This window comes from Tachysurus vachellii, chromosome 3 (assembly GCF_030014155.1).
Source record: "Tachysurus vachellii isolate PV-2020 chromosome 3, HZAU_Pvac_v1, whole genome shotgun sequence".
In the NCBI taxonomy this organism is placed as follows: Eukaryota; Metazoa; Chordata; class Actinopteri; order Siluriformes; family Bagridae; genus Tachysurus; species Tachysurus vachellii.
In genome coordinates, this window is record NC_083462.1 from 33,159,396 (window position 1) to 33,227,132 (window position 67,737).

Genomic DNA, 67,737 nt, shown 5'->3' on the forward strand with positions numbered 1-67,737 from the left:
TCCACATACACACAATGTACACACGCCTCACAAACATTATCAAGGACTAACCAACTAATGCTGCATTAATTAAGCTATTAATCTTCATTAATGATGTCTGAGTGATGCAGCGTGATCAATCCAAGTCTTTGTTTTACTGATCAGATGAAATATAAAGGTTTTAAATGGTCAGAACCCCTTAAGGTAAGCATTCAGTGGTTTGTTTTGGTACAATGCACACTTACCCCCTCTCCTTAACAATGTCCGTAATGCTCGTCCCCCTCTGTCCTGCTATTTCTCCGAGTCTGCACGTCCTCAGATACAAGAGCTGAGCAGCATCAGTAGCACTACCACTCCTAACGCATGACATCACCTGCCAGCGCTGCTATTGGCTGAGGAGCTCAGTGCTGTCAGAGGATGGAGGGAAAGGAGGGGCAGCAACAGAGGGATATATAAGTCTATCTCTATATACATGTAAGGAAAAGGGATGGGGTGATGACTGTTACTTTTTTATATCATCATTTTTTTTTTGCATCCATGCCGTGTATAAAACCAACAGGAAGCTTCCAAAACTGCTGCGTAATTTGAACGAATTTTTATTTATTTATTTCTTTTTGGTGGAAACGGCTCTATCATCAACCAACATCAAAGGACTGCTTTGTACTGCACTGTAACACACTCTTTCTTTTTTTGTGCAATTTCTTACGTAAACATGCAAGATGGGATTTTGAAAAAAAAAAAATATAAAAAAAATGTAAAAATTAAGGTGACCTAATGCTCTGATGAATGATTCTCCTAGATTAATTGAAATATGCACACACACACACACGCGCACACACACACACACACACACACACACACACACGCACACACACACACACACACGCACACACACATACACACACACACACACACACACACACAAGCACACACTCACACACGCACACACACACACACACACACACACACACAAGCACACGCACACACAAGCACACACACACACACTTAGTTAATGAAGGCTTTAATGATCATTTGATGGTGCTTTAATATGTGAAATATTAGCTTCTTAAAAAATAATCTCATTTACGTATTTCAGTTCAGTTCATGTGTCAGACTCGGCTGTTTGGGCGTTGCTGCCAAAGACAGTCATCTGCCTCTTCAGGAGGTGTGAGACAATGCCGAAGGCTGTCGCCGTGCTACAATGCAGAGATGACAAGAAAAGAAGGAGCGGGACAAACCCAGTCAGAATGGAAGTAAAAAAAAAAAAAAAAAAGAAAAAAAATGACTTTTTACTCAGTAACCTACTTAATAAGAGGAGAATTCAATTTTCAGAAAGATTTTTATTACTGATTTATTGATTAGTGGCTAAACAGGAGAAATAATCAACTGCATGTTTCTATCAACATATAACCTTTAATTTCTGCTGTAACTTTAAATGTTATTAAATTATTCATGCATGAGGATCCATAGACTGAAATAAACCAAGCTAAGATAATTAAACCATTTTCTAATCAATTTTTTATTACCAATTTTAAGCTCGGCATATTTTTTTTTTCTAGAATATTAGCTTGAAATGAGTAAAATGTCTAGAAAAAGGTTTAATACATTTATATAAGAAATAGTAGACAAATATCACTATATTAAAGATTTTGCACAGCACGTGCTTGCGGATCAGAACCTCAGCCCTGGTGATGTGATATATTACAGCAGCTATATTCCCATAATCTAGGTGATGTCATCCAAATGACTTTTATTGGTATTAGAGAGAGAGAGAGAGAGAGAGAGAGAGAGAGAGAGAGAGAGAGAGAGAGAGAGAGAGAGAGAATGAAAGAGGAAGAACTAAAGGAAGTCGGAGTAACAATAAAAAGGGATGCTTAATGTTTGTAGAGATAAAGTTGACAGCGTGTTGTGATGTCGTCATCTCTCATCTCTCCAGGATATTTACGGATTCCCGATTACAATTTCTCCCTTACAGGAAATCTTCAGCTCTAATAAAAAATGATAGTCTAATGACATCAGATGCACAAACCCTGTGTGGTCAAGCCTGCCTTCGTGTATTCACTCACAGCTGTAGAACAGACTCCAAGCTGAAAACCTTCTGACTTGAGAAGTTCAGGAATTTGCACAGAAGCCAAATATGACTCACTCAGGTAGAGAGCGTGAGAGGGGAGAGAGGGAGGAAGTGCAATCTGACATCTAACTCCCTCCTCACCATGACTTCACTCTCTTGCCTGATCGATCCGGTGAAGCAAATTGGATTGCAGATTTGAATTCAATTAAAATGAAGCCTAAGTCATGCATTAAAAGGTGACATCGTGCTCACGCCCACAGAAAGCCACAGCAAATTAATCAGTTCTTTCCTGTTCTTAGCTCCTGTTTCCCTCGGACTGGATTCAGGGATTACTACAGAAATGACATAATTACTCTTATTACATTGGGCATTAGGTCAAATATCGTTCTGAGAAAGAGATAGATAGATAGACAGACAGACAGATAGACAGACAGACAGACAGGTAGATAGATAGATAGACAGACAGACAGAGAGACAGACAGACAGACAGACAGACAGACAGACAGATAGATAGACAGACAGACAGAAAGACAGACAGACAAACAGACAGACAGTTAGATAGATAGACAGACATACAGACAGACATATAGATAGACAGATAGATAGACAGACAGACAGACAGACAGACAGACAGACAGATAGATAGACAGACAGACAGACAGACAGACAGACAGACAGACAGACAGATAGATAGATAGATAGATAGATAGATAGATAGATAGATAGATAGATAGATAGATAGATAGACAGACATACAGACAGACATATAGATAGACAGATAGATAGACAGACAGACAGACAGACAGATAGATAGACAGACAGACAGAAAGACAGACAGACAGATAGATAGACAGACAGACAGACAGATAGACAGATAGAAAGATAGACAGATAGATAGACAGACAGACAGACAGATAGATAGATAGATAGATAGATAGACAGACAGACAGACAGACAGACAGAAAGATAGATAGACAGACAGACAGAGAGACAGACAGACAGATAGATAGATAGACAGAGAGACAGACAGACAGACAGACAGACAGAAAGATAGATAGACAGACAGAGAGACAGACAGACAGATCGACAGACAGAGAGACAGACAGACAGACAGACAGATAGATAGACAGACAGACAGACAGATAGATAGACAGATAGACAGATAGATAGACAGACAGACAGACAGATAGACAGACAGACAGACAGAGAGACAGACAGGCAGATAGATAGACAGAGAGACAGACAGACAGATAGATAGATAGATAGATAGATAGATAGATAGATAGATAGATAGATAGATAGATAGATAGATAGATAGATAGAGGGAGGATCAACTGTAAGAGAACTAAAGGGCAGAAAATGGATTTCTATTCCATTGAGATTTGTAATTAATTCTAGGCGTCGTAAAGAACGCTCAGTGCTGCTTTCTTCGCAGTCGGTAAACAAAAACAGACAGAACACATGAACACACACCCCTGCTCGAAGCTTTCTTGATGACATGTGACATTTATTTCTCTTTTATTGACAGAAATACTGTGTGTCTTTCAGTCTGATTAGGAACTGTCGATGTCACCTTGAAAATAAATGTCCTGGAACTTCTATTATTTTCTGGCTGTTCTGCGTTATGCCTCATTCTTAATCAAACACACACAAACACACACACACACACACACACACACACACACACACACACACAGTATATATATATACATACACACACATTGACAGTATATATAATAATTTTATTATTGTAATATTTTTTATTATATTATGTTAACAGGACAGGTTCCACTCAGAACAGGCCTCGTCATGGTCGACCAAAGAAGTTGTGCACACGTGGTCCGCGTCATATCCAGAGGTTGTGTTTGGGGAAATAGATGTATGTATGAATGCTGCCAGCATTGCTGCAGAGGTTAAAGGGGTGGGGGGGTCAGCCTGTCAGTGCTCAGACCATACGCTGTACACTGCATCAAATTGGTCTGCATGGCTGTCGTCCCATATGGAAGCCTCTTCTAAAGATGACGCACAAGAAAGCCCGCAAACAGTTTGGTGAAGACAAGCAGACTAAGGACATGGATTACTAGAACCATGTCCTGTGGTCTGATGAGACCAAGATAAACTTATTTGGTTCAGATTGTGTCAAGCGTGTGTGGAGGCAACCAGGTGAGGAGTACAAAGACAAGTCTGTCTTGTCTACAGTCAAGCATGGTGGTGGGATTGTCATGGTCTGGGGCTGCATGAGTGCTGCCGGCACTGGGGAGCAAAAGTTCATTGAGGGATCTATGAATACCAACATGTACTGTGACATACTGAAGCAGAGCATGATCCCATCCCTTTTTAGACTGTGCTGCAGGGCAGTATTCCAACATGATAACGACCACAAACACGCAGGATAACACCCAAACATAAAGGTGATGGACTGACCAAGCATGTCTCCAGACCTAAACCCTATTGAGCATCTGTGGGGCATCCTCAAAGGGAAGGTGGAGGAGCACAAGGTCTCTAACATCCACCAGCTCCGTGATGTCGTCATTGAGGAGTGGAAGAGGACTCCAGTGGCAACCTGTGACACTCTGGTGAACTCCATGCACAAGAGGGTTAAGTTAGTGCTGGAAAATAATGGTGGCCACACAAAATATTGACACTTTGGGCCCAATGTGGAGATTTTCACTTAGAGGTGTACTCACTTTTGTGCCCAGCGGTTTAGACATTAATGGCTGTGTGTTGTGTTATTTTGAGGAGACAGCAAATTTACACTGTTATACAAGATGTACACTCACTACATTATATTGTAGCAAAGTGTCATTTCCTCAGTGTTGTCACATGAAAAGTTCATTCATTCATTCATTCATCTTCTACCGCTTATCCGAACTACCTCGGGTCACGGGGAGCCTGTGCCTATCTCAGGCGTCATTGGGCATCAAGGCAGGATACACCCTGGACGGAGTGCCAACCCATCGTAGGGCGCACACACACACACACACACACTCATTCACTCACGCACGCAATCACACACTACGGACAATTTTCCAGAGATGCCAATCAACCTACCATGCATGTCTTTGGACCGGGGGAGGAAACCGGAGTACCCGGAGGAAACCCCCGAGGCACGGGGAGAACATGCAAACTCCACACACACAAGGTGGAGGCGGGAATCGAACCCCGACCGTGGAGGTGTGAGGCGAACGTGCTAACTGCTAAGCCACCGTGCCCCCCCACATGAAAAGTTATAATAAAATATTTACAAAAATGTGAGGGGTGTACTAACTTCTGTATATATATATATATATATATATATATATATATATATATATATATATATATATATTCTGTATATACTGTACTAACTTCTGTATATGTGTATATATATATATATATATATATATATATATATATATATATATATATATATATATATATATATATATATATATGCAAGTCCTACTACAGGACTCATTACCACATACATATCGATATGCTATTAGTGACGTGTCTTATGCGCCCTTGAGCTCTGATCTTCGAGCACAGAGGAGGTAAATATTTATCACCTCCACCAGATGTTCTGTGAGACACAGGAAGAAAACGATATATAGGCTGGAATGTGAGCCTGGGAGTAAGACTACCTTCTGGGAATATAGCCTTCACGGATGAAGTGGATTGCACTCGAGGATGACGCATGTGTCAGGGGAGGAAACACGCTTGCTGCCCTTCATGCTACACCTAGTACATTACATATGCTTTGTTCCTTTGTTTTAGAGGAAGCCTTTACAATAACTGTTTATTTATAATCATGAATTAATACTTATTTCAGTATGATCTAATGATCATTAGTTAAGTCATGTGCTAATCACTAACTAATGAAGAGCTACCGAGTCTGAACCCAAGTCTAACGGCCACCTAAAGTACATAATAGTACATGTTTTTTTTTACTTCATGTTGTAATTAACATGTAGAAATAAATGTGCATCATTTCACATTATTTCCATAATTCATATAATGCGTACAGAAACATCTCTTGAAGCTGGATTATTATCATCATTTACTCTGATCCTCCTTAAGGAACGTCCAAAGATGCACTAATAATAGACACCGATCATTTCACCTCGACCCGTTTTTGCGTCGTTTTCCATCTGTTTCTATTCCAGTCCCTCTGTCGTACTAGTACACACTCTGGATGAAATGAATACAATAACATTTATTCATTTAGCACTGAGGACGCACATATCTACACTGTAGGACATTTCAAGATTGCAAAACCTCACCATTTGATGTTTTATTTTCACCAAAAAGTTCAGCAGCTGTGTTAAGGTTGAGACAACGGATTATTTTAAGTCTTAATATCCAACCAGAACCAGAACCAGAACCAGAACCAGAAGAAATACGTTTGTATTACTTAACGGAGCTGTAATATTTTACAGTTTATTACCATTTAAATTCTGTTCTCTCTAAAATTATTTTCTTGTGTTTTAGTCGTAGCTAGAGCAGGATTGTTCGAGTTTAGTCCAACATGTTATTTAATACATTAGCTATGAATCATGCACTAAAGTGAGCTTAAGGTGGACTTTAAAATACTCAAACGGATCTAAGACTAATTCATTCATTTGTTCATTCATCTTCTACCGCTTATCCGGACTACCTCGGGTCACGGGGCGTCATCGGGCATCAAGGCAGGATACACCCTGGACGAAGTGCCAACCCATCGCAGGGCACACACACACACACTCTCATTCACTCACACACTACAGACAATTTTCCAGAGATGCCAATCAACCATGCATGTCTTTGGACCGGGGGAGGAAACCGGAGTACCTGGAGGAAACCCCCGAGGCACAGGGAGAACATGCAAACTCCACACACACAAGGTGGAGGTGGGAATCGAACCCCCAACCCTGGAGGTGTGAGGCGAACGTGTTAACCACTAAGCCACCGTGCCCCCCAGACTAATTCATGACTGTCACAAAACAGACTACGGAGGTTCAAGACAGGGTGTCAAAATATAACAGTTATAATAAATCATTATTAAGTGTTTAATAATTATTATGGATTTTTGGCACCATTCTATGTAAACTGTAGAGACCCACCCGGCGTCCCACCCGGAGATTAACAGTTTCTGAATCTGAGTCACAGAAATCAGAATTTTTTTTATTGGATATTTCATGCTACTAACTGAGGCTCATGATGTTTATCTACGTGACGTTATACATTGTGGTGCTGCCACATGATTGGCTGATTGGTTCGGGGTATAGGTGTTCCTATAAAAGTGACTGTAAGGACACAGGATACAAATCTGCACACTAACTGTTTCATTATGTTTACTTCTGTTGGTGTCACAGTCATGCAGATTTCATTATTACTACTCTGTAGCCCACTGTTTATGAAATCACTGTTCAACCTGACAGACTTGTTTGCAAGATTTGTTTTTTTTTGAGAATGAGCATAAATTGCTGAATGATCTGGAGTGCTGAACGCTGACATTATAGCTACTTAGAAATACATCCAAAATACATGGCTTGAAGCTAGAATGATTAACGTAGGTGTTTACTGAATACGGAGCAAACGTTCCTATTTAATAATCATTATTGAAGACACATTAAATGATATTCAGTTTATCAAGTACTCTACAGATATTTGTTGAAAGCTACATAAAGTCTCACATCTTCATCCTACTACCTTTCCCTCATCTTGCCTCATGTTCTGCAGGGAGTTAGTGCTCCACTGAGATGAGTCACTAGCTAGATATGACTCTTCCTCACAGCCGGTGAGATGAGATACAATCTGCTACTAGAGAAAAACTGCTTTTTTCCTTTTTTTTGTTTTTTTTTTTATAAATCACCTCTGCAGTGAGCTTTACATATACCCTGAGGTGTTGTTTGTGTGCTCCCTCTTGTGGTGAACATGTGCTTCTAATTGACTACACAATGTCATATGCCTTAAAGTGAATCGTTTATCCTCAAGGCAACAGCCGCTCTGTGTCTACTGGTTCATTCTTTCACTTATTTACTCGTAATATACATTAATATTCAGCTGTGTTTATTTGCTGTGTAATCGTACGAATTATGATTGTTATATCATACTCATTAGATTGAATTCACGACACATCTCTAGGTTGATATTTTGAAAAAATCTCTGCTACCATATGACCAAAAAACATAGATAAAAAACATAGATAAGACAGAACACTGCCTCTCCAAATCGTTATTTGAAGGTGAAAAAAGGTTTAAGACACTGATATAGTTATCCTTCATTCATTCATCTTCTACCGCTTATCCGAACTACCTCGGGTCACGGGGAGCCTGTGCCTATCTCAGGCGTCATCGGGCATCAAGGCAGGATACACCCTGGACGGAGTGCCAACCCATCACAGGGCACACACACACACTCTCATTCACTCACGCAATCACACACTACGGACAATTTTCCAGAGATGCCAATCAACCTACCATGTATGTCTTTGGACCGGGGGAGGAAACCGGAGTACCCGGAGGAAACCCCCGAGGCACGGGGAGAACATGCAAACATACTAACCACTAAGCCACCTTGCCCCCCGATATAATTAATGATATAATTTATAAATGAACAAATCAGTGAACAAATCTTTTTGGTGAACAGAATCAAACGATTCGATTCACTGGAATGAACCGAAATGACCACGTTTACTTTCATGTCGCATGTTACTAATAAATTAAAAAAGAAAAAAAAAATCTGTGAATATCGTGACAAATGTTACACTCCTTCATCCTTGCAGAACTTTTTCGTCTGTTTAGACAATATTCGTTATAAATCTAAACCTTTTTAAAAAGCTGCACACATAATTTAAAACTCTAGACAGCTCCAAACTCGACTGTGTTTCTAACTCTGTTGTGAACCTTCGCAGGCTTCCATAGGGAATGTGTGTCCTGTCATGAAGCTCATCCTACTTGTTAAAACATTCCAGAGACCCTCATTAGCAGGGATTGAATCGAGGCTGGTTGCTGCCTCAGTGTTGCACTATTCAGAAAACAACCCTCATCTTTCATGAGGTAAAATTACTCCTGTTTGCTGTCAGGGCTCATTATGTTGTGCTTACAAATGCGTACAAGGATTTCTGCATAAAACTGTATAGCAGAACGAACATATGACTTTTTATATATGACTATATGATATATTAATATCAATCATACACTTTCAAGTCAGGTTTTACTTTATCTTTGGTTATCTTTTATCATCACTGTTTCATTATTCCTCTGTCTGTCTGTCTGTCTGTCTAATCTATCTGTCTGTCTGCTGTCTGTCTGTCTGTCCGTCCGTCAGTCTGTCTAATCTATCTATCTATCTATCTATCTATCTATCTATCTATCTATCTATCTATCTATCTATCTATCTATCTATCTATCTGTCTGTCTGTCTGTCTGTCTGTCTGTCTGTCTGTCTGTCTGTCTGTCTAATCAATCAATCAATCAATCAATCTATCTATCTATCTATCTATCTATCTATCTATCTATCTATCTATCTATCTATCTATCTATCTATCTGCCTGTCTGTCTGTCTGTCTGTCTGTCTACCTATCTATCTATCTATCTATCTATCTATCTATCTATCTATCTATCTATCTATCTATCTGTCTGTCTGTCTGTCTGTCTAATCAATCAATCAATCAATCAATCAATCTATCTATCTATCTATCTATCTATCTATCTATCTATCTATCTATCTATCTATCATCTATCTATCTATCTGTCTGTCTGTCTGTCTGTCTGTCTAATCTATCTGTCTGCTGTCTGTCTGTCTGTCCGTCCGTCCGTCTGTCTAATCTATCTATCTATCTATCTATCTATCTATCTATCTATCTATCTATCTATCTATCTATCTATCTATCTATCTATCTATCTGTCTGTCTATCTGTCTGTCTGTCTGTCTAATCTATCTGTCTGTCTGTCAGCTGTCTGTCTGTCTGTCCGTCCATCCGTCCGTCCGTCTAATCTATCTATCTATCTATCTATCTATCTATCTATCTATCTATCTATCTATCTATCTATCTATCTGTCTGTCTGTCTGTCTGTCTGTCTGTCTGTCTGTCTGTCTGTCTATCTATCTATCTATCTATCTATCTATCTATCTATCTATCTATGTCCATTAGGTCATTTTGAAGGAAAACCTCTGTGAGGCTCAGTGATTGATTTTGGCAGCAAATGTGAGATTATGTGATATGATTTATATATGATATAATATTATGTATAAAACGAAAGCATCTTAGTAATATTGTCCTAATCACAAAGCCTCTTTCTTTGACGCCTTTTTTTTTTTTTTTTTTTTTTTGCTTCGCTGTATTTTCATCGTACTTTGAAATGCCTTACATTTATTAAAGAAAACAAGCAAAACACAAGACATTCATACAAAACACACAATCACTCACAGCCCACCCTGTTATACCGTAACGTGCCATTTTTTTTGCAAATGTTTGTACAGGTTTTTGCACATAAGATAATCAGAGCCTCACAAAGGAAGCTTTAAAAAAAAATGCTCATTTATTTTTATTATTATTTTTTTTTTTACATGGAAACAAATTTGGTCTCCAGCAGCTGGAGCTGTGGAACACTGCTTTATTTATTCCTTTACTGGTGATGATATGACTTTTAGAAAGGCCTCTGGCACTCAGAGAAACAGGAGCAGCTCAATGTTAGTTGACACAAGGGACTCCTTTTGTGGATCAAATAGTGCTGCCTGCCCTCTTTATCAGGGTTAATAGGAAGCAGATCTTGCTCTTCTGGTTCACTTCCAGGAATGTGAAGTGATGAAAAGGGAAGCTTTGTAGCTGTGTTGAAGAGAACAAGTCCCTGAGACACATCGTGGACATCCTCGGGTGATGAGGAACACTTCTTGAGAGATGGAAATGGAAATAAATACACTCTTTATTTACAGTATGTGGAAGGAAGGAACACACACACACACACACATTGAACACTTAATTATGAACATTATTCTAATACTAATAACATTATATTAATACTGGGTAGGTCTTCATTTGCTCTCAAAACAGCTTCAGTTCTTCATGGCATGAATATTTTGTTGAGATTCTGGTCCGTGTTGATTTGAATGTATCACACAGATCCTGATGATTTTTCAGGACACATTTATGCTGTGAATCTCCTGTTCTGCGACATCCTAGCTGTGTTGTGTTGGATTCAAATCCAGTAACTTGGATAGCCGGTGAGGAACAGTAAACTCATTGTGATGATCATGAATCCAGTTGTTCTTTGTAATGTTGTGCACTAATCATCATGCAGGAAGTAGTAGTAATTGTGTAGGAAGTTGTAGAAGTTGTGGCTATGAATGGATGCACATGCTCAGCTACTCTGAAAAAACTCAAATACTCTGTTGCATTCAATCCATGACTGGTTGGTGATAACAGCTGACAACATGTCAAGAAAACAACAACAACAGGTCATTACACCACGTCCACCTGCCTGGACTGTTGACACAAGGCAGATTGGGTTCATGGATTCACCAAATTCTTTCTGTTCTTGGCTGAAGGAATGTGACGTGATATACATGAAATCATGAAATCAGATGAAATCATTTTCATCTGCATGATTTTATATATTTTGAAGCTGCCACATAACTGATAATAAATATGTAGCTCTATAAATATGCTGTTCCTATTAAAGTGCTCAGTAAATGTATATGCATACATGTATAGCTCTGTTGTGGACTCGCAAAGTTCCTCAAGAGCTCTTGGTCGCTTAATTCTACTTGACTATAAACTTTTGTAGAACGGACATTATTCACTTTTACATTATTTCCTGTCCAGAGTCACCCAAATGAGGATGAGGTTTCCTTCTGAGTCTGGTTCATCTCAAGGTTTCTTCGTCATATCATCTCAGGGAGTTTGTCCTTGCCATCGTCACCTCAGGCCTGATCATTAGGAATAGATGTTATATATAGTAACTGTTTTTATATTAATGTAAACCTTGAGATGATACGAATTGTTAAAAGTGCTATACAAATACAGTACATTGAACTGAACTGAATTATTGAAATAAAATATTATTGTTAAGAATTGTGGCAGAACCGGAATTTTTTCTTTTCTTTCTATTTTCAAAATGTTATCAGTGCATAATATTTTTGCAGAACTGTATGAATGTAGGGGGTCACGGTGGCTTAGTGGTTAGCACGTTCGCCTCACACCTTCAGGGTCGTGGGTTCGATTCCCGCCTCCGCCTTGTGTGTGTGGAGTTTGCATGTTCTCCCCGTGCCTCGGGGGTTTCCTGCGGGTACTCCGGTTTCCTCCCCCAGTCCAAAGACATGCATGGTAGGTTGATTGGCATCTCTGGAAAATTGTGTGATTGTGTGAGTGAATGAGAGTGTGTGTGTGTGCCCTGCGATGGGTTGGCACTCCGTCCAGGGTGTATCCTGCCTTGATGCCCGATGATGCCTGAGATAGGCACAGGCTCCCCGTGACCCAAGGTAGTTCGGATAAGCGGTAGAAAATGAGTGTGTGAGAGTGTATGAATGTAAGATGTTCCTTAACAGACATGTTTTCTCTGTGGATTGCAAAGCTGAAGCCAAATCCAACTGTAACCATGTTGCTTTCTACAGGGAATGAGGTCTCAGATTAGTAGATTTATTGATGTTTCACTGTATGTTAAAAGGGAGTTGAGGCAGGAAATGTCTTATCAAGGACATATAAACCAGCTGTTACGTAGTGAGCACATTACAGTCCAGCCAGCAGTCAGCAAAGGCTTTCCTCTGTTTATCATGGTAGGAGGGATGGATAGGAAGAGCATAACCACATATTTACTATATCTCTCCAGTTACTTAGATAAGAAGCACGTGTTTATTTAGCTTGATTTGAATAATCTTTCTCCTTCCATCAGTTTAGTCAATCATAAGGTATGACATGCCTCTGAGTGTGTTTTTCCTGCATGAGCTGAAAATAACAATGCAGTCAGATGCAAGTTTAAGTAGCGCAGGCAGGGGCGTAGATTACGCGGGGGACTTTTTATAAAAAGTAAATTCGTCCCCCTCACTTTTTTAGTGGAGAGTTGTGTTCACCACATGTTGAGGTTTTAATGGAGCAATGTATATAAATGCAGCGTGATTTAAAATTCAAAGAGACAAGAAAGTTTAAGATAGTCTATACGTGATGTTCACGGCAATCAGTCACTCACTTGTCACGTCATCATCACGCGCCTCCAGTACTGTAGCTCGAGTCGCACCCGCGGTCCAGCGTTCGGTTACGATGAGCTCAAAGCGGCAAAAAAACGCTTCACTCCTTTTTTATAAAAATGTCAAGCAGTGTAAGTTGGCATATGGTATCAGAATTGTGTTGCACAATGTTTAGTAACTCTGCCTGTTGCTCTTGTTGAATAATTAGCAAGTTTTAATTTAAAGGATTATGAGGAAAAATAGCTGCTTTGACAAACGTTATATAAACTCTTTTATAACGTCTTTTGTTTTAACAAGTGTGTTATCAAAACCATTCAAATAAGAATAAAGATAATGTTGAACTGAGATTTTACAGCATGTTTAACTCTGCCAGTTCTACATAATATCAAGTATGTGTCACTGTATGTACACGACAGAGACGAGGACGACGGATAGTGACATTAAAGATGTCATTTTAATAATAAGGAGCCGGTAAATAAGGTATAAAGATGTCCTTTTAAGGGTACTGTCCCAGTGGCAAGCTGTTCTATTTCTTTCTTTCTGTTTTATAATCATATATAATCATAACGCATATAAAGCATGATTAAAAAAAATCATGATTAAAAATAAAACCTGTCATTTACACAAGGGTTAACTGGAAAAAAAACAGATAACACTAGACATTTCATCCCCCCCACTTTTTAAATGATGGCTACGCCCCTGAGCGCAGGTACTAGTATACAGCATACCAAGACTAAACAATCTCTGTGAGCTGTTTCATTACAGAATCCTGATTGTGAAATGAATGCTTACCCTTTAACAAAACCTGAAGCCCGTCCGCCAGCTGTGGTGTAATCGGTAATTAAGCTTATACAAGATACACACACATCTACATGGAGTGAGTTGACACCGATGGATTTGTGTTACAAGATTAAGAGAATGAGATTTAGTTTAAAAAGGATTAGTACTTGAAAGATCAACATGAGGCGATCCTTAGATCTTAGACAACATTCATAACAGACAGATAACTGCACTGTCATGTACTGTAGTCTTCTAATTATAAGAGTGCTTAAGAGGTTTAAGACAACAAATATCCATTATCCAAGTATGATCCGTCTGGGTTATACACGATATAGGCTCAGAGTAAAACAATCCAGAAGACACATCCGAAATCGTGATCAATAACCATATGTAATGTACAAACAGTAAGCTTGCATGGTATCAGAATGAAGAAGGTGCAGGGAAAATCCATACACAAGGTCATACACAAGAATCAGTCAGGATAACAGTTCAGCACTTAGTAGCTGGAAAGGTTTTGTGTCAGGCAGATTGTACACACGTTTTTTACTGAATTGAATGGAATATGTATTGAACCAAAAGAAGCAGGTATTGAATTAAAAACAGCAGGTATTGAAGTGAAAGCAGCAGACACTGAATCCAGTGCAGCAAATTCTGAATCTAAAACCTTAGGCATTGAATTCGAAAGCAGTCTGTACTGAATTGAATGCAGTAGGTACTGAATCGAAAGCCTTCGGTATTGAACCATGAATGTAGGGGGGCACGGTGGCTTAGTGGTTAGCACGTTCGCCTCACACATCCAGGGTTGGGGGTTCGATTCCCGCCTCCGCCTTGTGTGTGTGGAGTTTGCATGTTCTCCCCGTGTCTCGGGGGTTTCCTCCGGGTACTCCGGTTTCCTCCCCCGGTCCAAAGACATGCATGGTAGGTTGATTGGCATCTCTGGAAAATTGTCCGTAGTGTGTGATTGTGTGAGTGAATGAGAGTGTGTGTGTGCCCTGTGATGGGTTGGCACTCCGTCCAGGGTGTATCCTGCCTTGATGCCTGATGACGCCTGAGATAGGCACAGGCTCCCCGTGACCCGAGGTAGTTCGGATAAGCGGTAGAAGATGAATCACTAGTTTCACATGTATTTAGACTGGATTATACATGTAAATACATTGTGTCCAGCTTGAGTAATCAGTAAGAGGCCCCACTTAGAGATAATGGCTGTGAAAGGTAAGCATTCCGACGGATAAAGCCCTGTTTAAGTGCACTTACATATGCCTGCTGGTGAAGGAATTTCAGATTCATCATGTTCTTTGCCAGGTTTTCCAAAGAACCCAACAAAGAAGGTCTTTTATGTGTAACTCTGAAGTTGACAGACATACTCCACCCAAGTCACTGAAACCGTTTTCCATGCAGACATTCAGCTCGCTCAGCTATTGGTCTTTTTATGGCCTATGACGTGTCTCTGAGCTGGCACCATTGGCATATGGTGAGAACCTCCTTTTTATTTTTCCTTCCCAAAAACCACATGTCATCAGGGATAAGAAAGCCTCCTGCAGATTTGGACAGGTCAAACACAAAGAGGCAGTCACTGGAGGACAAGGATGAATAAATCCTCAGCCCAGATTAATAAGATGGAAACTCCAGGAATTAAATCCTGTACAGAGCTCATTATAGGTTGTGCTGCATTACTTTACATGTGTTGCTTTTTTCAGGCTCCACTTCCTCTTCTTTCAAGCCTTGCGTGACTCAAGTCAAATCAAATCAAATCAAATCAAATCAAATTTTATTTGTCTCATACACATACGTACAGGGTACGACATGCAGTGAAATGCTTTATGCAACTGTCCGGTATAAGAATAAAAAAAATATATGAAAAGTATAAAAAAAGCAAGAAATAAAATAAGAATAAAATAATAAAAAGTATAAACTATATAAGAAAACTATATAAAACTAGATATGTAAAGTTTGTTGTGACAAACTTTGATGTTGGCTTTGACGAGGCAAGTATTTGCAAAGGCCGGTGCTTTTTGGAGGCGAGTGGACATAAGGGTCAGTGTTACTTTTGGAGGCAAGTGGACAGAAAGATAGGGTGCCAAAACATTTGGAGGCAAGTGGAGACGAGCGTGTGACATCATCAGAATACACGTGAGGAAGTTCCCCTCATTGTTCTGAGTGTTTTGATATGTCACATGTCCATGTTGAAAAAAGTTTTTTGATTTTGCATATTTTGGGGGCGGGGCCGTGGGACAACCGAAAGGCCAGTCGGTACACCAATTTAAAAGTTTGTTCAGAGTATCACCCTAAAGGAGCTGGTCGAGTTTGGTGTAGATAGTTTGAAAGCTTGCCGAGTTATAAACCTCCATAGTTTATAATGGGAGTCTATGGGCAAAAAGGCCACTTTGAGACGCGGTACCGGAAGTACTGGTACTCGGATCACTTAGAAAAGTAATAGCAACAAACTTCAGACCAGCGTCTACAACATATCCGAATTTGGTGCATGTGGCTCGAAAGCTCTAGGCCGCATTAAATTTTATAAGTTTTTGTCTAAGCTTAAATAGGAAAACAGAATGTTGGCTTCTACAAAGCGACATAATTATGAAAATACAGATGAAGAAATAATGTATATAAATATACATAAACATAAATGTGCAGTATGGTGTGTAAATAGTGTATAAAGTGGCACTGTTCTGTGCAAGTCCAGAGATTAAAGTGTCCATAGAATGTCCAGGTGACGTGTGGTGTGTAAATAGTGTATGGAGTGTATAAAGTGTATAAAGTGGCACTGTGCTATTTACACACCACACGTCACCTGGACATTCTATGGACACTTTAAACCACTTTATGTCATTATGTGTAGCGTGTTTAGTTAAATCGTTTACTCACTTGTCTAGCCTTCACTGGACAAGCATTCTGATTTAATCTCCATATCCTGAAGTGACTTAAGCATGCTCTTTATCAACACTGGGAATAACATTTTAATCTAAACATTACAAGACTTACAAGACATTCTGGATATATTTCTTTGTAGAAGCCAACATTCTGTTTTCCTATTTAAGCTTAGACAAAAATTTATCAAGAGTAACTCCTCCTAGAGCTTTCGAGCCACATGCACCAAATTCGGATATGTTGTAGACGCTGGTCTGAGGTTTGTTGCTATTACTTTTCTAAGTGATCCGAGTACCGGTACTTCCGGTACCGGGTCTCAAAGTGGCCTTTTTTCCCATAGGCTCCCATTATAAACTTTGGAGGTTTATAACTCGGCAAGCTTTCGAACTATCTACACCAAACTCAGCCAGCTCCTTTAGGGTGATACTCTGAACAAACTTTTAAATTGGTGTACCGACTGGCCTTCCGGTTGTCCCGCAGCCCCGCCCCCAAAATATGAAGTATCAAAAAACCTTTTACAACATGGACATGTGACATATCAAAACACTCAGAATAATGAGGGGAACTTCCTCACGTGTATTCTGATGATGTCACATGCACCTCCAAATGTTTTGGCACCCTAGATTTTTGTTTACTTGCTTCCAAAAGTATCACTGACCCTTATGTCCACTCGCCTCCAAAAAGCACCGGCCTTTGCAAATACTTGCATCGTCAAAGCCAACATCAAAGTTTGTCACGCCGAACTTTATAAATCTAGTTACTCTCTGTAACAGGTATTTAGTTTTTGCTTACTCTGCTCTACTACTCGTTGAGCTGGAATGTTTGTAAAACGAGCTCAATAAAATTGTGCTGAAAAAGCATGTGGATATGATTGAAATGAACCACACGCTTGCCACTAACCAGAGACACTTATATGCAGACTGAAAGAAAAACCTTTCTGTCTGTTAAGTCATAAAGCTGCCTATTTTATGTATTTTTCAGTGTTTACATTATCACAGGTTACTGTGTGTGTGTGTGTGTGTGTGTGTGTGTGTGTGTGTAGGCTTCTGTTTCCACAGCAGTTTTGAACCCTCAGTGTAACCATGAATGTGCTCTCCATTTTGATTTAAGGCAGTAATTGGTGTGTAAAGGCGGCCTGACTGCACAGCACTGCACACTGTGATATTTCATGTAGCACATTTATGAACTAAGTACTGATTTGGAATCAGCCATCATCTTCTCCGTCTGAGTTCTCACTGCAAACTGCTTTCCCACCCTTTTGACCTGAGCAAACAAGAAAGAACGGATGAAGAAGTCCGTACGTCTCTGCTCTCGGGTTATTTACACAAAGATGACTCGAAAATGGCTTCCGCTTCTCTGTAACACATAACACACAATAAGAGTTTCTCTGCATTATAACTCCATATTTGAGCGCCAGAGATCCATTTTCTGAGAAAAAGGAACTGAAGTATATTAATACCTCACTGTTTCCTTTCTTTAAAAATAAGTTAGTGCTGACATTTGGAAAGAATCCTGCATTGCACTATGAGATGTTGAAATCTTGGAGGTGCAGTCTGTTTAAACAAAATACTGTACCAAATAATCCTTCAAATCCCAATCCTTCAAATCCTCAGTCTTACTACTCAGAACAGGAAGCATACATACTTTACTCTCTTTAGTGCATCTTTGTAATAAGCAGCACATGGGGGTTAAAAGGTCAGGAGTAATGCTTCACAGTGAAGGAAACGTTAAAAGCTCCACCTCTGACCACTTTTCCGCATGCTTTGCTTTTTCACAGAGTAAGGATTTAAAAACTAAAGATTAATAAATGATCAAACTCAGACTTTTTGAAACTAAACAAACTCTAAAATATTTTAGGAGACATTGACATTGTGCAAAGCGCCAGTAGAGTAAAAGCTTTTTTGGATTGCGTATGTAATGATTTGAATATCGGGCAGTAAAAGTTCAATGTCATTTCCAGGTCACTGCTCATTTTGGATTTGTTGTCTTAATGACTGTGGAAACCATGAAGATGACTTTGGGCTGCATTTATCATGAAAATGATCAGAGGATAACTTCAGGTTATAACTAGAATGAATTTCCTGGTGGGGAGCACGGTGGCTTAGTGGTTAGCACGTTCGCCTCACACCTCCAGGGTTGGGGGTTCGATTCCTGCCTCCGCCTTGTGTGTGGAGCTTGTATGTTCTCCCTGTGCCTCGGGGGTTTCCTCCGGTTTCGTTCCCCGGTCCAAACACATGCATGGTAGGTTGATTGGCATCTCTGGAAAAGTTGTCCATAGTGTGTGATTGCATGAGTGAATGAGAGTGTGTGTTTGTGTGCCCTGTGATGGGTTGGCACTCTGTCCAGGGTGTATCCTGCCTTGATGCCCGATGACGCCTGAGATAGGCACAGGCTCCCCGTGACCCGAGGTAGTTCGGATAAGCGGTAGAAAATGAGTGAGTGAGTGAATTTCCTGGTGCACTTTTTGACCATTTACAGTAGTACACAGTAATACAAATGAACTGATTATTAATCACAGTCTCTGGTGTCACCCAAGTGAGAACGTCCCCATTTTTTCCCTCATCACCGTCACCTCTGATTCTTACTTCGCCTGCTTCACCTGCTGAAGCTCCACGATGAAAGTTGTCCACATTAATAAAGTTTTATGTTGTGAAAGTCCTAAACCATATAATAATTTCTTGGCTATTTTCCCCTGGATACTACAGTACAAAGCTCTTTCCCAGAGCCTAAAAAAAAGAAAAAAATCTGTTTGTTTGTGCCCATGTTCAGCATCGAATGCCTTTGTCATGGTTAATATGAATGAAATTAGGGCATGGAAGCCTTTATTATGGCCACGTTTACATGACAGCATAATTAATTTATTCACATATCCTAACTGAGGATGTTGGAGTCAGAGTACAGGGTCAGAGCACAATGATACAGCGGGTTAAGAGCCTCGATCAGGGGCGAAACTGTGGCAGCGTGGCAGTGCTGGAGCTTCTGAGCAACAACCCAGATCCTTAACCACTTGAGATTGCTTTAAGTAATTTCAAAATTTGTAGATTTATATAATAATTCTGTTTTATCTAGAATACTAGGAGCAATATATTCACAGAAAGACAAATGTTTCTTTCATTAAAGTAAATAATGATATCAAACCCAAAATTTCTGCTCCCTGAGATGAAGTGCTTGTTTATAAGCAGTTAAATTTTGTCATCTAAAACCACTAAAATTCTGGGTAAGTTTATCCAACACAGGGAAAAAACACACATCTCACGCTGAAAGCCAACAGGGTCCTGACTCATTTTATAGCAGACTTGTGGCGGTAAAATAATTCACTTGTTTATTCTGACTGAAAAATGTTCCATAAGTCAATTTCCACAAGAAGGTTTAAACAGCAATAAAATATACATCAAGGCATGCGATAAAGGCTTGTCTGAGATAAAAGCAAGGCATTTCTAAGGAGAAATAATCTTAGTTTCAGTCAAGACAAACATTGTTGAATCAACATCGTAGTGTTTACATGGTGAGACACAAGAGGTGAGTGCTCGGGTTTAATAAGTGCTACAGGTCAAACAGGGAGGGACACGAGTAGCTTCTAAGTGAGTAGGCATTCAGTGAGCAGGCATTTAGTTGCCGTTTCTTATTTTATGAATCAAAGTGGCAGATGGAACCATGTTAAACTGATTATCTGTAATTAGTTCAGGTTATTTATAAGGATGAGACTCGGGTTCATTTGGAAAACGGGGGCTCTGTGAACAACCCTGTCCTGAATAAAAGCATCGATTGTCTTCCTCTGTGAAAAACAAAACAAAAAAGTTTCCAGTTCATCACCCAGCAATGTTTTAAACCTAGTTTAGAGCTGCAGTTTCACAAAAGCAGCAGAAGGACAGCTTACGGTTCACGTAAGCATTCCAGGCATTAACTCTTCAGCTATATTGTCCTACAGGGAACTAGAGAGGAGCAAAGAGGCCATAAAAAGCTCTCAAGTAAAAGCTCGGCCCCAGAGAGAAATGATTGGAGCGAGAATGAAGTGGTTCGTGGTGATAATTTTTCCAGTTTAGGGACACCTTATTGAATTACCTCTACTACCTTAACATTCTAATGGGGTCCACACTGGTCATAAATGAAGCTGGTGTGAAATACAGAGCTGATGCCATAAACTAAAGAGCAGAGAGACATATACCACTTTTCCACCAAAAAGAACCGGGTGCTGGTTCAGAGCTAGCACTGGTGCTGGTTCAAAGTTGGTTCCACTGGCAATCCTTCTAAGAACCGGTTTGCCTTTCCACCGGCTAGAGAGCATCACAGAGGCGAGTCTGACGTCACTGTATATGTGTCACGTTACACAGGAACGTTAGCGCCGCAGCGGCAAACACAAACACATCAACAATGGCGGATGTTGCTTTACTGTTAATGCTCATGGCTTTGTGAGTTACACATTAAAACCCAAACGCGGTGAATAAAACGTGTACGTGCAGCTCCATGTAATCTGTATAAACGGAGGTTGTAATCAAGAAAGTACATAACGTTATTTTATCATTAACACAGAAAAAAGTTAGCCTTAGCATGTAGCTACTTACTATCATGTGTGCTGATAATGTATCATATCGCGGTAAAGTAAAAGTGTATTAAACATTAGTATACTTAAGGTACATTATCAAATGCGCTAACAGTAGCCCCGCCCCCAGCTCCGCCCACAGCCCATGACACAAGCGGTTCTTAAGTCTAGACCAGCAACGTTTTGGTGCTACTTAAGAACCACTTTTCCTGGTTCAGAGCCGGTGCTTTGGCTGTCAAAAAAGAAAGAACTGGTTCTAAATTAGGCTCCGAACCAGCACTCAAACTGCCTGGGGGGAAAAGGGGCAACAGAGTGCTCAATTGATTGATATTTTTTGCATTAACTTCACAACCTACAGTAGCAGTTAAATATAAACATGAGGGAGTCTGGTGTCTAATGCAAAAGCCAAAGGTTTTAGCATGAAGACTAATTTGAGTTTAATCACTTAACAAAATCAACACTCGTGTGACCTCTTACCAGTAAAGACACAAGTGTACTGACTTTCTATGAGAGCTGCCCTCATGTAACATGTTTAGCTTTATGGTCGGGTCTTCATTAAAGAAATTAGTGTTGGGTCCGTTGCGAACTCGGAACGTGAGCTGACCCGCTAGTTCATTCAACTACAGACTGTTGTAGGAAGGACATTGTTTACATTCACATTATTTACTGTCTAGTGTCACCCAAACAAGGATGAGGTTCCCTTCTGGGTCTGGTTCCTCTCAAGGTTTCCTCTTTCCTTCCATATCATCTAGGGAGTTTTCTTTGCCACCGTCGCCTCCGGCTTGCTCATTAGGGATAGATGTTAGAGATAAATAGTAATTTAAATTAATTTTAAACTTTAAATGTATTTATTAACTTATTTACTTTATTCTGTTTATCTACTTCTGTAAAGCTGCTTTGAGACAATGTGAAATGTTAAAAGTGCTACAGAAATAAATTGAACTGGTGAAACTAATTAAAAACAATATTAACAATATAAACAATTACAATATTACACACTTATCACCTCTGGTTATGTTTATTTATAACTAATTCTTATTTGTTTATTTATCAGCTAATTGCAGTTTATATATCAGCTAATTATTGCATGTTCTCCCCGTGCCTTGGGGGTTTCCTCCGGGTACTCCGGTTTCCTCCCCCGGTCCAAAGACATGCATGGTAGGTTGATTGGCATCTCTGGAAAATTGTCCCTAGTGTGTGATTGCGTGAGTGAATGAGAGTGTGTGTGTGCCCTGCGATGGGTTGGCACTCCGTCCAGGGTGTATCCTGCCTTGATGCCCGATGACGCCTGAGATAGGCACAGGCTCCCCGTGACCCGAGGTAGTTCGGATAAGCGGTAGAAAATGAATGAATGAATGAATATCAGCTAATTAACTGCACCGAAGTCCACATACCGTTATAGTAAGGAACAATTTCGAGAGAGTTTGGGGGAAGTCGTGACCTAAGAGTTTGACTCCTAACCCTAAGGTTGTGGGTTCAAGTCTCAGGCCGGCAATACCACGACTGAGGTGCCCTTGAGCAAGGCACCGAACCCCCCCAACTGCTCCCTGGGCGCCGCAGCATAAATGGCTGCCCACTGCTCTGAGTGTGTGTTCACGGTGTGTGTGTTCACTGCTGTGTGTGTGTGCACTTTGGATGGGTTAAATGCAGAGAACAAATTCTGTGTATGGGTCACCGTACTTAGCTGTATGATTTTTTGCTCAGTGCGAGATTCTGTGGATTTGGTATGAAAGGCTCACCATCTGAACTAGTGACTATCCTCATTGACGCATTGATGCTTTTAACATCCGTCTCAGGTGATCTGAAGTAAAATGGGTCAAATGAATCTTGTGATCCGTTCATTCAGACTCCAGGTGGTCTGCGACGTTACTTTTGTTGCGTGAATCCTGACACCATCAATTGAATCTCCAGTGCTGCTACTGTATATGTCTCACATTGCTAATGTTAAACAACATATTTCTTTTCCTTTTAAAATCAACCCTTTATAGTAAAACCAGACACATGCGGTCTTCTCTCATATGCTAATTGCACAGTTATGTTCTTGATGGTGGACTTTAACATAATGTAAAGGGCAGAGTTTGAATTTGGCAGCTTACCTAGAAATTTAAGATGGATCAGAGGAAAATGGCCAGCTTAGTTTGAGCTGCTGGAAAGGAAGTAGTACCATATGTTCATTCTTTACTACTGTGGTGAGTAGACCAGCATCTCAGCATGCTCAAAACATCAGGTGTACAATACAATGTACTAATATAGTGGATGATAAGGGTATGTTCATCAGCCGCTTGAATAGACAAAGACGATCATGTATAAGCAATGCAGTAAATTAAGCAGATACCGCGCAAGCGCTTCGGTTATTGTTCACATTAAACGATCTCGTGTTAAACATCTCATTGACTGTAACATGGCTGTTGGTTCCAGGGCACTGATTTGAGAAGCTGTTGAACTGCTGAGCTGATAGGAAGGTAACAGTGACTCAAATAGCTACTCTTTACAACCGTGAATGCACAAAAGTGTACTTTAAACCTTGATGCAAATGAGATACATTAACCGAAGACCACATCAGGTTCCTAGGAGCCGAGGCTACAGTGTGTACTGGCTGCTTGGAAACTAGACTGTTGAAAGACCTGGAGATGCCAATTCCATAAATATCTACTTGTCCACTTTCACAGCAGATGTGTTCTTCTTTTTTTCTGTGTGTTTGATTGTAAGAGGTTGATGTTGCCTATTTCAGGAAAAAAAACCAATGTGTTTGGAGAAAATATCCCTCTGCTTGAACTGAGCTGTTGTGTGGAAATGCTTCTGATAGCCTGGAATGTTTTGGGCTGTTACACATTCCAGCTCTAACCTCCAGCGTCCCCACTGATATCAGCCAGGTTCTCTCGGCAGTAAGTAAGACGCCATCCGAACGCCGTAATGTTTTAATCAGAAATAGACAGAAATCCACACTGGATTTTGTTTGTAAGTCTTTGTATTCGTAGTCTTTCCCGAACTCCAGCTGCATTTACCCTTCATGTGTGAGCAATTAGCATGTTATTTGGTCTGATAATGCTCCTGTCTGGAATGTCTGGTCCCAGAAATAAAGATGCTAGACTCCTTCACTGGTTTTAAAGATGCTAACGAAGCATGCTGGCTAAGTGTAGCTGATAAGACCTGATAACTCCACTCCACACATGGGTTGGATATTTTAACTCTAAAATGTCTATAGTTAGAACTTATGGGCTAAACCGAGTATTGTGCTGTTTTATTCTGTTAATATGCTCACACTACTGACTGGTTGAACTCAGTGTAGTTTCAATGAACTACCCAGGGGCTAAATATCTTCCAGGTTCTTGTCTCTAAAGTTTAAATGTTACAAAAGATGTTGTTTCTTGACTTTTTTCTCGATAGGCCTGCATACGTTTTCATACTTTATACTGTATATAAAGTATGTTAGTTTATATACATAACTACATAAATACTGAATATATACATTCAGTCTATGATGAAGTGCAATGTTGCTGCACTTTGATTAGATTAGCTTTCACTTCGAGCTTCTTAACTATCTCCTTTCTCCAATACTATTTAGCGGCTACGGTACGTTACATCGAGTTATTTTTTTTTTGCTGTATTTTCTCAGTATCTCACTTTTAGAAATTCAATCCTAGCAGTCAAAGTGAAAACAGAAGTGAAATAGCATTTTTGATGTGTATGTGTATTTGAGTTCACTGCTGACTCGCAACTCGCTCCTGGTGTTATGGCTGAACGGAAATCAAAAGAAAGGGGGAGGGTGTGGAGGAAACAGGATGAGCTCAGACATTGACCGCTCACACAAAGAAAGCCTTTCTTTCCCTGTCCCTTTGCTTTCTTAACTTCTGCTCTCTATCCTCTGTATGGGACATTGGTTTTAGGATGACGTCCCACCAGAACAGAGCTCTCAGAGTCCAGACCCTGGAGCCACTCTTGTCCTGAATTAATATTGACTTAAATATGAAAGTTAAGGCATGTACTAATCAGGAACTAATGAAGAGCTAGCCTTATCTACGTGTGAGTCTGATTAATTTATAACATCCTTTAAGTGTAATTTTAGAGTCTGACCTTAATTTCAGTAGTCATGTGAAAGCGATAAGCAAATCAGCTTACTACCATCTCAGAAATATAGCCAGAATTAGATGTTTTGTCTCAAGACAGGACTTAGAGAAACTTGTCCATGCTTTCATCACCAGCAGGGTGGATTATTGCAATGGACTCCTTACTGGGATCCCCAAAAAGACCATTTAGACAGCTGCAGCTCATACAGAACGCTGCTGCCAGAATTCTGACCAGAACCAAAAACATCTGAGCACATCACTCCAGTCCTCAGGTCCTTACACTGGCTTCCAGTTACATTTAGAATAGATTTTAAAGTATTGTTACTCGTTTATAAATCACTTCATGACGTAGGACTGAAATACATTACAGATATGCTAACTGAATATAAACCAAGCAGATTACTCAGATCATTAGGATCAGGTCAGTTAGAGATACCGAGGGTTCACTCAAAACAAGGTGCGTCAGCATTTAGTTATTACGCCACCTATAGCTGGAATCAGCTTCCAGAAGAGATCAGATGTGCTTCAACAGTAGACACTTTTAAATCAAGATTAAAAACACATCTGTTTAACTCTGTATTTACTAAATGAGCACCGTGCTGCTTCACACTGACTGCACTTTTTATCTAAATCACTTTTACTCCTGTTTTATTCTTTTTAACATATTTTAAACTGTTTTTATTAAAATCATATTTATTTTCTTTAATTATTCTTTGTTTTTATTATGATTTTATCGTATGTCTCTTATTTTTACACATATATATATATATATATATATATATATATATATATATATATATATATATATATATATATTCTCTCTTATAAACTGTTTTCTAATTTCTATGTAAAGCACTTTGAATGACCTCTGTGTATGAAATGTGCTATACAAATAAACTTACCTTGCCTTGCCTACATGTTAGTACATGTTTCTCAGTTTAATTAACATGTCTATCTAAGTCTATAACACTCTTATATTAATCTTATAGTGCTCAGATTTTAAATGTCAATATATAATAACATCAGCTAAATGAATACTGTATTCACTGGAAAAGAAACGGATGGAGAACAACACAAAAACGGGACAAGAGGAAATGATCAGTGTCTATTATTAGTGCATCTTTGGACACTGTATTTTTTGGAATACAGTAAATTGTATAAAGTAGAAGAAGAAATGATGCAGATTTAACTCAGATTATAGATCCGAAATGATCATTAGTATAGTACAATAGCTAACAAAGATGCGCATCACATCACATGTAGACTTCATTATTTACTGATTAGTACATGCTTTAATGCGGGATTATTCATGTACTGTTATTGTAAACTGATCCCAGACGCTTTAATCAGCATCTTGGCACAGAAACATAGTTAATAAATTCTTACCAATCTTTTTTTCTTTCATACTGTAGATTGTTGTTTTTCTTTTGACATTTGTTAGGTACGTCTTGTCTTCCTTTAGTACGGATGTTAAAGATGCTTTCTACTGTGAAATCTAAATGTTATGTGTATGTCAAAAAATGATAGCATCAGGATTGAGCTTCTTCTTGTTTCAAGCAGAAAATCAGACAAAAGCACTTTTTCCCACTAAATCAACGCCAGCTCACGGGTGCCATTCACGACCGCAAACTGTGCGGTGCCAACTGAGAATAAAGCAAGGTGCAGATGGTAAACATTAACAGCAACAGAGCTGCCTTATAAATGAAAAGGGATTAACCGACAAGTAGCCATTAGTCTCTTGCATGCGCTGCGTAGACTGTGCATAAATAGCCACTTTAATTTTATTAGTTAAGGACTTCAAACAATGTGTGGTTGGGGTTTGCACGCATAGAGTACTGGTGTTTGTGGATTTGATTAGTACAGTAGCGACTATGGTGGTAAATCGAATCGTGATGAAGTTATAGATCTTTTACTTGTGTTGTTTCTTCTGTTTCTATCTGACATTCTTACGTATCTGAAGTACTGAAAAGAAGAAATGCCGCTAATGTCTTACATTGACGCCTTCAGGGCAGCTTATGCCACAAAGAAATCCTGATAAAATTATTAAAAAAATGACAGTACAACTTGTCTTTCCACAGTGATGCTTAAACGGTCATACACTAGAACGTGCAATCGTGCTGACATCATTGAATAGATTTCATTTAATTGTTTTTTTTTAGTATTTGGTGTGTAGACTTCTCACTCACTCACTCACTCACTCACTCACTCATTTTCTACCGCTTATCCGAACTACCTCGGGTCACGGGGAGCCTGTGCCTATCTCAGGCGTCATCGGGCATCAAGGCAGGATACACCCTGGACGGAGTGCCAACCCATCACAGGGCACACACACACTCTCATTCACTCACGCAATCACACACTACGGACAATTTTCCAGAGATGCCAATCAACCTACCATGCATGTCTTTGGACCGGGGGAGGAAACCAGAGTACCCGGAGGAAACCCCCGAGGCACAGGGAGAACATGCAATCTCCACACACACAAGGTGTATTAGTGAGCATTACTACAAGAGCATTAGTGAGATCAGACACTGATGTAGGAGTGTGTCTGTAGGGATTAGTGATCATTCAGCTATAAGAGCATTAGTGAGATCAGACACTGATGTTGGAGTGTGTGTGTGGGGATTAGTGATCATTCGGCTACAAGAGCATTAGTGAGATCAGACACTGATGTTGGAGTGTGTGTGTGGGGATTAGTGATCATTCGGCTACAAGAGCATTAGTGAGATCAGACACTGACGTTGGAGTGTGTCTGTGGGGATTAGTGATCATTCAGCTACAAGAGCATTAGTGAGATCAGACACTGATGTTGGAGTGTGTGTGTGGGGTTAGTGATCATTCAGCTACAAGAGCATTAGTGAGATCAGACACTGATGTTGGAGTGTGTGTGGGGATTAGTGATCATTCAGCTACAGGAGCATTAGTGAGATCAGACACTGATGTTGGAGTGTGTGTGTGTGTGGGGATTAGTGATCATTCAGCTACAAGAGCATTTGTGAGATCAGACACTGATGTTGGAGTGTGTGTGTGTGGGGGGATTAGTGATCATTCAGCTACAAGAGCATTAGTGAGATCAGACACTGATGTTGGAGTGTGTGTGTGTGTGGGGATTAGTGATCATTCAGCTACAAGAGCATTAGTGAGATCAGACACTGATGTTGGAGTGTGTGTGTGTGTGGATTAGTGATCATTCAGCTACAAGAGCATTAGTGAGATCAGACACTGATGTTGGAGTGTGTCTGTGGGGATTAGTGATCATTCAGCTACAAGAGCATTAGTGAGATCAGACACTGATGATGTAAGAGTGAGGAGGTCTGGGGTTCAGTCGGTGTTCCAGTTCATCCCAGAGGTGTTCAGTGGGGTTGAGTCAGAGTCAGGGCTCTGTGCAGGACACTCAAAGAGGGATATGGATGTTCATAGTGGCTGCAGAATGCCATGGATAAAACATGTTTTTTATTTTTGCTGTTACGCTTTTGTAGAGAAAAATAAATGACATTGTTATGACACCAAAAGTTTATTCTTTTGCTCTAACAGAACATCTTGAAACATTTTCTTCATGTTATACACAGTAACTAACCAAATAATGAATTGTAACGTATTAATGTATGACATGCAGTGTTCCTTTAACTGTTTACAGCTATATGGAACATCATGGAACATCTCAGAGACAAGATAGTTCCTCTTATTCCTTACATTGTAAATAGGCTTTCCTTTTTTTTTTTGCTTCATTCTTAAAGCTTTTAAAACACTTCCTGACGTGATACTGAGAAACTTCCTCTAAAAACTTACTGACCATTACCATTACTGACTGCTGACACTGAAGAACATGAGATAAAAATATCTCCTGACAGAAAGCTTTATCATATCAATTACTTATAATTACATAACACACCGTCATTACTGGGCTTAGATCACTCTTTGCGTATGAGCTGTTACTATAGAAACAATAACATAGAGATGTATTAACACATATTAACATGTGTGTTAATATGAACCCGGAAGTTAGCACTGATTAAGTCTCTCTGTAAGTCTCTCTGGATAAGGGCAGGAGTTAAATGCTGTAAAACTCTTATTTTTTTAATCCCAAATGAAAGTTGACGATATGCTATTTGACAATAAATTAGCACCTAGCTAATGCATCTTTACTTTTCTACATAACGATGCACACTACTGACATCACCTGCAAGAATATCAAAGCACCGAATGTCTCTAAGGAGAGAAATTGTTCAGCTTTCCTGGACTGCAGCTACAAACCTTTTCCGCAATTAATCCAGCAAAGTAAATATTAGCTCTGTCACTCGGCTGTCTGGCAGCAGAACAATTCCTTAAGCTCTTCTCCGCTGTAGGCATAGCAGCCAATACCCCAGTTTCCCAAAAGCATTTGAACTTAAGTTAGTTAAGATCAACTTACCTGATAGAGAGATAACGGTTTTTCTCTCACAGAAAAGCACAAAAGTTAAGGTTTAAGGATTTCATTCATTCATTCATTTTCTACCGCTTATCCGAACTACCTCGGGTCACAGGGAGCCTGTGCCTATCTCAGGCATCATCGGGCATCAAGGCAGGATACACCCTGGACGGAGTGCCAACCCATCGCAGGGCACACACACACACACACACACACACACACACACTCATTCACTCACGCAATCACACACTATGGACATTTTTCCAGAGATGCCAATCAACCTACCATGCATGTCTTTGGACCGGGGGAGGAAACCGGAGTACCCGGAGGAAACCCCTGAGGCACGGGGAGAACATGCAAACTCCACACACACAAGGTGGAGGCGGGAATTGAACCCCCAACCCTGGAGGTGTGAGGCGAACGTGCTAAACACTAAGCCACCGTGCCCGGTTTAAGGATTTATTTCTCTTTTTAGATCACAACTGGGTTAACAAAGCAAACTGTGTACAGTATGTCTGCATTTTGGATGGAGAATGAAAATAAAGAGGTTTCAGAATGAGTTTAATATATTACTCAGTTATGTAAGAAATACCATATGCCATATTAAATTGTAACATGACACATCAAATAAACAATAAAACCCTGCTTACTGTACCAATACACTTGAGCTCCAGGCTGCTCATGGACTGGAAATTCACTTATGGGGTATTTTCAATCAGAACAAAACAAATTAATCGATTCCTGGCCGCAAGTCTGATACAAAATAAATCAGGACTTAAACACCTTCAAATTTTAGATGCTTATGAACAAACACATGGGACATCTTAGAGAGCAGAAATAGGTTTGATATCACTGTTTATTCCGAAGATAGAAATAACTTTGTGAGCTTTGTGTGAAAAAGAAATAAGTTTTTTTCTGAATATATTGCCCTATATGACATACGGCTAAGTACGGTGACCCATGCTCAGAATTTGTTCTCTGCATTTAACCCATCCAAAGTGCACACACACACCGTGAACACACACCCGGAGCAGTGGGCAGCCATTTATGCTGCGGTTATGTTGAGTTCTTCACTGAAGTCAAATCTTCTTTTGTATTTTAAAGTACCTTCAACATTCTTCTTCTTTTTTTTTTACAGAGATGTTGAATCCACTGCTTTCAGACGTACTGGAAATGTCAAATAATTCACCAGGAATCACTTTAAGGTCTGAAAATAGATTATATTTAATATTATATTTATATTTAATAAATATCTATTAAAGGTCCACTGATTACAAACCTCATTAAATCATAAACAGTTTATCCAGTCCTGTAAAAACTGAGGATTTGAGGCTAATCTTTGGGAGCAGCTCCTTGTCCCTGACAGAATGTGGGTTGTGTTATGCAGCTGTCACGCAGTTTGATCGAGCGTATTTATGTAAAAGTGTGGAGGTTGTGTGTGGTCACGCAAAAGCGACGTGTGAGGCAGGCAGCGCACTGTAGTTTAATGACCTGTGTTAAACCTGACTGAGCTTTATTGCGCCAGTGCAGCTCCTGTTAAGCAGGGGCTCTTTCTTAATAGCACCACTGCTGTGAGCTAGTAAAAAATATATATGAAAGTGAAACAGCATTCTTCAGTGACATGCATCCTGTGGGTGTGTGAAAGAGCAAGATAACAATAGCGTAACACAAAAACATTAAAAATCCCCACAAACTTTGTGTGTGCGTGTGTGTGTGTGTGTGTGTTGGGGGGGCAGGTGGACTATTGGTTTGCCTCTAAACTTCAGGGATGGATATGCTGTGTGCGGATATGCATGTTCTCCCTGTGCTTTAAGGATTTCCATCAGAGACATATGCTGTAGGCTGATTGGCTTAAATAAAAGGTTGTTACCCCTTCTGGTGTGTTACCCGCATCATGCCCTGAGTACCCTAGGATAGACTCCAAGTTTCCAGAGACCCTGTGTATAAATGCTAGATAAATTCATTCATTCATTCATTCATCTTCTACCGCTTATCCGAACTACCTCGGGTCACGGGGAGCCTGTGCCTATCTCAGGCGTCATCGGGCATCAAGGCAGGATACACCCTGGACGGAGTGCCAACCCATCACAGGGCACACACACACACACTCATTCACTCACGCAATCACACACTATGGACAATTTTCCAGAGATGCCAATCAACCTACCATGCATGCCTTTGGACCGGGGGAGGAAACCGGAATACCCGGAGGAAACCCCCGAGGCACGGGAAGAACATGCAAACTCCACACACACAAGGTGGAGGCGGGAATCGAACCCCCAACCCTGGAGGTATGAGGAGAACGTGCTAAACACTAAGCCACCGTGCCAGCCCCCCCCCCCCGCTAGATAAATTAAATGGATAAATAAACTTCATATGCAGCAGTGAATTAAAAAAGCAAACAAAAGGAACGTCTTATAATCATTAGGAGTAACTGGGTTTATAATAAATCAGTATAGATTTAACATTGCGCAGTTATAACTTCGTTATTTTATAAGAATGTCTCCCACAAATCCCAAAGTCTTAACAGTGCTCTGTGAAAGTTCAAAATGAAAGTGGTAAAGGTCCAGAAAAAGCAAGGTGAGAATGTTACAGAACAGATGCGATCAACTGTACTCACTGTGGCAATGCTGTTAAATAAATACACCGGATTGTGCTATTGATATTTATGGTTCTATTCCGAAGAACAAAATATTTATCCGAACACGAGATGAAGCAAAGTCAGTCAGTTTGACATCGAATGCAGACGAATGTGATATTTCTGTTATTAAAAGATTAAAGAGATGAACTGAGATTTTTCACACTCAATAGATGCCTGGTTTTTGGAGTTGAGGTCAAGTTGTACTGGCTATGAAAGCACTGAAGGAGGATCGACACGCATTCCACACTTTTTTTTTTATCTTTTCGTCAGCTCTGATGCTTAGCTGCTAATCTTAAACAACTTGATGTTCATCCAAAGCCAATGACCTGACTTTTTATTCTCCCAGATTTCCAAATACCTCCCAGATTAACTGCAGGATCCATGGGGATTTTTAAAGAAACTATTTTTGGTCGCGTCTAAAATGTCAAGCAATTAGAGAGAGCTGGCTGAATCAGACCATGAGCTATCAGTTCTGGTTTACTGTAATATAAATAATGTATAGAAATTGTGAAACACCTTCAGTATCAGTCCTGTGTGAATGTTACAGTCGATTCTTGGGACACATTAACACTGAGACATACAGTAGTTCCTTGATTCCTCGCTCGTTATGCTATATGTGCCATGCAAGACACTTGCTATTAAAGAGTAAGGTTACTCTAATTACTCGTGTAGAAAGTGACCTGTGCTTCATCAAGAGGAAAAAGGACACGTCTTTATATAAAAAAATAAAAAAAAACTCTACCATTTATCCCATTATTCGTGGTGTAAGACATTGCTCTCAATCATCATCATCATCATCATCATCATCATAAAAACACCAGCCTAGGGAATATTTTTTAGTAGAATAATGTTCATCGATTCAATGGTGCAATATTCACAATTGCTTAAATATATTTCATCCTTCAGTTTCCCATCATGGCTTAGTGGTTTGCACGTTCGCCTCACACCTCCAGGGTCGGGGGTTCAATTCCCGCCTCCACCTTGTGTGTGTGGAGTTTGCATGTTCTCCCCGTGCCTCGGGGGTTTCCTCCAGGGTACTCCGGTTTCCTCCCCCGGTCCAAAGACATGCATGGTAGGTTGATTGGCATCTCTGGAAAATTGTCCGTAGTGTGTGAGTGTGTGTGTGCCCTGTGATGGGTTGGCACTCTGTCCAGGGTGTATCCTGCCTTGATGCCCGATGACGCCTGAGATAGGCACAGGCTCCCTGTGACCCGAGGTAGTTCGGATAAGCGGTAGAAATGAGTTTCCCATCATTTTCTCAAAACTACAAGCACAATTTCAAATATTTAAACATAGGCCATAGACCATCCATCATCATATTGAGATGTACAGGAGTTCCTAAAGACCACCCAGGACCATGCACTACCAGGTTGCCACCGTTTGGTCCTTGAGCAAAGCCCTTAAACCCCAAGTGCTTATTTGTGTAAAAGTATAAATAAAATCAAAATACCATAAATGGAAATAGTGAACGTCCAAGGGTCACACTGCCTCCCCATTGGACTGCGACTTCCACTATGATGGTGGCATAAATTACATAAGAATTTTGTGGTTTTGGAAATCGTTCTCATCTTCTCCCTCCTCATCCACCACCTCTGACACAAACTCTTCCTCCTCTACCATCAATTGTTTGTAACAACATGCAGCTGATTCTTAAATTAGCTTTTAGCACATTGTGTCTAAGAAGATCAGAATGGTTTTATGTTTTAATAAAAGAGTTCAGACTATTCACAGTTTGGTTCTGAGAATGGACTTTACTTTTTAAGTAATTAAAAAACTGTAAGAAAGCTGTTCTTAAAAATGTTATGTGCCTGAGAAAAGCGTGCAAGAGAGAGAGAGGGGGGGCAGACAGAAAGAGAGAGGGGGGGGCAGACAGAAAGAGAGAGAGAGACAGAGAGAGAGAGAGAGAGAGAGAGAGAGAGAGAGAAAGGGAGAATGAGAGAGAGAAGGGGGGAGACAGACAGAAAGAGAGAGAGAGGGGGGTGGCAGACAGAAAGAGAGAGAGAGAGAGAGAGAGAGAGAGAGAGAGACAGAGAAACAGAGAGAGAGAGAGAGAGAGAGAGAGAGAGAGAGAGAGAGAGAGAGACAGAGAAACAGAGAGAGAGAGAGAGAGAGAGAGAGCGCGCAGCTCCTGTGCGCCACTGAACCCTCAGCTTTCTTTCCTCATGTCGCTTCTCAGAAAGTGGATAGTGGATGTTCTCAACATTTGGATGCTCAAGCGATCCTCAGTTTGTCTTCAGCTTCAAATCTTCAGCTTGACGGAATGGTGCAAATGAACTTAAACCTGAAGTTTTAAGAAGTTTCTAAGGGACTGAGTGAGAGATCGGAGTGTAACTTTGCGGAACACTTTGCGGCTCCTGCGCGTAACGCGCGCTCCTTATCGTTTTTTGTTTTTTTTTACCTTGAGCTGTGATTGTTTTTGTTTGTTTGCTTGTTGTAACTCTATTTCGATCTGATCCTTTATTCTGTACGTCATGGAGCGCAGTAGTTTCCTCCTGTGTGTTGCTGCACTGTTGCTGCACGGATGCATTAGTTCAGCGGGATCTTACACACCACCGACACACACTCAGCACGCGCGCGCCGTCAGCAGACACAGGTGAGCAGATAGAGTGATATACTGCCAAAGTGCATCACACACTGTAAAACGTCTTGAAGTTCATTCCTGGGAAGAAGTTATGTCTGTGATGCCACTTTCGGGATTAGTGCATGGTTTCAAACTTCAAGTCTATAGCATCATGAAAATCACTGAGAAGCCACATGACATGAAGCAGAAGTGGATTTCAAATATATTCTGTAATGTTTTTACTGGGAACGTTTTCTCATCTGTCCCATTTTAGAGATCATACATGACACCATTAATGGATACATTCTTGTTATCATCCAAATGCGTAATAGTTGAAATGTATTTCTGAATCAAATGGTTAGAGAGAAAAGAAAGAAACGAAAGCCACAGTGAGTAAGAAAGCTTTAAATCAGTGGTGTGAGGGGAGGATGAGTGGAAAGTGTCAAAGAGTCAACAGGAAGAGAGAAGAAAATCACCATGCCGTATTGAGGGCATGGAATGTCCCACAAAAAAACATAAAAAATTTTATGCATTAGTTTATAGTTCTGGGGGTCACGGTGGCTTAGTGGTTAGCACGTTCGCCTCACACCTCCAGGGTTGGGGGTTCGATTCCCGCCTCCTCCTTGTGTGTGTGGAGTTTGCATGTTTCTCCCCGTGCCTCGGGGGTTTCCTCCGGGTACTCCGGTTTCCTCCCCCGGTCCAAAGACATGCATGGTAGGTTGATTGGCACCTCTGGAAAATTGTCTGTATTGTGTGAGTGTGTGAGTGAATGAGAGTGTGTGTGTGCCCTGCGATGGGTTGGCACTCCGTCCAGGGTGTATCCTGCCTTGATGCCTGATGACGCCTGATGACGGTTCTAACCGTCACTAGAAAAACTAAAAAGTACAGTAGAGAGTAGAGCTGCTAAGAGATGCCATCATACTCTTCTGTTTCTTGGAGACTGGGCTTTTTTTTATTATTATTAAAGCATCCGTTATTATGGATTATTATGATTCCAGGCTGATGATAGAAAGTGACAGAAAAAGTAAATTATCCTACACAATACTCACGTTACTAATACACCTCCTTACCAATGAGAATCAGGCCTATAGGTTTAACATTTAAGCCGAAACGAAGTCACACATATTCTTTGCATGCACTTCAAACAATATATTTAATAAATGTGTGTGAAAATGTGTAAGATAGATCAGTGCAGTAGAAACTAGATTTGTAAAGTTCGTCGCGACAACCTTTGATGTTGGCTTTGATGAAGCAAATGATGTGCTTTATGGAGGTGAGTGGACATAAGGGACAGTGTTACGTTTAGAAGCAAGTGGACAGAAACATTTGGAGGCAAGTGGAGACGAGCATGTGACATCATCTGAATACTCTTGAGGAAGTTTCCCTCATTGGGCTGAGTGTTTTGATATGTCACATGTCTATGTTGTGCTAATTTTTGATTTTCATGTGACGTCACGTGACGTCATCAGAATACCCGTGAGGAAGTTCCACTCGTTGTTCTGAGTGTTTTGATATGTCACATGTCCATGTTGTAAAAAGTTTTTTGATTTTGCATATTTTGGGGGCGGGGCTGCGGCACAACCGAAAGGCCAGTCGGTACACCAATTTAAAAGTTTGTTCAGAGTATCACCCTAAAGGAGCTGGTCGAGTTTGGTGTAGATAGTTCAAAAGCTTGCCGAGTTATAAACCTCCATAGTTTACAATGGGAGTCTATGGGAAAAAAGGCCAATTTGAGACCCGGTACCGGAAGTACTGGTACTCAGATCGCTTAGAAAAGTAACAGCAACAAACTTCAGACCAGCGTCTACAACATATCCGAATTTGGTGCATGTGGCTCGAAAGCCCTAGGAGGAGTTACTCTTGATAAATTTTTGTCTAAGCTTAAATAGGAAAACAGAATGTTGGCTTCTACAAAGCTACATAACAAGTCATGTTAAGACTACATAGTTCCTTAACTGTGGAAAAAGGTTATAATGTGGTAGAATATATATATATTTAAGCAAAAGAGCTGAAATTGGAAGGAGGTTTGACCACATAGGTTTTTTTTTTCAGATTTGTTCTTAGACAAATTGTGTGAGATCAATACGACAGTCATTCAGCCAAAATCCTCTTTCATTCACATACGTGAATGAAAGAGGATTTTGGCTGAATGACTGTTGTAGACTGTTCCAGTCTAGCTGTGGAATGGAAATCGACTTATCAGATATTTTCAGTCACTTCAGTTTATGTCTGAACGAAGTCTGGTATAAAATGAGTCAGGCTTTCAGAGTGAGTCGTTTGTTTTTCCCTCTGTTGGGATGACCTTACACAGAACACCATTAAAATCTCAGAGAACCAAAAGGGGTTTTATAATAAGAAATATATCTTCCCTAGTAGGCTCTAGGTTATAACAGAAATATTTATGAAACACTCCAAATTCTTAAAGCTCAGAGTGTCTACTTTCATTTGAGATTCCTATTCAGCATCACTGTGGAGTGTGAAATTACAAAGACATTCAATATTGAACATGGACACGTCCAAACAGGAGCAAATTTCATTTATTTGGCCTCAGACATCGGCAGCTCTCACACAAAATGTTGTATTGCACTAGAAACGGGGCACGGTGGCTTAGTGGTTAGCACGTTCGTTCGCCTCACACCTCCAGGGTTGGGGGTTCGATTCCCGCCTCCACCTTGTGTGTGTGGAGTTTGCATGTTCTCCCCGTGCCTCGGGGGTTTCCTCCGGGTACTCCGGTTTCCTCCCCCGGTCCAAAGACATGCATGGTAGGTTGATTGGCATCTCTGGAAAAATTGTCCGTAGTGTGTGTGTGTGTGTGTGTGTGTGTGTCCTGCGGTGGGTTGGCACTCCGTCCAGGGTGTATCCTGCCTCGATGCCCGATGACGCCTGAGATAGGCACAGGCTCCCCGTGACCCGAGGTAGTTTGGATAAGTGGTAGAAAATGAATGAGTGAGTGAGTGAACTAGAAACTATTCTGTCATTGTAGATCAAATTCAGATTTCATTCTTTTCAGATCGTGCTCTGACACACAGCAAACAAATCCCTGAGAAGTTGCTCATAGTAACATTGTTTTTATTAGTAAAACGATTAAACATTGAGGTTTCTCTACGTTTCTGTCAAAACTAGAGATTCTGAAAGGCCACCATTTGTTTCATGTAAATAAATAAATGCATGTCGGTTTGTCGATTCAGTGTGTGGGCGTGAACATTGACGTATATTTTGTTCGTGAGGGACTGTTGATTGACAGCTGCATCAAGAATAACAGCAGTATTGTCTCTATCCAGATCCACGTAGCTCATTTGAGTGAGCATAGTAGAATAGACCGCATGCTCTGGGATGGTGTATGCAGTCTGAGAGCACTATTTTCATTACAAAAATAGTTCATTGTGTTCTGAGATGCTCCGAGCTCAAAACAATCTGGTCATTTACCTCTGAACTCTCATCAACATCTTGTTTTGTTTTTTTGTACTATTCTGTGTAAACTTTAGAGACTGCTGTGTGTAAAAATCCCAGCAGGAGATTACAGTTTCTAAAATACTCAAACCATCCCATCTGCGATCATCAACCATGCCACAGATAAAGTCACAGAGGTCAGACTTTTTCTTCATTCTGGTTTTTGATGTGAACATAGATGTAAATAAAGCTCCGCACCAGTATCTTCATGATTGTATGCATTGTATGCATTACTGCCACATGTTTGGCTGATTGGGGAACTGCATGATTGCGCGGGGGGGCACGGTGGCTTAGTGGTTAGCACGTTCGCCTCACACCTCCAGGGTCGGGGTTCGAATCCCGCCTCCGCCTTGTGTGTGTGGAGTTTGCATGTTCTCCCAGTGCCTCGGGGGTTTCCTCCGGGTACTCCGGTTTCCTCCCCCGGTCCAAAGACATGCATGGTAGGTCGAGTGGCATCTCTGGAAAATTGTCCGTAGTGTGTGATTGCGTGAGTGAGTGAGTGAGTGAATGAATGAATGAATGAATGAGTGTGTGTGTGCCCTGTGATGGGTTGTATCCTGCCTTAATGCCCAATGACGCCTGAGATAGGCACAGGCTCCCGGTGACCCGAGGTAGTTCGGATAAGCGGTAGAAGATGAATGAATGAATGAATGATTACGCAGGTGTTCCTAATAAAGTGGATAATGAGTGTATTTCTTACTTCTAATATAAAAAGAAGTCATATTTGGTTGTGGTACCACAAGATAACCATTTATTAGAAGGCAGATAAAATGAAGCAGTGTGTTGTGGAGAGCTGTATAGTGTGGAACATCACTAAAGGGGTTTAAAACATCACTAAATCTCACTATATAAACAACAGCGGTTACTGAATAAAAGAGCGTCTAGAAATCAGTATCAGCGATCAGTGTTTTTATTAACATGAAAGCCAAGAAAACTGCAGTGAGCAAAGAGGTCAGTGTTTGAGTAGGTCTGCGACTTCAGAGTGTCTGTTGGATCTCCATTTTATTTGAACAGATGACGTTCTCTCTCTCTCTCTCTCTCTCACTCTCTCTCTCTCTCTCTCTCTCTCTCTCTCTCTCTCCTTCTTTACTTTGACATTTTAAGTGCTTGGGCCAAAGTTGGGCTTCTAGATGGATATCCTGTGTGATTGAGGCATCTGTAAATGTGACTACATTTGGATACAAAGCAAGTGTTTTCTTACTGGGTTTAATGCCAGTCACAAAGTTTATTAAAAACGCAGTCAAAAGAATTAGAAGAAATTATGCACCATCTAGCTGTCTGATACTTAGTAGTCCAGTGGATCCCAAATTCTGTAGGGCGCATGTTACTCTATACAGCAGGGGTGTCAAACTCAGGTGTAATTATATTTGGCCGGCAAGATCATATCGAATGTGCATTACAGCTGGCTAGCTGCATGCTCTGCTAATACTACAAATCCCAGAATGTCTTGCCACTGTATTGACGCGTAGTCACGAACAGCAAGCGCCCCTCATTCTCTGTTGAGTCGTTAACAACCATGTTACAGTCACATCGGGCAAGTTAACTCCACCCTCCACAAAAATGGCCAAACGAAAGATGGACAATAAGAGCTTTCAAGACAGCTGGGAGGCAGATGATCTGTTCACGAATATAAAGGACAGACCTGTTTGTCTTGTGGGCGGAGCTAACGTGTCTGTAACGATAAAATATAACATAAGAAGACACTAGTCGAAAAGTTGGATTTTCATTGAATGAAATTATTATTTTTGGTTGTTTTTTTTGTTGGTTTTGAAAAAGATTCACTTCAAAAAGGAACTTAAAATAATCCAGTGAGAGGCGTGATTTATTTTATTTATTTAAATAAGAAATGAACACCACTGATGTGTCTTTTATTATGTAGCTTTGTAGAAGCCAACATTCTGTTTTCCTATTTAAGCTTAGACAAAAATTTATCAAGAGTAACTCCTCCTAGAGCTTTTGAGCCACATGCACCAAATTCGGATATGTTGTAGACGCTGGTCTGAAGTTTGTTGCTGTTACTTTTATAAGCGATCCGAGTACCGGTACTTCAGGTACCAGGTCTCAAATTGTCCTTTTTTCCCGTAGACTCCCATTATAAACTTTGGAGGTTTATAACTCGGCAAGCTTTTGAACTATCTACACCAAACTCGGCCAGCTCCTTTAGGGTGATACTCTGAACAAACTTTTAAATTGGTGTACCGACTGGCCTTCCGGTTGTGCCGCAGCCCCGCCCCCAAAATATGAAAAATCAAAAAACTTTTTACAACATGGACATGTGACATATCAAAACACTCAGAACACTGAGGGGAACTTCCTCAGGAGTATTCAGATGATGTCACGTGACATCACGTGAAAATAAAAAATTAACACAAGCCCAATGAGGGAAACTTCCTCAAGAGTATTTAGATGATGTCACATGCTTGTCTCCACTTGCCTCCAAATGTTTTGGCACCCTAGCTTTCTGTCCCCATGCTTCTAAAATAACACTGTCCCTTATGTCCACTCGCCTCCATAAAGCACCGGCCTTTGCGAATACTTTCTTCATCAAAGCCAACATCAAAGTTTGTCACGACGAACTTTACAAATCTAGTTTCAAATTGAATTTCTTATGTGTTTGTAATATCAAGCTCTGGTTGTTCCAAATCCTGTGTTCAAGCAAAACTAAAGTTTGTTTCCTTATGAAAAAGGTTGAACATTACGTATCAGTTGCAGTTCATTTTTCAATAAATATTCAGTTTGGCCCGTGACTTTATCTCAGTTTTATATTTTGGCCTAATGTGACTTTGAGTTTGACACCCATGATATATAGTCTCTGGCCCTCTTACGTGCTTGACCAAGTCCAGTCTTGATTATCTGGTGACAAATTTATTTGGTCTAAAGCAATGGCAGAGAAGAAACCCAAAATCAGCTCTTCCTTCTCGGAAGTGGTCATTACTAAAATATATTAATCATATGTGGAAGTCTATGACAGAAAACCATCTAAAGAAACAAGTGTACAGTATTCAGTCAAATTGTCCACTAGAGTAACATATCGTCACTGTCAGGCGGAATCCTCGTATCTCCAAAACCGTTATTTTTCAGGAAATTATAAAACGCTGTACCTTATCTGCAGTGCACAGGGTTTAGTCCGCGTTGCAGTGGATTGTCTTGCGCTAAATTCCTGTCCTCAGACGAGCACCAGAACTAGCGGGGGTCAAGATTATTTTTTCTTTCAGCCCAGTGTTTTGAAAACATTTACCTCAGAAGACGTGTTGATTCGTTGCGACTCTTCTTGAGGAGAAATATGACGTGAAGCTCTCCCGCGGAATGAGAAAGAGGTGGACAGTTGAAGTGTCCAATGGAGTTATGAGATTTGCGCTCAAGATATTTTCAAGAATTTAGATTGGTTAATAACTTGTAAAAATAACAAACCCACGTGGGGACTGACCAATAGCATCGATATGTGAAAAAATATGAAATTGACCAAATTTGGACATACGAGGTTTCCGCCCGACAGCGACGATATGGAAACTTTTTTGTCAAGTGTAAGAGAACTTTTATATCTATATAAAGGTATATATGTATCTATTATCATATACACACCAGATATCATATACACACATTCCCCTATGATATATACAGTACATGTAGTAACAGAGACAATTATCATACGTATAGCCCACTTTTCACAGAAAGTTACTGGCTAGGTGTCGGGTCCATCTTTATGTTATGGTGATGATGTCCACTGCCAGGTGGGTCAGTCTGGGTTTAGACAGGGGAGATATCTATGACATTGCTCTATGTCGGACAAACAACAAAATTGGGTGAAATGCACCTTTCTGGTCATTCTGGACAGAACCTACCTTGGTGGTCCAAAAATTAGGAAAATGTGGCCATGGCCTGTGTGCCCTAATTACTTTATTATTTTTTATTGTCCAGAAACAGTAATAGAGTGGAACTGAGTACCATGACAATCATGGGCCATTGCATCCTGTCCTAGCAGATGGTTAATTTGATGATAAGTGAAAGACCACTTGTGCCTTGCCAAAACTTTCACATATCTGAATTTAGAACTACTCCCACGTTCTCCAGACCATGTGTGCTGCATTGACATTGATGTTTCAGAGAATGTGTCATGTGTCAGAGAACACTAACTCTTGGTGCCATCTGACCTTGTGCCACCCTGGGGATTGATGTATCTGACATTCACAGCAAAGTCTAAACAGAACAGCATGTGGCAATGTCTCAATTCCTCAGCACCTCAGTGGCACCACACTGTCTCCCAGCTAGTGAGGTAGGAAGGTCCTTGTCTTGAAAAACGCTGAGCTGGAGATCATACCCCTCTCCAGCAGGTCCAGTGTAGCCACTGCTGCAGCTGCATAAGCAATTTTAGTGTCCTCTGCACGGAGCCAGTACCACACATATTCAGCAATCTTCCTGAATTTGTCTAGCAAGCACCAAGCTTCCCAGCAATGAACTGTCACCTTTTTAGAAAGCTTTGTTCTAAGTTTACGATGTGTGTGGGGTAAGTGGATGTGTCCCTGCTGGCCTATTATTTGAAACAGTCATCCAGTGTTGCAGTATTCTGATACCTCTGACCATCAGAGACCACAGAACTGATTGCAAGGAACATTCACAGCACTAGACATAGGTATTGTAGAAGGGTAGGATTTTAAGGCACTTGGCCAATGGTTATGCGGCATAGGAGAGCGTTTTTATTCAGCTTCTTCACTATCTGTTTGATAGCTTATGAATTGTCTCTGCGAGATCTCACCAGAATATCCTCAATGTTTAAATAACCTTGATTATGTTCTAGTTAGTGGGCACGGTGGCTTAGTGGTTAGCACGTTCGCCTCACACCTCCAGGGTTGGGGGTTCGATTCCCGCCTCCGCCTTGTGTGTGTGGAGTTTGCATGTTCTCCCCGTGCCTCGGGGGTTTCCTCCGGGTACTCCGGTTTCCTCCCCCGGTCCAAAGACATGCATGGTAGGTTGATTGGCATCTCAGGAAAATTGTCCGTAGTGTGTGAGTGTGTGAGTGAATGAGAGTGTGTGTGTGTGCCCTGCGATGGGTTTGCACTCCGAACAGGGTGTATCCTGCCTTGATGCCTGATGACGCCTGAGATAGGCACAGGCTCCCCGTGACCCGAGGTAGTTCAGATAAGCGTAGAAGATGAATGAATGAATGTTCTAGTTAATAATAAAGGAGTAACGTCTGCTTTTGATGTGAGCTGGGAAAGTTCTGATGTCAACAGCACCCTTGTGATTTTTGATCACATAAGAAAGATTGCAAATTTGTTTAAAGAATTTAGACATGGATAAACAACATAGCTTCATATGAGTATAAATAGATTTTGGATGGAGCTCTTACACTTAATTGATAGATATTTATGACTATGGACTAGAGAAGGAAGCTGACCCCAAACCAGTAGACCCTACACAAAGCCTAAGCTGCTTTGTAACAGGCTTCATTTTAGGGGTGATTTCAATGGTGAGTTCCTCGCACTGATGGCCCTAAAGAGCAGGGGCAGTGGCCTGATTTTGTCTCTCAAAGAGCCTGTCACCAAGACGCTCAGTAGGGTGGGAGAAGCTGAATCAGAGAAGAGACCATCAAAGAGGTCTTAAGTCTGACCTGTATGCCTTCTGGTGACCTCTAGACCTTAGCTTTCTGCTAAACAAAACAAATGGGAAAATAAAACTTTTGACAGGCCTTTGAAGACATTGTATACTTAATCAAGACGAGCTTTATGGAAAATTAACAGATCACAAAAGGTAGCTCGTACGGTAAGTAGCTGTTTAGGTGGTTGAGATCTACGTCTATGCTTCTTATTTGGTGCACAAATGCATGAATGCATTAGACTGCTGTCTAACATTAATTTTACATTTTCTATTTAGTGTGTTGTCATTTCTGAAGATTTTTGTGTGCTGCCACAATCTTTGAAAACATGCTTTTACAATAAATAGCCCTTAAGACAGAATTTGCAGCAGTGTGTTAGTGTGGCCAAGTAATCTTAAGATTGTCATACGTTTGCTTGTGTATAAAAGCAATATGCTGACAGGTGTTGCCTTCTAGTTCAGTTAAGTTCCCCTATGTGTGAAGGTTTGTGTGTGTGTGTGTGTATGGTTCCCTGCAATGCACTGTTCCCACTTGGGTTGATTGAATTCCCTTGAGGTCACACAGGCATGATGGTTTCTTTACAAAGCTTTAGCAAGAATCCTCACAAGCAAGCAAATGACTCAGGGTAATCAATCATACTTTACCTCTGTATATTATATTTGATCATTCACCCATTAAAACGGTTGACATCATTTAAAATAGCGGACTATCTAAGTGTTGTGCCTCAACAGGATGGTGGTTACCTGAACCACTAATAAATTTGGAAAATACTGCAACGTTGTTGGCAAATCCCAAACTATGACTGTGAAATGATATTCCTGTTGCTCACCAGAGAGAGATTTGCTTCTAGAATAAGAGTAATTGTGTTTAGTCATCGCTTAGGGGAAAAGGAGGGCAGTGTTTTGGTAATGAGTGATACAAAAGATATTTATAGATCCTGCATGTCATGCTGAGAAAAGATATTTTGGTGTGCAGCAGTTCCATAGAAAAAAGAAATAGCAGCACTAAAATTCCACCACACCCTATACCAGCTACACACACACACACACACACACACACACACACAAACACACAGGCAAGTCTTAAGCTACTTTTACGGTGGCCGAGAAATGCAAAACCAAATGACAAATACAACGACAAAATAAAGTACAAATCGATAAAGGTAGCTATAGTTTGGCGGATGGAATTCGTACACCGATTGGACGAGACATCTGTCACTCAAGATATTCAAGAAGTAGAAAATTGTGTATCTAATTTTATTTCTCGTATGTTAGTATGGCATTCCATTTAAACAATTTTGTTTCTGATAATAGCTAGATGTGTCTAGCAACTGATGCAAATACAGTACAGTCGGTTGACAGAGAAGTGACTACCAATGGAAGTGAAGACAGTAGAGTGCATGTGATCTATGCATATATAATGTACACTGGTGAAATTTATACCCAGTGAAATCTCCATTTAGAATGTTTGATTTTAGCCTAATGAAAACTGGAATGCTAGGTGCACCTTTAGTAGGAACGTCTACTGACCACTTCATCGTACAGAGACTTAGAGACTGAATACTTGCAGCGGGAAAAGTCTGAAGGTGTGACATTTCTGCTTTTCTGCTCACCATAGATGTAACATGGTTTATTTGTGTTACCGTGGGCTTTCCTGTTAGCTCAAAACAGTCTGCTCATTCACCTCTGACCTCTCATAACAATAAGGAGTGTTCCGCAGATCTATCGCTCATTCAGTGTTTTTTTGTGAGGAGGTTCAAGAGGTTGCAGGCTGCTCAGGTACTTGTTCAGTCTCTTGTCATCTCTAGACTGGATTACTGCAACGCACTGCTAGCAGGTCTACCTATGAACGCAATCCGTCCTCTGCAAATGATCCAAAATGCAGCTGCACGGCTTGATTTCAACCTGCCAAAGTTCTCATACCACCCCGCTGCTGCGATCCCTCCACTGGCTTCCGGTAGCTGCACGCATCAGATTCAGAACACTGATGCTGGCCTACAAAGCCAAAAACAGACCAGCTCCCTCTTACCTCAAAGCCCTCATCACTCCTCACACTGCACCCCGCACCCTCAGATCTACCAGCACTGCTCGACTGGTTCCACCATCTCTCAGGGTAAGAGGCAAGTATACTACAAGACTCTTCTCTGTTCTGGCACCAAGGTGGTGGAACGAACTTCCCCTAGAGGTCCGGACAGCTGAGTCACTGGATATTTTCAAGCGGCGGTTGAAGACCTACTTATTCAGGAAACACTTCAACTAGCACTTCTTTCCTTATCTTTTGCATTTAAAAAAAACCCAAAAAAAACCAACCTTTGACACTTTTTCATTGTAACTTTGAACAACTGTTTTAAACTCATGGTATCTTAAGTATGTAACTTAGTGATCCAGCATTAATGTATTCAATGTTAGAGATTTAAGCACTTATGTACGTCGCTCTGGATAAGGGCGTCTGTCACATGCTGTAAATGTAAATGTAAATGTAAAATATAAGATTGAACTGAAGCTCTTGACATGTAACTGCATGATTTTGTGCTTTTATTTTGCCACAAGATTTGCTGTTATGACAGGTGTATATAACAAAGAGCAACTAATAAACAACTAATAAACAGTGTACTATGTGGTGACCTTTAAAAGTCCACTTGTTCCACCGAAGTCCACCGAATGTCACAGGAAATCAGCTGTGACGTTTATAGTGATTTCTTTAAGGACATACAGACCTCGTCCTTCATCGATGTAGATCAACTCTTCCTCTCTAAATTGCACTGGCTGTCAGGGCTGTCAAGTTTTGAAGACAGGCAAGTGTGACATCGCTTCCCCCCCCCCCCCCCCCCCCCCCCCCCAAAAAAAGGGGGGGGGGGATTAAGGATCACTGCAGGCCCGGCTCCAGATATGAGATGAAAGGTGGGCCAAGTGATATTCCAGGTGGGCCGATCGGATTGGGGGGGTGGGCTGGTGGGGTTCTTTAATGCTTTAATCTCTCATGTCTATAGTTTTAATACCATATATTTAAGACAATTGTTAGGGTTGTTTGTTATTGTTGTGTTTGTGTTTTCTTCATTTTTTATATTTTTTTGTACTTTTGTGCTTTTGACACCATCGGAAGCTGCAGATGAACTCGACTCATCCATTTTTCCGACCTCATTGCCGCAGATGGATGAGGAGGTGGTAGCTGTGTCCTGGAGAGCTAAAGTGGTTTTCTTTTGTCCTTTCGGAACAAGAAATCTGAACATGTTGTATTTTATTAGGCTATATATAGTGTGTTAATCAAGTTCACTAATAGTTCTAATAAAGTTACTGTGACTGTCGTTTATAAGCACGTCCGTTTACATCAAAGGTTGCGTGAATGTGAATGAATGAGTTGTCTGTCTGTCTGTCTAGGAGGGGAAAAAGGGGGTTGGGCAGAAATTAGAAAATAAAGTATCTCGAGCTGAATTGAATATCGCACCAATTTTGTGATTGGCTGTTATGTGGTGTGGGGCCAGGGTGGGCCAAGCCTCTGATTGGGTGGGCCAGGCCCACTCTGGCCCCCCCCCGTGGAGGCGGGCCTGGATCACTGACCGCAATTTAACCAAGTATTTGTTCAATTTTCATTTATTAATTTGTGTGTGTGTGTGTGTGTGTGTGAGAGAGAGAGAGAGAGAGAGAGAGAGAGAGAGAGAGAGTAGAAAGAGAGAGAGAGAGAGAAAGAGAGAGAGAGTAGAAAGAGAGAGAGAGAGAGACAGAGAGAGAGAGAGAGAGAGAAAGTAGAAAGAGAGAGAGAGAGAAAGAGAGAGAGAGAGAGAGAGAAAGAGAGAGAGTAGAAAGAGAGAGAGAGAGAGAGAGAGAGAGAGTGTGTAGAAAGAGAGAGAGAGAGAGAGAAAGAGAGAGAGTAGAAAGAGAGAGAGAGAGAGAGAGAGAGAGTAGAGAGAGAGAGAGAGAGAGAAAGAGAGAAAGAGAGAGAGAGAGAGAGAGAGAGAAAGAGAGAGAGAGAGTAGAAAGAGAGAGAAAGAGAGAGAGAGAGAGAGAGAGAGAGAGAGAAAGATTATGACTGGTGTTGTTTATTGCAAGTGTTTGTTGCCTTGTTGGACTCCTTTATCATTTGTAATGTTGCTCCCATTTAAAACAGTTCGGCTCAAGCCCAGACATTTTTAGGGTCATGATTGAAGACAATGTCCCGTCCAGAGACAAGCTGTTTAGTGTTGAGGTTTTTTTACAAACTGACCATCGAAAATACCCTCTCCAATTTTTTTTTTTCATTGGTTGTTGCGTTAACTCTTACCCAGATAGTGCTATTTTCTGATTGGCTATTATATAGCCTCTTATTTTGATTGGCTGATAAGTGTCAGGCTCGAATAAGAGCTCCAGGGGAGACGCGCTTGATTCCTGCCCGGTTCCATAGAGACAGCGGTGCGGACAGATAGCTACATTTTGGGTGCTGAGGCTTATTAAATATATGAAATATATGGCTTATCAAAAAGTTTTTCTGCGTGAGAAATACGATGTGTGGCAGGAGAGCGGGAGAAAAGACCGAAATGAGTGACTGTCACGCTCCATGCGTGACACTTGACAGCCGTGTATTATGAATAACAGTTGTGCCTCTCTGCAGCAGATATTGGATAAAAGCATGGCCAGACAGAGACCCCGGTTGCACCTTTGTCATATTAAATCTAAGAATTATTAAGCACGTGTCCTGTCTGCGGGATAAAGTTCAGGGTCTGAAGCCTCCCCAATGTTGATCTTTGCATCTACCTGCTGGGTGCCTCCTCTGGGAGAAAACAAAATGGCTGCTGTGACCTAATCAGAGCTAAGGAAAAAGCAAAAGGAACCCTGTTGTTTACCCTTAATTTGTGTGTGTGTGTGTGTGTATTCAACAGTTACTGTAACTTGCTGTATTTCTCTGTTTGTCTGTCAACAGGAACTGGTGTGCCTATGTGGTGATGAAATCTGTTAGCTGTGTAATGGAAGATGGAGTGGAGACCTTCGTGAAGCCTGATTACCAGCCGTGTGGTTGGGGGCAGTGCTCTCGGGTTGTGGCGTAAGTATTGCTCTGGTTCTTAAAAATACGGAGCAGGTTCCCAATGACCGTTCTAATGTTCTCATAGAGCAGCGACTTTGCATAGAAGCAAATTGAACATTTTTAAATCATGTATACAGACCAGATCATCAGTTCTTACAGTATGTTTGTTATGATTTTTTGGGGGACTGACAATAAAAGACATCAAGGTGTCATGTACTGAATCTTTATGTTTGCATGAGCCATGCACATGTCTAATGCGTGACCAATGTTGTTTTAACCGAACCGGAATACACAGAGAGAATCAGCAAGTACGTCTCAGAAGAGATTTCCATGATCTGTAGGGATTAAAACGACATGCAGGAAAGTGTAACGAAAGAAACGTTTCTATATACGATTGGAAAGTAGTTTGAAGAAAAAAAAAAGTTTAAAGTAAATAGCCGAAGAGAAATAATAAAGTGTTCAATGTCAAATCTGATCAATTTTTAAATTCACTGCAGTCTTCCACAGCAGAATTGATGGCAAGTCTGAAGACCCAAACCTATTTCGATCTTTCTAATGGAAGAGAAGTGCTTTCCTTCACTCACTTCCATCCATTTAAATATGAAGATATTAAATATTAGAGGACATGAAATATTAAAATATGGTTCTAATAACAGCAGCTTATACATTTGTGCTTATAGTAATTCTTAATTATTAATTTCTTAATTCTTAATCTTTCATTCGGACATTTTTTGTAATTTGGCTCCATCTTTAGGCATTTTCGGGTGCTTATTTATTTTTTACTGCCATAGCCATTAAAAGAGCTTCCTGGTCCTCCTTTGCTCAGCATTTCAGCTTCAAGATCTAAGAATTCAAGCAGTTGTATATGTTTTTACCTTTTTTCCTCATTGCAGCATACAATACAGATGTTTAACCTGACATCTTATGCTAACTCTGGTATATTATAAGCAATATGTTTTTAAGATCAGTCTTTCTATGTTCACTGAATGTGTTTAAATATATGTGTTTAAAACTTTCTTAATTGATAGATATCGGACCTTTAGAAGACCAAAGTACAAGATTGCTTACAAAATGGTGTCAGAGATGGAATGGAAGTGTTGCACCGGTTACTCAGGTGAAGACTGCACCAACGGCCCCAATGGAGACCCACGGCTCAACAACAGTGGACCTTCTACATCTGGATCTAGCACTGGGAATGAACAGAGTGGTGGAAAAGGTACAGAATTCTGTATAGTATATTATTATAGTATAATATTATTATATTATTAACTAGAACGTATATTTCCTGAAGAAAATATGAATGGTGCTTGCACGTGGCAAAACACCGATTTAAAACTTTGTTCAGAGTATCACCCTAAAGGAGCTGGCCGAGTTTGGTGTGGATAGTTCGAAAGCTTGCCGAGTTATAAAGCTCCAAAGTTTATAATGAGAGTCTATGGGAAAAGAGGCCATTTTGAGACCCGGTACCGGAAGTACCGGTACTCGGATCGTTATAAAAGTCATAGCACACCTCTCCTCAATGAGCCGGTCGATTTGACACGTCATTCATGGGTCTAGGACAAAAGCTGCCGGACAAGACAAGTTTTGTCCGGAAGAGTATGCAGGATAGTAATAATGTTGCTTTGCAGGCCCCATTAACTAGAACGTACATTTCCTGAAGAAAATGTGAATGGTGCTTGCACGTGGCAAATCCCAGAGGCTAGTCGAGACGAGCATGTGACGTCATCTGAATACCCCTGAGGAAGTTTTCCTCATTGTGCTGAGTGGTTTGATATGTCACATGTCCATGTTGTGCTATTTTTTTATTTTCACGTGACATAACGTGACGTCATCAAATTACACGTGAGGAAGTTCCCCTCATTGTTGTGAGTGTTTTGATATGTCACATGTTCATGTTGTAAAAAGTTTTTTGATTTTGCATATTTTGGGGGCGGGGCTACGGGACAACCGGAAGGCCAGTCGGTACACCAATTTAATCATTTTGTATAGAGTATCACCCTAAAGGAGCTGGCCGATGCCACTTTGAGACCCGGTACCGGAAGTACCGGTACTCGGATCGCTTAGAAAAGTCATAGCACACCTCTCCTCAATGACCCGGTCGATTTGACATGTCATTCATCAGTCTAAAAGCTGCAGGACAAGTTACGCGCCAAAGTTTTGTCCGGCACAATAGTAATAATGTTACTTTGCGAGCACCATTAATAATAGACCCTTTAGTTCAGGCAGTATATCTACTGTGTCTGTCTATGGTTCTGTGTAGTTAGTGCCTACAATATTTGAAACATATTTTGACCAAATGTAATTGGTGAATTTTGAATTAGGGCCTGTTCACCCCTGGAAGTGGACTGCTGAAACACAACTGTTTATACCTAGCGTTGAGAATGAGTCTCCTGTGAGCACCTGAGATCTGATTTCATACATCATTTCCTCCAGGATGCAACCATAATGATTGGAGCCTATATTGTTAAAATGAGAAATTTGCAGCAACGTTTTGATTTACATAATCATCAGGACCGGCATTTATCATTTACCTTCTATCCGTGATAGGGCTTGATGACATTGTTGGCATATGTAGTTATACAGGATTGTCAGGGTAAACTACACACTCAAGCTACATTTCCAGTTTAAGTTCTAGACTCAGCTGCAGACTGCTGGAAGTACAGAACCAAGCCAAAAGCTATACAAATAATAGAGTTCCCATATTTATTGAGTGTTTTTATTTTCCCAGGCAGTGGCGATCATGATAAAATCATCCAACTTGAGGAAAAGATTCAAAGTCTGACTGATAAACTAGATAAAATGCAGTCCACATTAGAGGGAGTGAATCAAAGACTACACGAAGAGTCACATGGAGTCCACATCGCTGACGCAGCGCAACCAGAAATGAGAGAAACCATTAACAGTATTCAGACCAAGCTGGATCTGCTTGACAACATGACGCAAGTGCATGACAGGACCCTCGTCAGTATAAACAACCATCTGGTCAGTGGCAGTAATGCAGGCAATGAGCTAGACAGAGATGATCAATACAGCAAAATGAAGGATGAGATACTACGGGAACTAGAACTTCGCATCACGCTCTCCTGCTCCGCCTGCCAGAGTGGAGTGGAGAACATTCGGCAGCAACAGCAGGAGGACAGGGAGAGAATCCGTGCCCTGGAAAAGCACATAAGTGTCATGGAGCTTCACCACAAGCAGACAGTTGAGGTCTTGCAGAGGGATCTGGCCCAATCACAGACCTGCTGTGATGGCTCCATGGCGGACCTGGAAAGGCGAGTGGGTGCGGTTGAAAAGAAGGTTAGTTCCACTGCAGAAGCATATGACGTCCTACAGGGGCGCATTGAGAAAGAGTTGAAAGGAACCAGTGGGAATACAGGACGAGAAAAGGGATCAGAGGAGAAGCTAAACAGTCGGTTGAGAGAGCTGGAGCGCCGACTGAATGGAACAGTGAGGAAAGCTGAGCAGAAATGCTCTCACACCGAGACCAGCATGAAGGAGTTTCTGCAAAGAGAAATCAGCAAGATACGGAACTCTGTTCTTAAGCAAGATCATTATGACCTCAGACTTTCTAATATCGAGCTCGACATGAGGGACCTAAAGGATAACGTCAATGTCCACACTGATCGACTAAGTGAGTTGGAAAATAAGACATCTGTCTTCGACAGCAAGTTGTCATCAGTGGTTGTTTTGTGTGCAGATACATGTGCAGCACAAGAAAATAAGACTGAGGATGTTGTGAAAACATTAGAGTGGAAAGTCATTGCCAATCAGGAAGACATCCAGAGGTTTGACACCAGGCTGAAAGATCTCTCTGTGTCTGGTGACTCCATGAGGAACCACATTTCAGACTTAAGCCACAACGTTCAGGAAATCACGGCTCTGGTGGGTGAGAATGGAGAGAATTTTAATAAGATTGTCGCAGACGTGGAGATATTAAGGGCTAACTGTGACAGTTGCAGTACTGCTTTTAGTGACATCGAGAACGAACTCAGGAGCTTGAAAAACACGACCCTCAGAACCTTTGAGAAATATCAAGGTGAATTCACCAAATTGCACAGAAAAGTGAACTCTGATGAAAGTGCATGCTCACAGGTCTGCTCCAACCTGCAAGAGGAAGTGGGCAAGCTTAAAGAGGAAGTGGAGAAATGCCAAGAACAATGTCAGATTAGTAGGACTGAACACCAGAAACACATAGATGGTCAGAATTTCATAATTAGCACAACAGTAAAGGAACTCCAGTCCGTTCAGGGTGAGCTCTCAGGAATCAAGCTGAACTTTAACTCCATCAATGACACCGTGAATAAACTGGGTCACACCATACAGAGACACGGAAGCACTATAACTGAAATGGGTGCTACGAAGAATAAAATCTTTTCACAGATCGACAAGATCCAGGACGAGCTGGACAAGCACCTAGAGGACAGTCAGGAACGGTTCAAAAACATTAACAACAACATTCAAAATTTCAATAGCAATCTGTTGGAGCAGATGGGACAATGCAAACATGCTGGTGAGGGGCTGCAGAAGAGGCTTTTAAAAATGGAGAATATTTGTGGCAGACTGGAGTCACTATCAGAGAATCTACAGCAGATCAAAAATATAATAAACAGGCAGGTTTCTGGACTGTGGACCGGTGTTAATGGACTCAATGCCACCGTCAGTACTCAGGGAGAAGCCATACACAACATTGAGAGCGTTCATTTGGAGAATATCCATGGCAAGATGAACAATTTTAACTCCACTCTGCTGGATATAATGAAAACATTCCACACTTTCACCAAACAGGACTTTATCGGTACGTACCCAGAAATTCTAACAAGAAAAATCGTGATATAATTGCTGTGTCATTTGTTTCCTATCACACCTCTGTGTGCACCCTTCTTATTATTTTTAGCATTTTTAGTTTAAAGTTAGAAGAATCCTGTGAAGGGCTAAACATCGACAACTCTTCAAGGATTATGTAACCAAGACAGAATGACTCTTACAACCCTAAAGACAACCCTAGTGTTCCAAACTGAAGGGAAGATTCATACTGTATACCAGATGAAGAGTCATGTGTTTTGTCTCTCTCATCAAAATGTCTCTTGTTAAACAACTACATTTAATTCTTTACAGTATCAAAACAAGCTTTCGATTATCATTGTAAACGTATTTCAAAATGGTAATATTTTTAAAAACCATAATATTCCCATTTTGAAATACGTTTACAATGATATTTGAAGAACTTGCAATAGAAAATCTGTTTATCTGTTTTATTGCAGGACCTCCTGGACCACAAGGAGAGAGAGGTCCAGAAGGTTTACCAGGTCCTAGAGGTCCCGAGGGCAGACGAGGTCCTCAGGGCATATCAGGGATCCCAGGATCAATTGGTGTGCCAGGTATGCAAAGAAAACCCCAAAAAACTATAGAAACTTGATTTCATTTACTACTTAATTAAACCTTTAAATGTCCTTGTTTTGCTTTTTGCAGGCCTAAGAGGAGAAAAAGGTTAGTGTTTTAATGCTTTTCAAAGTCATTCCTTCACACAGATGAAGTGCTTAATTACAAAACAAGTAAGACTTCACTACCCTACACTACAAACTAAAGCAATAAGCCCCATGCCGTGATTAGAGAACAGCTCAGGGGCCTAGTTAGGCACAACTAGGGATGGGCGTTTTCCGCAAATATCACATTCGAATATTTGAGCTCACAAAAAACGAATATTCGAATATTCGTTTATTTAAATTAAGTTTAATGAGACAGACGTTATTTTTCAGTAACATTTATTGTTTCCGTCATTTTTGAACAAGCTTATACACAATAAGCTTAAAAAATACGCTACATCGTGTTTTGTAGCTGAAAACCTTTAACAATGTGTGCAAACAAACAAAAAAGTACAGAACAAAAGCAAAAAAGTGGCAAAAAAAAAATCATCGCCGAAGAACTGGCTCAGCCTTTTCCGAGCGGGCATTGCCGCATCCTCTTCATCGTTGGTGGCGGCGGCTGCATCGGCGCCAAAAATATAGCGAAATTCGAATAGCATTTTTATTTATCGAATAATTACAGCAGACCGAATGTTCGACTATACGTGCACACCCCCAGGCACAACATGGAGCTTATTGCTTTTATAAAACAGTTACTAAATAAACCGGGCAAGGTGTCATAAAAGGAACACACAGCGATAAAAAATCCAATAATATATTGTTAACAAATAATCATTCTTCTGCTAAGGAATGCATTTCTTCACCAATATTTATCAGAATGTTTACACAAGTTATAAATGCTGTATTCTGTTATACTCCAATCCAGTAGGAGGTGTTAATGCAGCTTTCCAATATTGAAAGTTAGAGAGCTTCATATACATCTGAGTGCCACTTTAAATGTGTAACAGAATGGTTAAAGTGAGTTAGTTACCATGCTGCCAAACTGTAATTTGTAAATATATTTAAAAGAACACATGGCTGTTGAGGTTAGATGAGGTTGAGGTTAGTTGTGAGGTTAAATACACTGCAGGGGACACCATCTTTATAACGAGTGCCATTTTCACCCGACAGGTCCTCCGGGAGATGATGCAAAAGTACCACGGCTGTCCTTTTCTGCAGCACTTACACAACCACAGGTTCATGCAGGAACCATTGTCTTCAACAAAGTGTTTGTCAACGAAAGGTTGTCTTACAGTCCGCACACAGGTAGGGCGACATGTTGTAAAAATCATTCTCTAGAAATTAAGATTATCTAGAGTTTCAGATGTTCAGGAGTCAAGCATTATATCTCTTTCTACCAGAGGCCATGATCATGTCCCAGTCCTCAGTGATGGTTAATATGAAGCTCATATTAAGGTAGACACTCAGAGCTTTAGGAATCTGTAGTTATTTATAAGTATTTCTGTTTTTACCAAGCCTACTCAGGGTGATATATTAATAGAAAAGTTCTGAAACCCCCAAAACACTTTTGTCCCCTGCATAAATTTTGGTATCTTCAAAATAAACAGTGATATCAAACTCATTTCTGCTCTTGAGATGCCTAAGTGCTTCATTATAAACATCTTACATTTGAAGGTGTTTATCTTTAACCAGATAAACCAGGCCCGGCTCCAGATGTGAGATGAAAGGTGGGCCAAGTAATATTCCAGGTGGGCCGGTCGGATTGGGGGGTGGGGGTGGGTGGGTGTGGGGGGTTCTTTAATGCTTTAATCTCTCATGTCTATAGTTTTAATACCATATACTTAAGACAATTGCTAGGGTTGTTTGTTATTGTTGTGTTTGTGTTTTCTTCATTTTTAATATTTTTTTGTACATATTTTAGAACTATTTAGTAACTTTATATATATAAAAAGGGTTAACATGTTTATTTTTACATTCTCTCTTTTTGCATTTGTAATATTTTTTTGACCCTTTAACAGATCTTGTATCAATTAAGTAACTTTAGATTTGATAAATAGGGGCAATTCTTTTAAAATAACTATTTACATCAACTAAAACAAACTTGTTACTTGAGTGATGCATGAACTGTAGAATAGAAAATAACGTATCTTGAGCTGAATTGAATATCGCACCAATTTTGTGATTGGCTGTTATGTGGTGTGGGGCCAGGGTGGGCCAAGCCTCTGATTGGGTGGGCCAGGCCCACTCTGGCTCCCCCGTGGAGCCGGGCCTGAAATACACACGTCTCACACTGAAAGCTAACCGAGTCCTGATTTATTTTATACCAGACTTGTGTCCAGAAAAATATTCTGACTGAAAATGTCCCATAATTCTATTTCCATTCCAAAACAGAACACCTTGTAAATAAAAACAAGGGTTAAATTGTGATTTGTTAATCGTAACTGATTAAATTCTGTAATTTCTCATAATAATTGATGTAAATTATTTGAACAGGTATATTCACAGCACCAGTGAGTGGACGTTATTTCTTCAGCGCAGTCTTGACTGGTCAGAAGAACGTGAAGATCGAGGCAGTGTTGTCGAAGTCTAACTACGGTATTGCGCGTGGAGACTCAACTGGATACCAGCCAGAGGGTTTGGAGAAACCTGTTGCTGAAACAAGGAACACTCCAGGATCCCTGGTCATTTTCAACATCATCCTTCCCCTGGAGGTCGGAGACACTGTGTGCATTGACCTGGTCACGGGGAAACTGGCTGATTCTGTGGAACCTCTTACCATGTTCAGTGGCATGCTGCTGTATGAGAACGTGGACGCTGTGGTATCAGAGTGAAATGATTCGGTGAAATATTCAGGTTTATTGTTGCCACCTATTGTTAATATTTGGTGCAGGTGATTGATTTTTTCAAGAGCAATGAAAGCATTTGATTTGACTCGAACATTTCGGATCGATCACAGTGTTAATAATAATTAATGTTTATGCAGCAAGAAGATTGTACTGTGTCAGTGGCTTAGTCTTGAAATTTTAACATGAAGCTCTCTATCATCAACCATCCAGGATCTATGTAACTCCCCCAAACTACTGCTTTTACATTTGATCTATTTTAAACATGCAATTTGGAGAGAGAGAGAGACAGAGAGAAAGAGAGAGAGAGAGAGAGAGAGAGAGAGAGAGAGAGAGAGAGAGAGAGAGAGAGCACAAGAGCAATGTGTCTGCTTAAGGCTCCATTCGATTTTCCCTGAAATGGCAATAAGAAAGCTGCCTTTTTTTATTATTTTATTTCTTTAAAACTCCATATTTGGTTGGGAAAGATTCACACTCTTGCTTTAGTGACTACAATTCAATGAGCAAAACCAAACATAAAAGCAAAAATAAGGTTGTGTTCTTATGAGATATTTCAGATCATATATGGACATGAGAAACCCATGAACTGTCAGTGTGCTTTTTAACAAAAAACAAGATCAATAGCTCCAACATACTGCAGCTTTGAAGCTCACATCCTGTTCATGACTTTGTGAGAAGGAACAGAAGGAACATTAACACTGAATCACTCAATGCAAGGGATTGTGCTTTTCACTGTGACTGTTGTGAGAACAAAAACTGGCCTCTTGAGCTAAATTAACCCAAAAGAATAAAAAAAGAAAAGGAACCAGATCTTGTAAAGCCACTGGACTTGTTTCATTAAACAATAATATGTATATTTTGAATTATACTCTGAATTCTCATAGTTTCTTTACAGTATTATTGTTTAAATACAGTTTAAGCATATTTTATTTGTCATCCAAAAAGTTTGCAGATGATCTTTAAAGGTGCTTTTTATTTTTAATTTTTATTTTTTGTGGATGTTACCATTTATAATCTTTTCATTTCTAACATTTGGCAAAAAATACACCTTTATAGACATATTATAGATATATTGTTTTGTGTGTGTTTGTTGGTGCGTGTTTGTGTACGTGTGTGTTTAATAAAGATAATTATCACATTATTTGTAAAATACTGGATGCTGGACTCAGTAATATAATGGTGAAGGACGGCTGAGCATGGTGAACCTGCTGAGGATGGATTATAGACAGCGGTAATAGTATAGAGAAGTATAGTACAGAATCCTCTAGTGAAGTATAGTGTAGACTAGTGACTAGTGTAGTGTAGCATAGTGGCTTATAGTATAGTGTAATGTAGTATTAAGTAGTATAGTATCTAATAGTGTAGACTAGTGTAGACTAGTAATTAATGTAATGTAGTATAGAGTAGCATTGTATAATATCTTATAGTATATTATAGTGTACTGTAATATAGAGTAGTGTAGTGTAGTATAGAGTAGTGTACTATAGAGTAGTGTAGTATAGTGTAGTATTTTTTTCAAGTTTCAAGTTTATTTGTATAGCGCTTTTTACAATGGACATTGTCTCAAAGCAGCTTTACAGAAAGTAAACATAGAACAGAAGATAAGCATAAGGAGTAATATAGAGAATTAATATAATAAAAATTCAAAATATATATAGTTCACAGTGTGTGTGTACGTGTGTATGTATATGTGTTTATCCCCAATGAGCAAGTCTGAGGTGACTCGGGCAGCAGTGGCAAGGAAAAACTCCCTTAAATTGGTAAAGGAAGAAACCTTGAGAGGAACCAGACTCAAAGGGGAACCTCATCCTCATATGGGTGACACTAGATGGTGTGATTACAAATATACATAGTATAGTGTATTGGAGTGTAGTATAAAGTAGTGTAGTGTAGTGTAGTACAGAGTAGTGTAATTTAGTATAGTGTAGTATAGAGTAGAGTAGTGTAGTGTAGTATAGAGTAGTGTAGTGTAGTATAGAGTAGTGTATTTTAGTATAGTGTAGTGTAGTATAGAGTAGTGTAGTGTAGTGTAGTATACAGTTTTATAAAGTAGTGTTGTGTAGTGTAGTGTAGAGTAGTGTAGTGTAGTGTAGTGCAAAGTAATTTAGTGTAGTATACAGTAGTGTAGTGTAGTATAGTGTAGTGTAGTGTAGTGTAGTGTAGTGTAGTGCAAAGTAATCTAGTGTGGTATACAGTAGTGTAGTGTAGTGTAGTGTAGTGTAGTGTAGTGCAAAGTAATTTAGTGTGGTATACAGTAGTGTAGTGTAGTGTAGTGTAGTGTAGTGTAGTGTAGTGTAGTGCAAAGTAATTTAGTGTGGTATACAGTAGTGTAGTGTTGTGTAGTGTAGTGTAGTGCAAAGTAATTTAGTGTGGTATACAGTAGTGTAGTGTAGTGTAGTGTAGTGCAAAGTAATTTAGTGTAGTGTAGTGTAGTGTAGTGTAGTGTAGTGTAGTGTAGTGCAGTGCAAAGTAATTTAGTGTGGTATACAGTAGTGTAGTGTAGTGTAGTGTAGTGTAGTGTAGTGTAGTGCAAAGTAATCTAGTGTGGTATACAGTAGTGTAGTGTAGTGTAGTGTAGTGTAGTGTAGTGCAGTGCAAAGTAATTTAGTGTGGTATACAGTAGTGTAGTGTAGTGTAGTGTAGTGTAGTGTAGTGTAGTGCAAAGTAATCTAGTGTGGTATACAGTAGTGTAGTGTAGTGTAGTGTAGTGTAGTGTAGTGCAGTGCAAAGTAATTTAGTGTGGTATACAGTAGTGTAGTGTAGTGTAGTGTAGTGTAGTGTAGTGCAAAGTAATCTAGTGTGGTATACAGTAGTGTAGTGTAGTGTAGTGTAGTGTAGTGTAGTGTAGTGTAGTGTAGTGCAAAGTAATCTAGTGTGGTATACAGTAGTGTAGTGTAGTGTAGTGTAGTGTAGTGTAGTGCAGTGCAAAGTAATTTAGTGTGGTATACAGTAGTGTAGTGTAGTATACAGTATTACAAAGTAGTGTAGTGTAGAGTAGTGTAGTGTAGTATAAAATAATGTAGTGTAGTATACAGTAGTATAAAGCAGTGTAGTGTAGTTTAGAGTAATGTAGTATAGAGTAGCATTGTATAGTATCTTAAATAATATACAAAGATCAGTGCCTCTGCAGGGGTCCATGAAGCTAAGTGTGCATGATTTATTGGATAATCAAAGTTATTATATTAATTATTGAGTTTTATTTATTAGTCTGTTTGACTGGTCAATTGAATTGAATAGTTTTAATCCGAACTTCATTTGTACACAAAACAAGTAAATAGTCGGCTTGGACTGAATGTGCTCTGCTTTTGAAAAATGTAGGTAATAAAAAGAAAAAGAAAGAAAAACCTCCATGGCTTCAATAATTAAATATGTTAGTACACTTTTGAAAAATACACCAAATATTTGAATCGATGTATCATCTTCAAAAAAGGTTTTTTTCCCAGTAAAAGGGTCCTGGCTAGCAAAAGTTGGAGAATCCCTGCTGTAGACAGGACATTAATGTGGGATGTGCTTAGTTCTGGGGACCTCTTGTGTCAAAAGCTGACATTTGCAGCATGAACTATTGGTTTCAAGACTCTTACTCATTCCATGGTGGACCTGGAGCTTTCTTCACCCAGTTTCATAACTTAATAAATAAAACTGACACCATGGTTTTTAATTGAGCCTTAAATGCTGCAACTTTGGTTTACAAAACATGCACTATAAAGCTCATGGTAAGAAGCATGATCTGTTCAGTGTTTTAATTGGGTGTCTGTTATTAAGCACCAAACTCTAACATTCTAACAGCACAACATTTCACACTGTGCAGGTTTGACACAGCAATGCGGGATTAACTCTGCAAAACCGGTGCTAACTCAGGGTTAAACACAGTGTAAAATGCCCTAATGTGGACCATGGTTTGTTAAAATATTAAAGAAACCAGTGGAAGTCTACTGTAGAAAAACACCTGAGATGTCAGCGCAGTTCTTTTTGTTCCTTAACCATTTTGTGACACGTGTTGTGAAATTTTCAACAGGAAGTAGCTTTTGCTACTGCTGCTCTGATCTGGCATTAATAGCATTAACTTAATTATGCAGCCTCTTTAGTGAGAGATGCTATTAGTTACTCACCAGGATATATTACTCTGTAAACTGATATTAGCTATAGTCCGGTAAAGAGATCTTGTAAGTGTGCTGGGATTATCCCTGAGATGGGCACTTAAGCATGCTGCTGATCCAATAACATGATCTTTCTATGTGTGTGTGTGTGTGTGTGTGTGTGTGTGTGTGTGTGTGTGTGTGTGTGCTTACAGTATTTACATGGTTAATAAAGGTGAAGGAGTAAACTTTCATAAATGGAAATGATGCCTATTGTGCCATGGTTCATCACAGCAAACCTTTATTCTAATTTGTAGGGAGACAATTAATGCTTGTTTGTACTAATATACAACCAACACAGTTTATCGTATCCAAGAATTAACAAAGTGGGGCTTAGGGTGGCACTAAGTACGTTTTTGAACGTGTTACAAGCCCAAAGTTTAAAATTATTTGTATGCTAAGACTTTTTTTTGCTCAACACGGTTACAAAAAGAGTGATTATCCGAGTTTCTGTAGCCGTCCTGACACCTCAACCCAATCTGGTCATTCTTCTCTGACCCTCTCACCATGAAGGATTTTCCACAAACATCCTGCTGCTCACTGGATGTTTGTTTTTCACACCACTCTCTGGGAACTCGAAAGACTGCTGTGTGTGAAAATCCCAAAAGATTTTAAAATACACAAACCAGCACTGAGTCACCGAGATCACATTTCCCCATTCTGATGTTTGATGTGACTACAGATTTGTACAAAAAGCTTATTTTATGAAAAAAAAACAACTTTTGATCAGAACAACTAATATAACTAACAACTAATGTAACTCACTGAGACTCACAAACAAGACAAAAAAAAAAAACAGCTGAAGAAAACTTAATAAAATTTATTTGCATAATACACAATAGAAGAATTGCTGAAACAATAGGCCTTGCTAGTTTAAGGTCCGTATGCAAATTAAGCAGTACAGGCCACGCCCACACTCACCCACGCCCCGCCTCCATCTTTACTAAAGCGCTGCTACATTATCACTGTTTATTTTTACTGGCCCTGACTCTAAATCTTTATTTTCTACGCACTGTAGCTTTAATTAATGAAAGGAGGGAGATAATGACCTCTGAAACAGGAGAGGAAGCTTCATTCTCCGTTAGCACAGACTTAAGAAGCGCTCGTTTGTTCCTGTTGCTATAGAAACGGGCTGGCAGTAAAAAAAAAAAAAAAAAAAAAAAAAAAAACCCAATGAGTTGGGAAACTATCTGTCCAGAGCTCAGAGTTAGGAAGGAAGCTACAGTGGCTGATCTGTTCCAGTTCAAGGTAGGAAATATGACATATATGGCATAATAATATCCCCTCTCTGACATATATGAGACTTAAAGGCTTTTTCTGACACAGCTGGCAGTCAGTATTTAGCTTTAAAGGCAGAATATGGAACATTGCACAATAAGCTAATATATTTATCTGCTGTTTTAATAGGAATTGTATCTGAAAATTTGCAAAACTTTTTTATATATATATATATCTTTGTAAACTTTGCATGTTTATGCACACACACAAAAAATGAGGTAGACATTTGTACTAAATAAGCTGGTGTGCGTGTGTGTGTGTGTGTGTGTGTGTGTGTGTGAGAGAGAGAGAGAGAAAGAGAGAGAGAGAGAGAGAGAGAGAGAGAGTGTGTTCCTTTTAGTAGCACATATAAGAACATTGTTTGTAAGAGAATCTTCCATAATTATATATTTCATGCAAGTGTAAAGTAAGACAACATGTGACTAAAAATCACAAGGACCCCACTTAATTATGTGAGGAAAATCATATCTAATTCCATTACCATTAGGTGTGGTATAAAATGTGTTTAAGAAAAACAACATACATGTGCATCTGTGAAGACAGATGATAGTCTCCACAGTCTGTAAATAATAACAAAAAATTATGATAATTTCTTTTTTATTACATTTAATACCAAATGCCTACTGATGCTCACTAGTTGTCTATTTTCTCATTATTGTATTTATGTTTTTTATGCATTTCATTATTATTATTATTATTATTATTATTATTATTATTATTATTATTATTATTATTATTATTATTATTATAAGGTTCCTCATGAAGTCGGTAGCCACGTGCCGCCTGCAGGAGCTGCAGATTTACCGGCTGCTGCAGTGTGTGTGCGCAAAAGACACAGCACAAGTCATGAAGCTGTTGCGCGCGGGCGTTCACGACCTTGTCAACATAACGGAGCCTCGAGAGGGCAAAGGCGTCTTGCACGTGGCCGCGGTAGCCAACGACACCGACATGATAGAGTTTCTGACGCTGCATGGCGCCAGGCCAGATGTCCAGGACAGGCATGGACGCACGCCGGTGATGCTGGCAGCCGAACTCGGGCATGACCGCGTGGTGGCTCTGCTGGCTGACAAACACGCAGACATGAAGCTGACAGACATAGAAGGGAAAGGTGAGGTAAAGAAAGACATAGCATAAGGGAAATGTAATGTAATTCAAGATGAACATGAACTTTTTTAGATGTTCTGCACGGTACTGCACGGTCCATGGTACCTACAGTATAGTGCACAGTTTCCCACTTTTGCTTTGATTATCTTGAGATGTTTTTTGAATGTTGCTGGAGTCAAACTGTAACAAAGTCAACAGATTGGACATGATTTAGAAAGGACCTGTGTGTATGAGGGCCCACAATTCACAGTCCAAGGAACATGTGCACTATTCTGTAGCGTTGTAGAGTATAAACAGTGTGAATCCTATGTTCCGACTGAAAAGTGCACTTTATGTACCTGAATGATGCAATTTTTCAAATAAAAAAACTATGCACTCCACGACCATCATGCAATGCAGATTCACAGCAGAAGGGACAGGGAGACAGAACTGACCGGAGAATGAATACAGATAAATACAGATAGGTACTTAAAAAAACCTGCTCTAGAGTGTACATGATCATAAAGTCCTGAACCAAAGGGTCACTTTTCAGCACAACACCCAGCCTAAAGCATACAGCCGAGACAGTGATGGAGTGGTTTTGGACCAAGTGTTTGAATGTCTTTGATTGCGGAAGCTTTGCTCCTTGGGCTGCCAAAATACTAAATAAAGGGTCTAAATACTTATCTAAATTAGAAAGTTTTTTATTCCACTTAATCTTTTTTTATTGCAATTGAATTTATAATGTAAAAGGTTGTGCAAAAAGTAAAGGGGTCTGAGTAATTTCTAAAACCATTGTAAATATAGCTTTATAGCTTGCTTTGGATAGTATTTTAGTTATTGATGCTGGTGTAGCTTCTCTATACTGTACAGTGCTATATTTAGTGCATTTTCCAGCTCCACAAGGAGATGAGTTGCACAAGGGCTACTAAAGTGGTAATGTACATGGAGTATCTAGACAAGCATTTGATGCACTGCTCTCTCCCACTGCTAATATATTGATGAGCTTTCAAGCACACTTCATGATGCGGAATTTAACAGTGGTTAGGTCGTGTCTGGAGCTCAAACCCAGCACAGTGCAGAACCCTACAGTTTGTGGGTCTTTCTAATTACAGATCAGAATAGGGTGAGTTAAACCTTGCTTGTAATGCGATCTGACCCTGTCTGCTCTCCTAGGCGTGCTATTCTACTGCCTCTGTCCTACAAAAAGACACACACGCTGTCTGCAGGTGGCGCTGAACAACATGGCAGACGTAAACAACGTGTCACATGCGGGCATGCCACTCTTCCTGCAGGCCTGTGAGAACGCCCGGGAATGTGAGGGCATGTGCCTCAGTCTGCTGGAGAAAGGGGCCGACCCCAATTCTGTCAATCAGGTAAAGATCCCTGAGGAGTGTGTGGTGTGTGCACAAGCAAAAACAGAGATGGTGAAATTTATTAGTGTGCTGTTCAGTGTAGCTTTTCAGTTTAAAAATAACAGATCACTCAGTTCTGTAAAATGACATGTGATGCTTGTTGGTCCGTGAGACAAGTACTTGGTATCATCAATTTAATTCTTTTCAGACATGAAAACTGCTGAATTATTCAAACAATATAAAACATTCGCGTTAAAAAAGATACGTGTTAAAAAAGTACTAGCAAACAAATTGCCGGGTCTCAACTTTTAGTTTTCATTCATTCATTTTCTACCGCTTATCCGAACTACCTCGGGTCACGGGGAGCCTGTGCCAAGGCGGAGGCGGGAATCGAACCCCCAACCCTGGAGGTGTGAGGCAAACGTGCTAACCACTAAGCCACCGTGACCCACCTTTTAATTATCAGTTACTTGTTATTGTTGCTTTTGACCATTTTAAAATATTTTGCATTTACATCAAAGTTAGACATACAAGGTGGTGGAAAAGTATTTTCCCCTTTATGATGTCTTCTATTTTTTGCATATTTGGCACTCAAATCTTGTAAAAAATGTAATGGCAACTTTCAGTTATTCATCCAACCAATTAAGCAGATTTTACTGAGAATTGGGGTCAATTAGGCATGACATGACCAGCAACGTAAAGCAGACTACCAGCTCTCAAGAGATGTTTGGAAAAGGTTACAAAACCATTTATATTTTTTTAAGGATCTGGGACTTCAGTGAAGTACAGTACAGTGGAGAAAACCTATGGGAAGGGATCAAACACATCCAAGCTTAGGATATTGTACTGTTACACAGAGTGAACGTTTTGTGTAAGATACTAGATCAGAATATGAAGTTTATCCACTCTGACTTGCTGTATGATCTACAGCGTGCGTTGTCAGGTTGCGCTGACAGCATGTATCTGTCAAATTCCTGTCAGCTGCAACTTGATATGAGGCGACATGAGCCAAACGTGCTTTGATGGCAGGTGTGTGATGAGAGTCTCTTCATGTTTGCACTTGCAGGTGACGGGTCGCACTGCGCTGATGGAGGCGGTAAGAGCAGAAGCAGTGGTGCTGGTAAGAGCCATCCTTAAACGAGGGGCAAATGTCAACATGATGGACAGCAAGAGGTTCAACGCAGTTCACTTCGCTGCTGAAGGAGGCTACTTTGAAGTGACTACCAAATACCTTCAATAATTCTCTTTCGAAGTGTTATTTAAACACTAAAGTCAAGCTTGCGGATTCTAAATCAGTGTGTGTTAGAGCAAGCAGTATAACCCAGTGGACACCAATGTCTGTTGCTAATTATTAGCCATCGTAGCAATATTTGTTGAAGTAGATCGTTTACCTTCACCTGGTTCCCCTCCAGATCCTTCAGGTGTTGTCTGCATATGTGGCAGACATGGGAGCAATGACAGCAGAAGGAAACACGGCTCTGCACTACGCTGCCCGGGGCGGTTTTGCTGACTGCTGCAGATTCTTGGCACAGAGGGGTAATAAATACAGGAAACAGTCTTGTATTTTGGACTTTTCTTCAAGAATAAATATAAAAGCAGATTTCAAAGGGTGGAATTTTATAGGAGATTTTTTTGTTATCTCACAAACATGTCAAATGGTGTTAGAAGCAGGTGCAGTCTTTATTGTTATTATTATCAACTTAATTATTATTAACAGGATGTAGTTGAGGGGGCACGGTGGCTTAGTGGTTAGCACGTTTGTCTCACACCTCCAGGGTTGGGGGTTCGATTCCCGCCTCCGCCTTGTGTGTGTGGAGTTTGCATGTTCTCCCCGTGCCTCGGGGGTTTCCTCCGGGTACTCCGGTTTCCTCCCCTGGTCCAAAGACATGCATGGTAGGTTGATTGGCATCTCTGGAAAATTGTCCGTAGTGTGTGATTGTGTGAGTGAATGAGAGTGTGTGTGCCCTGTGATGGGTTGGCACTCCGTCCAGGGTGTATCCTGCCTTGATGCCCGATGACGCCTGAGATAGGCACAGGCTCCCCGTGACCCGAGGTAGTTCGGATAAGGGGTAGAAAATGAGTGAGTAAGGATGTATTTGATGTAGCAAGTATGGGAACAGAGTCTGTTTATTCTGTGTGAATTGTAAGGATTGAGATTGAGACGAGGTGTGTGTGTGTGTGTAATCAGTACCGATCAGTACAACGTTCTACCACCCAGTCTTTGGGCGTTGTAGTTCTCTGCGGCGGCTATGTTTGTAGGCCACTTTGCATTCTGGGAAGTGTAGTTGAGTGCCGTTTCCACGACACGACTTAAGTAAATAAACCAAAGGAGATGTTTCTCAAAACTATACACAAACAAAAGTTTAGATGATCATACATTTGGTACATTTATTGATTTCAGGACAAATGACAAATGAAGCAAGGCTTCCACACATTATAAGCAGGAATACAGGATTCTCCGTTAAAGTTTAGAGTTCAAGTGTCTGTGGTTACTTTTTGCTTTGAGTGTCATGTAATGTATGAACTGAAAGAGGATGATGACAGTTGAATTCATAGCAGGTGTTACAAGCAATGCTGTT

The 67,737-nt window shown here is 40.3% G+C and overlaps 3 protein-coding genes across 4 annotated transcripts in view; 2 read left to right on the top strand and 1 right to left on the bottom strand.

Annotated features, from left to right (window-relative positions):
* stmn4 (stathmin-like 4) overlaps positions 1 to 376 on the bottom strand; it is a 5,244-nt gene extending 4,868 nt beyond the window's left edge. The window contains exon 1 of the mRNA XM_060866862.1: positions 225 to 376. The gene's annotated coding sequence lies outside the window, so the exon portion shown is untranslated. The remainder of the gene's footprint in view (positions 1 to 224) is intronic.
* A 34,232-nt stretch (positions 377 to 34,608) lies between these two features.
* Positions 34,609 to 58,448, top strand: emilin1a (elastin microfibril interfacer 1a). Of its 2 annotated transcripts, XM_060866882.1 has the most exons (9): positions 34,610 to 35,095; positions 48,999 to 49,118; positions 50,129 to 50,316; positions 51,829 to 52,089; positions 52,120 to 53,895; positions 54,362 to 54,478; positions 54,570 to 54,587; positions 55,634 to 55,768; positions 56,957 to 58,448. In XM_060866882.1, the coding sequence occupies exons 1-9, from the start codon at positions 34,974 to 34,976 to the stop codon at positions 57,292 to 57,294; spliced, it is 3,075 nt and encodes a 1,024-aa protein (XP_060722865.1). In that variant the 5' UTR covers positions 34,610 to 34,973; the 3' UTR covers positions 57,295 to 58,448. The 2 variants fall into 2 exon arrangements, with proteins under 2 accessions (XP_060722864.1, XP_060722865.1); XM_060866881.1 differs by having other exon boundaries at positions 34,609 to 35,095; positions 51,829 to 53,895.
* A 3,998-nt stretch (positions 58,449 to 62,446) lies between these two features.
* Positions 62,447 to 67,737, top strand: part of ankef1a (ankyrin repeat and EF-hand domain containing 1a) — a 13,436-nt gene continuing 8,145 nt past the window's right edge. Inside the window, exons 1-5 of the mRNA XM_060865066.1 lie at positions 62,447 to 62,690; positions 63,473 to 63,828; positions 64,980 to 65,179; positions 66,225 to 66,374; positions 66,571 to 66,694. Coding sequence (XP_060721049.1) covers positions 63,480 to 63,828; positions 64,980 to 65,179; positions 66,225 to 66,374; positions 66,571 to 66,694 — 823 coding nt within the window. The 5' untranslated portion in view covers positions 62,447 to 62,690; positions 63,473 to 63,479. The remainder of the gene's footprint in view (positions 62,691 to 63,472; positions 63,829 to 64,979; positions 65,180 to 66,224; positions 66,375 to 66,570; positions 66,695 to 67,737) is intronic.

Bases quoted from the DNA above. Each gene is read 5' to 3' on its own strand.
- emilin1a (XM_060866881.1), top strand. From the start codon at position 34,974: ATGGAGCGCAGTAGTTTCCTCCTGTGTGTTGCTGCACTGTTGCTGCAC. The intron at 53,896-54,361 runs GTACGTACCCAG...GTTTTATTGCAG, and splicing joins CACCAAACAGGACTTTATCG to GACCTCCTGGACCACAAGGA. The intron at 55,769-56,956 runs GTAGGGCGACAT...TTATTTGAACAG, and splicing joins GTCTTACAGTCCGCACACAG to GTATATTCACAGCACCAGTG.